General features: G+C 44.2%; 1 protein-coding gene across 1 annotated transcript; it reads right to left on the bottom strand.

Moving 5' to 3' along the window:
• Positions 1-33,274: 33,274 nt before the first annotated feature.
• On the bottom strand, positions 33,275-63,364 carry LOC137095292 (flavin reductase (NADPH)-like). The gene is made up of 5 exons (XM_067461753.1): positions 63,151-63,364; positions 50,214-50,375; positions 50,029-50,118; positions 37,937-38,068; positions 33,275-35,247 (listed from the first exon to the last, which is right to left on the bottom strand). Exons 1-5 carry the CDS (start codon positions 63,233-63,235, stop codon positions 35,084-35,086), a joined length of 633 nt encoding a protein of 210 aa, XP_067317854.1. The 5' UTR covers positions 63,236-63,364; the 3' UTR covers positions 33,275-35,083.
• Between the last annotated feature and the right edge of the window lie 392 nt (positions 63,365-63,756).

Here is a 63,756-nt window from a genome sequence, read left to right as displayed (position 1 = left end):
AGAAATAATTTATTTATAATGTTGTCAAAGGCGTTCATGGCTGTAATCACTTGGTTGCTGTGAGTTTTCCAAGCTGTATGGCCATGTTCCACAAGCATTCTCTCCTGATGTTTCGCCTGCATCTATGGCAGGCATTCTCAGAGGTTCTGAGGTCTGTTGGAAACTAGGCAAGTGAGATGTATAGATCTGTGGAGCCCCTGGTGGCGCAGTGGGTTAAACCCCTTTGCCAGCTGGACTGAAGACCGTCAGGATGCAGGTTCAAATCCGGGGAAAGCGCGGAGGAGCTCAGTTCCAGCTCCTCATGCGGGGATATGAGAGAAGCCTCCCACAAGGATGATAAAACATCAAAACATCTGGCTGTCCCCTGGGCAACGTCCTTGCAGACGGCCAATTCTTTCACACCAGAAGCGACTTGCAGTTTCTCAAGTCACTCCTGACACGACAAAAAAATAAATAAATCTGTGGAATAATGTCCAGGGTGGCAAAAAGAGCTCTTGTGTGTTTGATGGAAGTGTGAATGTTGCAATTGGCCACCTTAATTAATATTGAATGGGCTTGCAGCTTCAAAACCTGGCTGTTTCCTGCCCTGGGGGAATCCTTAATCCTTTGTTGGGAGGTGTTAGCTGTCCCTGATAGTTTCATGTCAGGAATTGGACCTCACAACTAGGAAAATTGGGTTTATATATCTGTGGAATGTGTTAGTATTTATATAAGGAAGCCTTTATTATATATCGTTATCATGTTTCCTCTCTTTTTGTATTGTACCAGGCTTATATAATTCTATATAACTAATCCATTTTTATGTAATCCATCTCAATCTTATTAGTTGATACTAACTTATCCTCAGAGGTAGTGAGGTTTGTTAGAAACTGGGCAAGTGGGGTTTATATATCTGTGGAATAATGTCCAGGGTGGGAGAAAGAACTCTTGTCTGCTTGAGGCAAGTGTGAATGTTACAATTGGCCTCCTTGATTAGCATTGAATGGCTTTGCAGCTCCAAAGTCTGGCTGATTGCTGCCTGGTGGAATCCTTTGTTTGGAGGTGTTAGCTGGCCCTGATTGTTTCTTGTTTGGAATTCCCCTGCTTGTTGAGTGTTGCTCTTTATTTACTGTCCTGATTTTAGAGGGTTTTTTTTTAAATGTTAGCCAGATTTTGTTTATTTTCATGGTTTCCTCCTTTCTGTTGAAATTGTCCACATTCTTGTGGATTTCAATGGCTGACAATTTATTACTCAACTATCGAAAGCCAATAGGTGACCTTGGGCAAATCACACTCTCTCAGCCTTGGAGGAAAGCCAGGGCAACTCTCTCCCAAACCCTAAATCTTGCCAAGAAGCCCAATGAGAGGGTTTCCATAAATTAGGAATTACTTGAAGGCACACAATAACAAGGGATGGAAGCTAGGATAGACATATAGTATTGTAATACTGGAAACAGTAGTAATCTATATAAATAAAAATGTAATGTTCATTTGTGGGATTAACATAACTCAAAAACCACTGGACAAATTGACACCAAATTTGGATACAGTACACCTTTCAGGCCAACGAGTGATCATCACTCATAAAACACTGAAAAACACAGCAGAAGAGACTTGAAAAGCCAAAAAATAAATAATACATTACAACGCATGCGCAAACCCACATATATACACAAACACACATGTATACACATATACACAAATATACACACACATATATGCATATATACACACACAAAACACATGTACACAGAATATACACAAACACACATATATACTCATATACACACACAAAACACATATGCTGGATATACACAAACACATATATACACAAATATATACATGCACATATACATATATATACACACACACAATATACATAGAATCATAGAGTTGGAAGAGACCTCGTGGGCCATCCAGTCCAACCCCCTGCCAAGAAGCAGGAATATTGCATTCAAAGCACCCCTGACAGATGGTCATCCAGCCTCTGTTTAAAAGCTTCCAAAGAAGGAGCCTCCACCACAATGTATTGTTGAAGGCTTTCATGGCCGGAATCACTGGGTTGTTGTAGGTTTTTTCGGGCTATATGACCATGGTCTAGAGGCATTCTCTCCTGACGTTTTGCCTGCATCTATGGCAAGCATCCTCCACCACACTCTGGGGCAGAGAGTTCCACTGCTGAACGGCTCTCACAGTCAGGAAGCCCTTCCTAATGTTCAGATGGAATCTCCTCATACACATATACACAGGAAGGAGAGGAAGGAGAAAAAGAGGGAAAGAAGGAGGAAAGGAGAGAAGGAAAGAAAGGTAGAGAAGGAAGGAGAGAAGGAAATTAGAAAAGTGAAATAAGGAAGGAATGACAGAGGGAAGGATGGAGCCAAAGAGCAAAGGAAGAGATGAAAGACACAGGTAGAAAAGGAAGAAAGAAGAAGGAAAAGAAAAAGAGGGAAAGAAGGAGAGAAAGAGAGAAAGGAGAGAAAGAGGGAGGGAAGATTGGCCACCGCAATGCGTGGAGGGTACAGCTAATAGTAATAATAATAACAATGGAATAAAACACTAGGAGACACCAAAATGTGGCTTGGAGGTTTGCATGCTGTTTGCAGAAGTTACTTTTACCAGCCTTAGAAAGTTTTATTTTGCATCCAGCTTTGTGGAGTGGAGTCCATCATATGTATCAAAAGCACTAGACTATAAACAGATATCAGAATTATGTGTAATTAAAAAGAAACTAACTGAGCAAGAGACTTTTACTTTCCCTTTAACATACCACTTTGCTTAACAAGATACAATCAGCATTAACTAAAAGTTACAAAGTATTTGGCTTCAGGTTCTCAACACAGGGGCAAACAAAACTGGGTCACACCCGGCACTGATTTAATCAATTGCAGGTGATAGCCAGAAGCCTTAAAGGGCCATTTCCCTTTGGGACCATTTATTTGGGGTTCTCGAAAATGAGGTATTAAATGGTCAAGCCATGTGGCTTATGCAGTGCCTGAGGGGCAGGGAGGCAAAGCATGGTTCCCCAGATGTTGCTTTTGAGGTGCAACTCCCATCAGCCAAGTCAAGATTGCTGGAAACTAGAGGATCAGAATATCTGGGGGGCTCTATTTCCTCCATCTCTATACTTAAAAGGAGTCCGGATTGTGGTTAAAACTCCTACTACAAACTCTCAAAGGGAATGTGTAGTTATCAGGAATATGCCAGCCAGGAGTGGGGCAAAACCCCCAAATTAAGCATCATCCGTGACCTTGGAAGAGGAGAAGGCAGCAAAGTAGGGTTCCCAGTCAAGGACTGACTAAAGCAGTGGTTCTCAATCTTCCTAATGCTGCAACCCCTTAATATAGTTACTCATTTTGTGGTGTTCCCCAACCAAAAAATTATTATCATTGCTACTTCATAACTGTAATTTTGCTACTGTTATGAATCATAATATAAATATCTGATATGCAGGATGTATTTTCATTCACTGAACCAAATTTGGCACCAACATCCAATATGCCCAGATTTGAATACTGATGGGGTGGGGGTGGGGGGTGATGATTTTGTCATTTGGGAGTTGTAGTTATTATTAAACTTTATTTGTACCCCGCTAGCATCTCCCAAAGGGATTCGATAGTTGCTGGGATTTGTAGTTCACCTAACAATCAAAGAGCATTCTGAACTCCACTAATGATGGAATTGAAACAAACTTGGTACACAGAACTCCGATGACCAACAGAAAATGCTGGAAGGGTTTGGTGGGCAATGACCTTGAGTTTTGGAGCTGTAGTTCACCTCCATCCAGAGAGAACTGTGGACTCAATGATGGATCTGGACCAAACTTGGCACAAATACTCAATATGCCCAAATGTGAATACTGGTGGAGTTTGGGGAAAATGTACCTTGACATGTGGGAGTTGTAGTTGCTGGGATGTATAGTTCACCTAACAATCAAAGAGCATTCTGAACTCCTCCAACTATGGAATTGAACCAAACTTGGCACACAGAACTCCCATGACCAAAAGAAAATGCTGGAAGGGTTCAGTGGGCATTGACCTTGAGTTTGGGAGTTGTAGTTCACCTCCATCCAGAGAGCTCTGTGGACTCAAACAATGATAGATCTGGACCAAACTTGGCACGAATACTCAATATGCCCAAATGTGAATACTAGTGGAGTTTGGGGAAAATAGACCTTGACATTTGGGAGTTGTAGTTGCTGGGATTTATAGTTCACCTTCAATCAAAGAGCATACTGAACCCTTCCAACGATAGATTTGGGCCAAACTTCCCACACAGAACCCCCATGACCAATAGAAAATACTGTGTTTTCTGATAGTCTTTGGCAACACCCCTGACATCCCCTTGCTACCCCCAGATTGAGAAACACTGGACCAAAATGAGTTGTAGGTAGCGGCATTAGCCTCAGACTCTATGGGAGAGAGAAGGATGGATGACTTAGCCCAAGGGGAAATCATGTAGTCAGCTTGAGGTTGGGTTTACTCCATTTCAGGCTTCATCTACACTGCCATACAACGCAGTTTCAGATAATGCAGATTAAATACATTGAACTAGATTGTATGAGTCTGTACTGCCACATAATCCAGTTCAATGAAGTTAGTGTGTAATTGCATCGCATGGCAACGTAGATCCAGCCTCAGATGTCCCACCAACCTACTAAACTATTTTACAAGTTCTTATTTCATTTTCACTATTTTATAACATAAATTAAAGAGGGAATGGGAGATAGAGAAAAATATGCTATATAGGTTTCAGAGTTCTGTTAGTAAATTAAACCTACACAGGAGTCTATTGGATGTGGAAGGGGAGGATATTGTTATACATATTCTCTAACATATAAAGACACACCGCATCTACACTATCTTCTATTCCAAGAAGAGATCTTGTGGGCCATCCAGTCCAACCCTATTCTGCCAAGAAGCAGGAAAATCACATTCAAAGCACTCCCGACAGATGGCCATCCAGCCTCTGTTTAAAGCCTCCATAGAAGGAGCCTCCACCACACTCCGGGGCAGAGAGTTCCACTGCTGAACAGCTCTCAAAGTTAGGAAATCCTTCCTCACATTCAGGTGGAATCTCCTTTCTTGTAGTTTGAATCCATTTTTCCGTGCCCTAGTCTCCAAGGCAGCAGAAAACAAGCTTGCTCCCCCCTCCCTATGACTTCCCCTCACATACTGATCCATGGCCCTCATCATGTCACCTCTCAGTCTTCTCTTCTTCAGGCTAAACATGCCCAGGTCTTTAAGCTGCTCCTCATAGGGCTTGTTCTCCAGACCCTTGATCATTTTAGTCGCTCTTCTCTGGACACATTCCAGCTTGTCAACAACTTCCTTAAATTGTTGTGCCCAGAATTGGACACAGTTTTCCAGGTGTGGTCTGACTAAGGCAGAATAGAGGGGTTGCATTACTTCCCTGGATCTAGGCACTAGATTTCTGCTGATGCCAGCCAAAATTCCATTGGCATTTTTAGCTGCTGCATGAGATATGTCTGATGAAAACAGGACCAGTCACCCTGGGGCTGTCAAGATATGTTGGACTGCAGTTCTCAGCATTCCTCACCCTAGGTTTGGCTGGCTAGTACAACTCCTGGGAACTATAGTACAACTCAAATTCAAACAATATATTTAGGAATTGTGTGGAAATAGTACTCCATAGTCCACTACCTTTGCCCTTCAGATTGTTAAGAACCATTGGGAAATACACCTTCATGAAGCTCTCTCCACCTCCACCTCTCTCCACCTGCTTGAGGCAAGTGTGAATGTTGCAATTGGCCACCTTGATTAGCATTGAATGGCCTTGCAGCTCCAAAACCTGACTGTTTCCTGTCTGGGGGAATCCTATGTTGGGAGGTGTTATCTGGTCCTGATTGCTTCTTGTCTGGAATACCTCTTCTTTTTGGGTGTTGCTCTTTATTTACTGTCCAGATTTTAGAGTGTTTAAATACTGGTAGCCAGATTTTGTTCATTTTCATCTGGCTACTAGTATTAAAAACTCTAAAATCAGGACAGTAAATAAAGAGCAACACTAAAAAAAAACCCAGGGGAATTCCTGACATGAATGAGTCAGGGCCAGCTACACCTCCCAACAAATGATTTCCCCCAAGCAGGAAGCAGCCAGGCTCTGAAGCTGCAAAGCCATTCAATATTAATCAAGGTGACCAATTGCAACATTCACACTTGCATCAAACACACAAGAGCTCTTTTTGCCACCCTGGACATTCCACAGATATATAAATCTCACCTAGTTTCCAACAGACCTCACAACCTCTGAAGATGCCTGCCATAGATGTGGGTGAAATGTCAGGAGAGAATGCTTCTTAATTTAAACAGACATGGGTTCTTTCTCCCACTCTGGACATTCCACAGGTTTATATACACTCTACTTGCTTTACTACCAACAGAATCGAGGATGCCAGACACAGATGCAGACAAAACGTCAGGAGAGAATGCTGCTGGAACATGGCTATACAGCCCTGAAAACTCTCAGCAGTCTCATTTGCATGCCACCTCTTTAGACCTTTTCCCCATTTGATTCATCAGCACCAGGTGTAATGCATGACTATTAAGGAACCAGGCACCTGAGCAACCTGACCACAGAAGTTTCCAGGTGTATCTCTGGCCACATAAAAGGTGCCTCCTTTCTTCCTTCTTTCCTTCCACTACTCCTCCTGCTTCAAGATGGTGAGTATATGCTCTGCTGAGCCTTTTCTGCTTGAATTTTTATGATAAGCAAACAAATGTTGTTATATTCTTAATATATATGTAACTAGTATATTTGGATTGCTACTCTCTTGCTTTACTGCACTGCAAGCAGAGAAGCCCAAGAGATGTGGTACTTTCCTTTATGCATTCTATTGATTGTTTGAAGGAGACTGCCTTTTGTTGAAGCAGTCTTCATCTATACTATCTAAAAAGTATGATTGACACCATGAGAATCTATTCCTTATTTTATTAATTTGGATTGCAGGCTCCCGTCTGAAAAAGTTTTCTCTGAGACCGTGTTGCTGCTGCTACTTTATCCAAACTCTGAAAAATTCCTCTATCCCTGCCTTAACAAGAAGCAATGAACCAACAGTGGCAACTACTCATCCCAATCTGCTTCTCAACATGGGAGAAGATCCATGGGGTTGTTTGGAGAACTACAATGGGCTTAGTAGAGACTTTTCAAATCCCTCATGCCTTTATGAACTAGATGTCAAAGTTGTGGCAGAATGAAAATCATGTGTATTTCACGTCCACACACACACCAATCCACACACTGTCTTGTTGGAGAAAAAAATATGCCATGCAGCTGACCAGTAAAGAATAAGGTGTTTACTCTTTGTTATACACAGCAATATATACAGTCATGTGAACAATTGCATTGACTCACACAATGTCCTTTCGAGAAAGATTCAAAATGGTCCTTAGGTGTCCATGTAAAGGATCTCCTTCCAGGAGCAGAAAATACAAAACTATCTTGGTAATCTTTTGCACAGAGAAGCTAAACATGTAACTTGCCAAAACTCCCAGGCTCAGCTAGCTTCTCAAGCATAGCCCAGCCAATTAGCTTTGTGCTTGCATTTTTTCAGTTAACACACTATCTGATTTTTACATGCTCCAACAGAAGTCTTCCTCTGGGAGAGCAATTGTTTTTCATGGACAATGCTGAATATTTAAATTGCCATTCCTATTGCAAACAGTGTTACTCAAGGCAACCCATAAAGACTACAGAATGCATGCACTGTTGATGAGGCTATACAATTATTGGGTTGCTTAAGAAACTGGACTTGCAAGGGACTCTAGCTGTAAAGTGTGTTCTACAAAGAAGAGATGCAGAGGTTGATGGAAGACGGCATGGAAGGAGTTGTTGGGCATGATCTCAAAGCTTGACTAGTTTCCAACAGACCTCACAACCACTGAGGATGCCTGCCATAGATGTGGGAGAAATGTCAGGAGAGGATGTTTGCAGAGCAGTTCATCCCAGGAGAAGGCATACCAGGCACCAGTCCCCTCCTTGAGATCTATAGCCTTGGCTTCAGAGATGGAAGTGAGGTCTTAAAGTGGAGCTACTCCCAGATGGGAGCCTGTGCCACAACACTGCTGTAGACCCTATCTAGCAAGAATCATGGAGTTGGAAGACACCTCATGGGCCATCCAGTCCAACCCCCTGCCAAGAAGCAGGAAAACTGCATTAGTGAGGGCATAGACCTGCAGTTTCTAGGCTACTTTTCCTTGGCTGGAGCTAGAGAACACTGATGTTGTGTTCCTGGAGACTTGTGCTTCCAAAAGACACAGCATTCGGAAGTACTGCCTGTTGGTCCAGTTCTCTATTCCCTTGACATGGGAATGTGATGAAGCTTTACTTGATGTCGTTGGAGACAAAGAGGATCCATTGTAGCAGGATTCCTGCACCATAACCCTCCTGCTCAAAGCACTTGAAGCCACCGGAGACTCTGGATTCCCTGGAGAAGGTGAAGAATGGAAAGCATGGAACAGAACATGACTTCTATGTACTCTAAATAAGTCCTTGGGCTGGATTTATGGTTGCATTGGATAGAAAGAAGGATTTTTAATGTAGGCATATAGGAACACCTACATACAAGACATTCCTTGAGTTTTGTGCTTTCTTTTCAGACTCTCTACTGTGCACATTGAAGTAATTTCTGGGACTCCATTCTTCCCCTCCCAACATCTCCACATTCTAGATATAGAACTGTGTTGTTGGAGCATACCCCAAGAGATAGGAAGAAACATCAAGATCTCCAGCACTCAAAGACATTGTACTCTGGTTCTCTTTTCCAACACGTGTTGGAAAAGAGCGTCCTCCAAAACTTGCTCTCAGCTGTTCGACTTAGGTAAATAGAGACGCCACATCAAAGCTGATCAGTTTGTCATTGGTGTTCAGCTTGAGGTTGCTGATTTTTTTTTTCTATGAAGTGGGTTAAGTACTTTTTAAAAAAATCTTTATTGTATTGTTAGCAACTATTTGTAATACATTTATCTTTACATTGCTTTAGTTTCAATTCATTTTTTCTTTCCACCCCTTAACCCTCCCCCCGTTGACAAGTTGGCCCTTCTTCATTTATTCGAGCCATTGTTGCCTTCTATCTAGTTTTCCCCCCCAATGATCGTCTTCTGGTTTAGCTTCTTGTATCCAATTTTTAAAGGGTGACCATATTTCTTTGATTTCCTTCTGCTTTTCAAACCATAGTTTTTCATTTCTTATAATGTCCATAATTTCCAATTGTACTTGTTCCCACACATATTCATACCATTTTCCCAGGGTCTCAGGGTCAATTTATTTTTTTCTTTCCACCCTCAGGCAATCACAGCATGTGCTGCTCTAAACATCATAACTAATTTTTGTTCATGCGCTTTTATTTTACTGTCCCCTATCCTCTTTGTTCCTCAGACTCCCTATTGGGGCTTCCTTTAAAAATGGCATCCATTTTTCCTCCATTTCTCCCATATTTTTAGGTTACGTTCTTGATGTAGTGCCTAGTGAGCCAATACGAGTTTGTAGCTGTGCAGCCAAAATTTTGCCAAATCGTATTTGAGGGATCCAATGGCACTCGCGATGGGTCTGAGTGGCGTGGAGTCCTTATGGATTTTTGGTGGGTGGGCTTCCGATTTGCAAAGTTGTTGGTGTATGTCAAAGTTGGTTGAAGAGTTCTTGATCAGAGTGTTAGTTTTCCTGATTATTTTGCCAGTTGGGTCTTGTTTTAGTTTTTTGTGTATTGTGGGATCCAAGAGTTGTTTGATCTTTTCTTTGTATTGTTCTGTTTCCATGATTACTGTGGCATTCCCCTTGTCTGCTGGGAGAATGATGATATCTGGATCTGAGTTGAGGTCTTTGATGGCCTGCCTTTCTTTCCTTGTTATGTTGTTGTAGGGAAGTTTTGCCTATCATGGGATCTTGATGCCTCTTGACCAAATAAATGGACAGTGAGTGAATGTTGAGGGGAACAGGTCAAATCCAATATTTTTGCTCCATGAACAGTGTTTATGAAATACTTTGCAGATAAAACTTATGAAGATTTGGGTCAGAAAATTTACTTGTGCTGATATTTAATTTACAGGAAATAGCCTCTCATATTTAGAACAATCATGTACATAATAGCTTTCATCTGTTGTCAGTAGTTTACAGAGCCATGTGGAATATGGCTCTGCATTTACTTGTGCTGATATTTTAATTTACTTACTATATTATATTAGGAGCGAACCAAGCAGTTGTTTTGTTTTTTTTTTAAACCCACAAACTTGGCATTCTATTAAATGTCCTTTGACCAGTAGCTGGCCACTTGGGAGTGCCTCTGATGTTGCTATAAGAAGGTCCTCCATTGTGCATGTGGCAGTGCTCAGGTTGTATTGTAATAGGTGGTCTGTGGTTTGCTCTTCTCCACACTCGCATGTTGTCAACTCCACTTTGTAGCCCCATTTCTTAAGGTTGGCTCTGCATCTCATGGTGCCAGAGCGCAGTCTGTTCAGTGCCTTTCAAGTCACCCAGTTTTCTGTGTCTCTCATTTGGTATCAGCCATTGATTGAGGTTCTGGGTTTGAGCCTGCCACTTTTGGACTCTTGCTTGCTGAGGTGTTCCAACGAGTGTCTCTATAGATCTTAGGATTGTGCTGATATGAGAAGGGGTGGGATATTGTTGTTCCAGTTCAGTTGGTTACTTTACAAACATATCCTGAATTACAACTGATGCTTGGCACCTTTTGCAGTTTGGTTGTTTAATTTTTTAGGGCAAATGTTTTGCGCAATTATGTTTTATTGTTCTAATAATGTATTCCTTAGTATTTGTATCTCTTATTTTAATCTGAACTCTTTTATTGTCATAAGTCTGTTAATGTTTATTTCTCATCTTTTGATGTTGTGTGATTTAATTATGGCATTGAATGTTTTATATATATGTAAATTACCCTGTCCCTTTGGGGAGAAAGGGCAGTCTAGAAATAATATTTATATTACTGTTATTATTGACACAAAAACACAATATGTCATAGCAAATGAGATCTATATGCTGGATTTCATATCACAAAATCACCATTCAAACATTTCCCAAGCATCTAGGACTGTGTGATGTATTTTCAAATGTGCACCGTTCCAAGTAAGGTGGCCTTTTGCAGTTGACAGATTGTGATTTTGTCAATGTTTGTTTCCAAATGCTGACTCAGATCTTTTGCATGGCACCCAGTGTGCCGATTACCAATGGAACCACCTGTATTGGTTTATGCCAGAGCTTTTGCATTACATTACTATTAATATAATGCAAATACTATATAAATATATACAATATAATATAATGCATTATGATTATTACTATTATTATTATTATTGCAAAGTGAGATCAGCTGAGCCCATAAATTAGCCAAATGCAGCATCAGAAAGTCAGTTTCTGGAACATATTTGGTGTTGAAGTGCAGCTCTGTGGATGCAATTAAATTGCCCAAGTTTTGATCAAGAAGGTCCATGTCTATGATTGAGAATGCATGCTCTTGGCACTAAGGATGCTGTCAAACTCTGTGATGTATCAATGTTGGCTGAAACAACATCTCAAGGCAGGCTGCAGAGATAGTTATTTTATTAATTTATTGCACTTATATACCACTTTTCTTGCCCCTGGGGGACTCAAAGCAGATCTTAACATAATTAATGGCAAAATTCAGTGCCTTATATGTATAAAACAACACATATCAAAACAGCAATGACAATATATTAAAACAATTAAAGTTATAAAACTATGTAACAGTCATACACAATACATAAAATATTTAGGCCTTGCATAAACCTGTGGATATCTTTAACTACTTCCATATTTCCATGTTTCTATCATTCACTGAATGTCTTTCTAAATAACCAGGTCTTAAGTTGCTTCCTGAAAGCTAGGAGGGAGTGGGCTGATTTGATCTTGAGGAGGGAGTTCTACAGCCAAGGGGCCACCACCGAGAAGGCCTGCTCCCTCATCCCTGCTAATTGCACCTGTGAATGTGGCAGGACTGAGAGCAGGCCCTCCCTAATAGATCTCAGTGTTGTAGCTGGCTCATAGGGGAAGATGTGTTTGGACAGGTAAGCTGGACTGGAACTGTTTAGGAATTTATGGACTAAAGCCAGCACTTGGTAGCAGCATGGTAGCCAGTGGAGTTGATGCAACATGGAAGTTGTACACTCCCTATATGCCGCTCTGATGAGCAACCTGGCTGCTGCCTGTTAGACCACTTGAAGCTTCCGAACAGTCTACAAGGCAACCCCATATAGAGTGTGTTGCAGTAGTCTATCCTAGACGTAATGAAAGCATGGACCCCTGTGGCAAAATCTGGCTTCTCAAGGTATGGGTGCAGCTGGCACACAAATTTTAATTGTGCAAATGCTCCCCTGGCTATCGCCAAAATCTGAGCAATGAGTCCAGGAGAAGTCCCAAGCTGCAAACCTGTGTTCTCAAAACTCCCAAATACAGGGTCAGAGTTTTTCTGTCCAGGAAAGGGCATCTTGATACTGGCCTCTGTTTCAAAGTTTGCAGCCAAGCTTTGTGAAGGTGCAGAGCTGGTTACATCCATATCCGAGTTTATAGGAGGATGCTTCAGGAGAATAGATCTCTGTAAATTATTGTGCAAAAGTGGCAATATGTCCTTCTCAGAAGCCTGGACACTCCGATGCTGTGTCAGTGCTGATGTTCTGCTTCCTCAAAGAGCAATCCATGATTTTCTTGGTCCCAACTGATTTCCTTGGAGGGGGACACTGGTTTGGAAACCAGTTCTTGATCTGCTTGATTCAGGAGTAGCTCCACTTTTTCCCTAATGTAGTGGTCTGCGTTATGGAGAAGAACACGCATGCGCAGGTCAGTTGAGTGCTTCTCATTGAAGACAAAGAGTTTCCAATGAGAGACATCCTTCAAGTAGGTGCAGCGCTTGTATTGCTGCACTGGGTTTTCTGCGCCATCGCTGTCCTGCTCACAGGTCTTGCGCTTCATGCCATGAGCTTCCATGGTTTCTCTAGAAAAGAATAGAAAAGACATCAGAATGGGTGAGCAACAGATACAAAATCTGTCGCACTTTATATGTTTATTATGTTGTACATGCTGTGTTATGTATATGTAAAAAATATTATTTTCAAACAATGAATATTTGCCTTTTATGTTTGGAATCTGCCCTGAGTATCTTAGGGATGATAGGGGGCAATATAAATAAATATTACTACTACTACTACTACTACTGATCTTAAAAACCTTGTTGGTTAGCCACCTCATGGCATTATTCTGTTTATTAATGCCTAGACCAGTAGTTCCCAACCTTCCTAATATCGCGACCCCTTAACACAGTTCCTCATGTTGTGGTGACCCCAACCATAAAATTACTTTTGTTGCTACTTCATAACTGCAATTTTGCTCCTGTTATGAATTGTAATGTAAACATCTGATATGCAGGATGTATTTTCATTCACTGGACCAAATTTGGCACAAATACGAGATACACACAAATGTGAATACTGGTGGGGTTGTGGCGGGGGGTTGATTTTTGTTATTTGGGAGTTGTAGTTACTGGGATTTATAGTTCACCTGCAACCAAAGAGCATTCTGAACTCCCCCAATGATGGAATTGAACCAAGCTTGGAACACAGAACTCCCACAACCAACAGAAAATACTGGAAGGCTTAGGTGGGCATTGAACTAGAGTTTTGGAGTTGTAGTTCACCCACATCCAGAGAGCATTGTGGACTCAAACAACGATAGATCTGGACCAAACTTGGCACGGATACACAATATGCCCAAATATGAACACTGGTGGAGTTTGGGGAAAATAGACCTTGACATTGGAGGTTGTAGTTGCTGGGATTTATAGTTCACCTACAATCAAAGAGCATTCCAAACTCCACCAATGATAGAATTGGGCTAAACTTGGCACACAGAGCTCCCATGAATAACAGAAAATACTGGAAAGCTTTGGTGGGCATTGAACTAGAGTTTTGGAGTTGTAGTTCACCCACCCACTGTGGACTCAAACAATGATAGATCTGGACCAAATTTGGCATGAATACTTAATATGCCCAAATGTGAACACTGGTGGAGTTTGGGGAAAATAAACCTTGACATTTGGAAGTTGTTGGGATTTATAGTTCACCTACAATCAAAGAGCATTCTGAAGTCCACCAACGATGGAACTCAACAAAACTTCCCACACAGAACCCCCATGACCAACAGTAAATATTGTGTTTTCTGATGGTCTCTGGCAACCCATCTGACACCCCCTTGCGACCCCTCAAGAGCCCTGACCCCTAGATTGAGAAATGCTGGCTTAATGGGTCCCACCAAAAGGGGCTCCCATAATAAATGACTTTTCTCCTGCTTTTCTTAATTAAAATTTTTTCAAATACATACTGAATGAAACCATTCAAAATAAGCATTTTCCATCTTGCTGTAACTTTTGTTTTGTTTTTGAAAAATAAAATGTTATTGGATGGTCAATGACACCATGTAACAAAATTTGAATAAAAATCTATTCCTGATTTGAAAGTATTATTGGTTTTGTGCCTGTCACAAACTACGTTGAATTGGGTGAGACTCTGAGGCCCCCTTCCACACAGCTGAATAAAATCCCACATTATCTGCTTTGATCTGGGATATATGGCAGTGCGGATGTATTTATATTATATATTATTATTATTTTCTTATATTGGGTATATGGGACCTTGGACTGAAACATTCAAGGCAGATATTGTGGTTTATTCTGGCTTTATATTCTGAGATAGTCATTGAAAAAACTATAGGAAAAAGTGCTGCAAGAAGTTATGTAAAAATAGAGTTTTTGCAGTTGAGTAAAGTTTTGCCATATTTTTGTGATAGAACCAATTGGGAAATGACATTTAGAGCCCAGGAACAAAAGTAGTGTTACATAGTGTTATTGTATAGTCGAAGGCTTTCATGGCTGGAATCGCTGGGTTGTTGTAGGTTTTTTGGGGCTATATGGCCATGTTCTAGAGGCATTCTCCTGACATTTTGCCTGCATTTATGGCAAGCACCCTCTGAGGATGCTTGCCATAGATGCAGGCAAAACGTCAGGAGAGAATGCCTCTAGAACATGGCCATATAGCCTGAAAAAAACCTACAACAACCCAACATAGTGTTATTGTTTATATTTTGAATTGCATGGACACATAATGAGGCAAACAAGATCTTTTCAGTGCTTAAGAGTTTCCATGCGTCTTAAACTCATCCTAGCTGCCCTCCAGATGCTTTGGATTGTAATTCCCATCATCCCCAGAAAGCATGGCCTTTTGTCAGGGAGGATAGAAGGAAGCTGAAATCCAAAACACTCACTTGAGACTAATTTGGAGGGCTGTCTTACAGCTCCATCAAAGATATATACATTTGCAGCATCACAGTTGTGGAAGACAAAGTCTCAAGTCTCTTTTTAAGTGGCCCTCCAGTTACTGGACTACAACTCCTTTATTCCTAATCAGTGGATTTCATAACCCGAGCTGATGGGAGTTGTGATACAGTAAGGACAGTAAGGTCTAGACCAGGCATGGGCAAACTTCTGCCCTCCCGGTGTTTTGGACTTCAACTCCCACAATTCCTAACAGCCTACCGGCTGTTAGGAATTGTGGGAGTTGTAGTCCAAAGCACTGGGAGGGCGGTAGTTTGCCCATGCCTGGTCTAGAAGTTTGGGAACCGAAGGAAAATTTTGGGGAGGAGGAGGAAAAGCAGCATATCAATGTAATCATAGAATCACAGAGTTGGAAGAGACCTCGTGGGCCATCCAGTCCAAGAAGCAGGAAAATTGCATTCAAAGCACCCCCGACAGATGGTCATCCAGCCTCTGTTTAAAAGCTTCCAAAGAAGGAGCCTCCAACACACTCCGGGGCAGAGTTCCACTGCTGAACGGCTGAAACCCAGAAACCTTCAGATCTGTGCTCAGGTTGGGCAGGTATAAAAAGGAGAAGCAAGGCTACTTACCAAATAAATCGAATTCAAAGTGGAAGTAAGAAGTTCGCCTGAAGTCTCGGTCTCCCTCTCTCTCTCTCCAAAGTTGTCTTCTAGGATGCAAACTGGAGCACCAGGAGCGCCTTCCAAAAGCAATCGGTGTGTGTACACAGCATGCGATGCTCTTGCAGTGAAAGGCTGGGATTCGGCTGCCGCTTTAAATCCGGGGAAGGGGCTCGAAGGCCTTGGCGGTCATTGGTGGGTTTCCAAAAGGCGCGCTCTGATTGGCTGCATCCTTACCTGGCCCAAAGTCAGGTAAAGGCGCAGCTGCCTCTTCGTCCGACCTTTAAGGAGCGCTACTGCCTTGAGCCGAAAAAGCGACTAAAAATATACTTTTTTTGTGTCAGGAGCGACTTGAGAAACTGCAAGTCGCTTCTGCTGTGAGAGAATCGACCGTCTGCAAGGATGTTGCTCAGGGGACGACTGGATGTTTTACCTTCCTTGTAGAAGCCCCCGGTGGTGCAATTAAACCCTTCTGCCGGCAGGACTGAAGACCGACAAGTCAGAGGTTCGATTCTGGAGAGAGCGTAGATGAGCTCCCTCTGTCAGCTCCAGCTCCCCATGTGGGGACTCGAGAGAAGCCTCCCACAGGATGGTAAAACATCTGGGAGTTCCCTGGGCAACATCCTTTCAGACGTCCAGTTCTCACCCCAGAAGCGACTTGGAGTTTCTCAAGTCGCTTCTGACACATACAGAAAAAAACCAACCTTATGGGAGACTTTTCTCATGTCGCCACATGGGAAGCTGGAGCTGACAGAGGGAGCTCATCTGCATTCTCCCCAGATTCGAACCTCCAACTTGGCGGTCTTCAGTCCTGCCTGGGTACTCAATAATAATAATTGTTGTTATTATCACTAGCCGTCCCCTGCCATGCATTGCTATGGCCCACCTTGGTGGATCACATGGGGGTTCTGTGTGGGAGGTTTGGCCCAGTTCTATCGTTGGTGGGGTTCAGAATGCTCTGTGATTGTAGGTGAACTATAAATCCCAGCAACTACAACTTCCAAATGTCAAGATTGTATTTCCCACAAACTCCACCAGTGTTCACATTTGGGCATATTGAATATTTGTGTAGAGTTTGGTCCAGATCCATCATTGTTTGAGTCCACGGTGATCTCTGGATATAGGTGAACTACAACTCCAAAACTAAAGGACACTGCCCACCAAACCCTTCCAGTATTTTCTGTTGGTCATGGGAGAACTGTGTGCCAAGTTTCGTTCAATTCCATTTTTTGGTGGGGTTCAGAATGTTCTTTGATTGTAGGTGAACTATGAATCCCAGCAACTACAACTCCCAAATGACAAAATCAATTTTTTTGAGTGAAGGACATACATTGGGTTGTTAGGTGTCTTGTGTCCAAATTTGGTGTCAATTCGTCCAGTGGTTTTTGAGTTCTGTTAATCCCACAAACGAACATTACATTTTTATTTATATAGATATTATATATTTATTATTATTATTGAGCACCCTGGCAGGGCTGAAGACCGACAGGTGGTGGGTTCAAATCCGGGGAGAGTATGGATGAGCTCCCTCTATCAGCTCCAGCTCCCCATGCGGGGACATGAGAGAAGCATCCGATAAGGATGGTAAAACAGCAAAACATCTATTAATTTATTATTATTATTGAGCACCCAGGCAGGACTGAAGACCAACAGGTCGCAGGTTCAAATTGGGGAAGAGCATGGATGAGCTCCCTCTGTCCGCTCCAGCTCCTCATGCAAGGACATGAGAGAAACCTCCCACAAGGATGGTAAAAAAATCAAAACATCCGGACAGCCCCTGGGCAACATCCTTGCAGACAACCAGTTCTCTCACACCAGAAGCGACTTGCAATTTCTCAAGTCGCTCCTGACACACACACACACACACACACACACACACACACAATCAATAACAACCTTGTGGGAGGCTCCTTTCATATTGCCACATGGGAGCTGACAGAGGGAGAATGTGTTGCCACCTATCCATAGTCCAATTGTGAGAGTTGAAGTTCAAAACACCTGGAGGGCCAAAGTTTGCCCATGCCTGGTCTAACTCAAGGGCAAACTTCTGCATAAACTCAGCATCCTTGCTTTCGTCTCCACCACAAAAAAAATCTGTAAGGCTTCACATTTTGGCCTCTTGCAAATAGGTTTCCAGAGGTGATAAAAAAAACCCTGGAGGAAACTGAAGAACACATCAATTTACATTTGATTGCGGTGGTATTGTTTTGTTATTTCAGCCTCCTGCAGCTGTCAGGTAACTCCACCCAGGTAAGTGCCTCGCTTTTCATATGTTAACTTGAGTCCATTCCCTGGTCTCTTTTGACCTTGGATTTATCTCCTGGGCTTTGCATAGATACCTAAGGCCAAATGTATCTTCATAGCACCAGACCCATCTGATTTTGGCAACTAATTTGGCTTAGCCCAACTTAGAATACATTTTGATGGATTTTAATTGTGAATTTATTTTTTAGTGCTGTTTGTGTTTAATTCTGTTTTAATGTTGGTATATTTGTATACTTCAAATTGTATACAAATGCTTTTTATGTTAAGCTGTTTCAGTCCCCCTTGGGCAAATAAAGCAGAGTATTATTATTATTATTACTAGCCATCCCCTGCCACGTGTTGCTGTGTGTGGCCCAGACTGTCTATGTATTTTGTGTGTGTGTGTATGTGTATGTATATATTTGTGTATATATGTGTGTTTGTGTATATATGTGGTTTTGTGCATGCATTTTTTTGTTTTTTGGCTTTCAAAGTCTCTTCTGCTGCGTTTTCAGTGTTTTATGAGTGATGGTCACTCGTTGGCCTGATAAGTGTCTTGTGTCCAAATTTGGTGTCAATTCGCCCAGTGGTTTTTGAGTTATGTTAATTCCACAAACAAACATTACATTTTTATTTATATAGATTAAGAGCATGGATGAGCTTCCTCTATCAGCTCCAGCTCCTCATGTAGGGACATGAGAGAAGCCTCCCACAAGGATGATAAAACATCAAAATATCTGGGCGTCTCCTTGGCAACGTCCTTGCAGACGGCCAATTCCCTCACACCAGAAGTGACTTGCAGTTTCTCAAGTCACTCCTGACAAGACATATATATATATATTATTGCAAAGGCTCTTCCATAAACCAGTAAAGGTGGTCCCAGTGGTGGCTGCCATCCCAAAAGATCTCAGCCAGCATTTGGAAACAATAAACATTGACAAAATCACGATCTGTCAACTGCAAAAGGCCACCTGACTTGGATCTGCGCGCATCATTCGAAAATATATCACACAGTCCTAGACTCTTGGGAAGTGTTCGACTTGTGATTTTGTGATACGAAATTCAGCATATATATCTCGTTTGGTGTGTTTTTGTGTAATAATAATAATAATAATAATAATAATAATAATAGAATCAAGGAACACGAAAGGCACTGCAGACCAACTCAACCAGAGAAATCAACCATAGCAGAGCACTCAATGAACCAACCTGAACCCTCAACTCACTACCTCTGAGGATGCTTGCCACAGATGCAGGCAAAACGTCAGGAGAGAATGCCTGTAGAACATGGCCATATAGCCCGAAAAACCTACAACAACCCAGTGATTCCAGCCTTGAAAGCCTTTGACAACACATCCCACAATATTTATTTGAGAATATAGAAATGCTGGAGCACTCTAACAATTACCATGTCAGACTACACAGAGAAGCCATTGAAATCCACAAGCATGTGGACAATTTCAACAGAAAGGGGGAAACCATGAAAATAAACAAATCTGGCTAACAGTATTAAAAAGAAACTCTAAAATCAGGACAGTAAATAAAGAGCAACACCCAGAAAACAGGGGAATTCCAGACAGGAAACAACCAGGGCCAGCTAATACCTCCCAACTACTGATTCCTCCAGGCAGGAATAAGCCAGGCCTTGAAGCTGCAAGGCTTTGCAATGCTAATCAACATTCACACTTGCCTCAAACAGGCAAGAGAGGTTTATATATCTGTGCAAGTTGGAAACTAGGCAAGTGAGGTTTATATATCAATGCAAGATGGCCAATTACAACATGCACACCAGCCTCAAACAGACAAGAGTGCTTTCTCCCACCTTGGACATTCTACATATATATTAATCTCTCTTGTCTAGTTTTCAATACTGTATATCTCACAACCTCTGAGAATGCCTGAGATGTGGGTGAAGTGTTAGGAGAGAATGCTTCTGGAACATGGCCATACAGCCCGGGAAACTCACAGCAACCCAATAATAATATTTGGAAAGAATAAACATCAACAAAATCACAATCTGTTAACTGCAAAAGGCCACCTTACTTGGATCTGCGCGCATCATTCGAAAATACATCACACAGTCCTAGACGCTTGGGAAGTGTTCGAATTGTGATTTTGTGATACGAAATCCAGCATATAGATCTCGTTTGCTGTGACATACTGTGCTTTTGTTTCAATAATAATCTTATATAAATAAAAATGTAATGTTCATTTGTGGGATTAACATAACTCAAAAACCACTGGACGAATTGACACCAAATTTGGACACAAGACACCTATCAGGCCGACGAGTGACCACCACTCATAAAAACACTGAAAAACATGGCAGAAGAGACGTAAAAAGCCAAAAAACAAAAATTACATTACAACACATGTGCAAAACCACATATCTACAAAAGCACACATATATACACAAATGCACAAACATATACACATTAACATACACATATATACAAACACAAAACACATATACACAGACTGGGCCACAGCAACGTGTGGCAGGGGACGGCTAATAATAATAATAATAATAATAATAATAATAATAATAATGATAATAATTGGATGGGAGAATGCCAATGGATACCAGATGCTGTAAGCAGTATTGCAGAAGATGAAACTGGTAGAACAAGCTGTGAATACTCTTGCCTAAGAAAATTTTATGAAATCAATGGGGTCACCACAGGTTGTCATACACATATACACACACCTTGCAATCCCAGTTAACAGAGACCATGGAGGATACTGGGAGCTGCAGTCTTAACCTTGGATCTCCCTTTGAACTTCAGAAACAGTACCTAGTATGGGGCATGGTGAGGGATTCTGCGTATTGACATCCAAAATCTATGGAGAACCATAGATTTATGGAGAACCATAGACAGATGATGCTTCTGTCCAGAGATGGCCCTAGGTAATTTTCAGCAGTAAGCAAACAGTATTTTGCCCCCCCCCCCCCCCCCAACCAACCAATCATTGATATATATTTTCTGTTCATCGTGGGAGTTCTGTGTGCCATATTTGGTTCAATTTCATCACTGGTGGAGTTCAGAATGCTCTTTGATTGTAGGTGAACTATACTTCCCAGTAATTAGAACTCGCATATGTCAAGGTCTATTTTCCCCCAAGAGCGCCCCTGGGCAAAATCAACTATACTGCAAATGCTTACTTTGCGTAATGTGTTGAGCTGCCCCTGCTTCTGTCTGGGACTTGTAGTCCAGGAAGAAAGGGAAACATACTAGTCCCAAGTCAGTCCCTAAATATGATATTTTTATTAGGGTCAATGGCCAGTACAGAATTCCACCTTACAACCATTCATTCACATCAGGACATTAAGTCCAGTTGTGTCTAACTCTGGGGGTTGGTGCTCATCCCCATTTCTAAACCGAAGAGCTAGTATTGTCCCTAGGCACCTCCAAGGTCATATGGCTGGCATGACTGCATGTTCGAACTGCTAAGTTAACAGAAGCTGGAGCTAACAGCGAGTGCTCACCCTGCTCCCAGGATTTGAACTGATGACCATTCGATCACCAAGTTCAGCAGCTCAGAGGTTTAACCACTGGGGGCTCCAATTTAGCTTATACAAGTGACCAAAGTGTGGCCCTCCAGATGTTGAGTTGGGACTACAATTTCCAGCAGCCCCAAGCCAGTGGTGAGCAACAGTCTACAAAAGCCCATTGCTTGTTTATAAAGCTATTGTCCTCCCAACCCTGCTATATGCCTGCGAGACAGTCTACAGACGTCACATGCAACTCTTGGAACGATTCAATCAGCGCTGTCTCCAAAAAAAATCCTGCAAATCTCTCGGGGGAAAACAAGCAGACAAATCTCAGTGTGCTGGAAGAAGCAAAGACCACCAGAACTGAAGTGATGGTTCTCCACCATAAACTCTGCTGGACTGGTCATGTTGTCCGGATGCCCAATTACCGTCGCCCAAAGCAGTTGCTCTATTCCAAACTCAAGAACAGAAAAGAGAATGTTGGTGGGAAAGAAAAGAGATTTAAAGATGGGCTCAAAGCCAACTTTAAAAACCCTGGCATAGACACCGAGAACTGGGAAACCCTGGCCCTCAAGCGCTCTAGCTGGAGGTCAGCTGTGACCAGTAGTGTTGTAGAATTTGAAGAGGCAAGAATGGAGAGCGAAAGAGAGAAACGTGCCAAGAGGAAGACACATCAAGCCAATCCCGACTGGGACCACCTTCCGTCTGGAAACCGATGCCCTCAGTGAGGGAGAACATGCAGGTCAAGAATAGGGCTCACAGTCACCTACTGACCCACCGCCAGGACACCAATGTTGGAGGACCATCATCCTCAGACAATGAGGGATCGCCTAAGTAAGTAAAGTACAAAAGCCCATGAATTGTTAAGCAGCATCAATGGCCTGCTGGGATGGAAACTAAAACATTTCAAGGCACTCAAGAGCTAATACAGGGATCCAGGATGATGTAGTTGTCTGAGCACTGTGGATGTAATTCTGAAGATCAGGGTTCTAAGCCATATAAGGCTACGTATAGGTTTCTCTCACACACAGCACCCCTCCTTTCCCAATTTGCTCCATTATCACCAGATGTAATGCATGGCAATCAAGGTGTCTTGGCACCTGAGTAAACTGGCCACAGAAACTTCTAGTTGTATCTGTGGCCATGTAAAAGATGCCTCCTCCTATACTCTTCCACTCTTCTTTTTCCTCCACGATGGTGAGTGCCTGCTCTGCTGAACTCTCACTTTCCTTTAGTAAAAATGTTTTCCTTTGGTTTAAGCAAAACAAAATATGTCAATATGTTTTCAATACATGTATTGATGTAGCTAGTCAAGTGGAATATTACCTGTTTGCTGAAGTAAGAGAACCCTAGAGCAGTGTTTCTCAACCTTCCTAATGCCACGACCCCTTAATACAGTTCCTCATGTTGTGGTGACCCCCAACCATAACATTATTTTTGTTTCTTCTTCACAACTGTAATTTTGCTTCTGTTATGAATTGTAGTGTAAATATCTGATATACAGGATATATTTTCATTTACTGGACCAAATTTGAATACTGGTGGGGTTGGGGGGGGGGGGGGGGAGAGATCTTGTCATTTGGGAGTTGTACTGGCTGGGATTTATAGTTCACCTACAATCAAAGAGCATTCTAACTCTGCCAACAATGGAATTGAACCAAGCTTGGCACACAGAACTCCCATCACCAAGAGAAAATCCTGGAAGGGTCTGGTGGGCATTGACCTTGAGTTTTGGAGTTGTAGTTCACCTACATCCAGAGAGTACTGTGGGCTCAAACAATGATGAATCTGGACCAAACTTGGCACGAATACTCAATATGCCCAGATGTGAACACTGGTGGAGTTTGGAGAAAATAGACCTTGACATTTTGGAGTTGTGGTTACTGGAATTTATAATTCACCTACAATCAACAAGCCTTCTGAACAATACCGATGATAGAATTGTGCCAAAATTCCCACACAGGACCCCCATGACCAACAGAAAATTCTGAAGGGTTTGGTGGGCATTGACCTTGCGTTTGGAGTTGTAGTTCACGTACATCCAGAGAGCACTGTAGACTCAAACAATGATAGTTCTGGACCAAACTTGACACTGATACTCAATATGCCCAAATGTGAACACTAGTGGAGTTTGGAGAAAATAGATCTTGACATTTGGGAGTTGTGGTTGCTGGAATTTATAGTTCACCTATAATCAAAGAGCATTCTGAACTCCACCAATGATGGAATTGAACCAAACTTGGCACACAGAACCCCCATGACCAACAGAAAATACTGATGGGTTTGGTGGCCATTGACCTTGAGTTTTGGAGTGGTAGTTCACCTACATCCAGAAAACACTGTGGACTCAAACAATGATGGATATTCAATATGCCCTAAATGTGTATACTGGTGGGGTCTGGAGAAAATACACCTTGACATTGAGTTGTCGTTGCTGTGATTTATAGTTCACCTACAATCAAAAGAGCATACTGAACCTCACCAATGATAGAATTGTGCCCAAATTCCCACACAGAAGAACCCCCATGACCAACAGAAAATACTGAAGGGTTTGGTGGAGATTGACCTTGAGTTTTGGAGTTGTAGTTCACCTACATCCAGAGAGCACTGTGGACTCAAACAAAGATGGGTATTCAGTATGTCCTAAATTTGAACACTGGTGGGGTCTGGGGAAAATAGACCTTGACATTGAGGAGTTGTAGTTGCTGGGGTTTATAGTTCACCTGCAATCAAAGAGTGCCTTGAACCCCACCAATAGAATAGGACCAAACTTCTCACACAGAATCTCCATGTCCAGAGTCCATGACCAACAGACAATACTGTGTTTTCTGATGGTCTTTGGTGACCTCTCTGACACCCCCTGATGACCCCTCTGACACCCTCTGGTGACCCCTCCAGGGTTTCCGACCCCCAGGTTGAGAAAGGCTGCTCTGAAGACTCAATGCTTTCCCCTTAAAATAGGGTTAACACTTTGGAAATGTGTTCCTAATCCTACAAATTTGGATTAGAGGTTCCAGTTTGAACCTCCAGTGTTTTCTCTGAAACCACTGTGTTGCTTCTAATCCATCCAGCCTGTGAACAGTCAACACTGAATATTTTAAGGAGTCCCTGAGAAATGAATGTTATGAGTTGGAAGTTGCCACTCCTGTTGCAAACTGTGACTCAAGGCAGGCCACGTGGATTGCTTGATTTTGCAGCCTGGAGCACTGCATTGTAGAAGATGCATTAAGAAACTGGCCAATCAAACACTTGCAAGAGACTCAAATATTATATTGCCAACTAAATGCAGAGATTAAACTTCTTTTAAGATACAAAGAGTTGTGTTGATGGAGCACACCTAAAAGACAGCTGGGAAGGAATACAGCACATGGATATTGGCAAAAAGTATCTTTATTGTCAAATCTTTATTAAAAACAGTTTGTAAAAAACCCAATCAGTGGAACAGGCATCAACAAACACCTACACATACATACACCAGCAGAGATATTGCACCAATCATCTTCATTACATGCTAATTAACAATCAGAGCAGGCCTTCGAGGGATTTGGGGACAGAGTGCAAATAATCATAGTGAATGGAAAACCGCTGAAGGTTTGACCCATCAAGAGCGACAGGAAAAAGTGCGGATGAGCTCCCTCTGTCAGCTCCAGCTCCCCATGCGGTGACATGAGAGAAGCCTTCCTCAAGGATGGTAAAATATCCGGGCGTTCCCTTGGTATCATCCTTGCAGATGGTCAATTCTCTCACACCAAAAGCGACTTGCAGCTTCTCAAGTCACTCCTGACACGAAAAGAAGAACTGCCAAGTGGACTCATTAACCTGACCAAAAAGGCTTAGTGCTCAGTATGGCTCTGCCTTCGTGGCCCAATCCAAGGAATACTTTGGCTGTTGGAAGAGCTGTATGACCTACAAGAGGCATTTGAATATTGCGCAGAAAAAGCCACAACTGGGGAATAAACCCAATAGCACGAGTGCTGGAATTTATTATTTATTTACTGCATTTATATGCCACTTTTCTCACCCCTGGGAAAAACTCAAAGTGGGAATGGACAAATTACATGTTGCTCCACCCATGAATTGACCAGGAGCCCTTTACCCCCTCTTTAACATATTGTGGAATATGTGGGCACAATCATTAGTAAGTAGCAACCCACAATATAATGTACGTAATACTATGTATAGAGTGCTTTAAGATGGGGCAGCCATAGATACCGGAGCCCTCGGTGGCGCAATGGGTTAAACCTTTGTGCTGGCAGGACTGAAGACTGACAGGAATCCTTTGGAATCCAGAGCAGCCAGTACCTGGGGATATTATATATTTATTAGTGATTTTATTTAGTTTATCTACCTTAAGGACGAGGGGGAATAATATTAATAAGTATTATTTATAGGTTATTTCTATTATTATTTCTATTATATCAATAATATTGATTATTTCTATTATTATTTATATTACATCAATATTGTTTATTATTAATTAATTATTAGTGATTTTATTTAGTTTATCTACCTTAGTTTCCCCTAGGATGAGGGGGAATAATATTAATAAGTATTATTTATTGGTTATTTATATTATTATTTATATTATATCAATAATTGTTATTTTATTGTTATTTATATTACATCAATACTATTGTTAATTAATTAATTAATTAATTATGGAGCAGCCAGGTAGGACTGAAGGCTGACAGGTCGGAGGTTCAAATCTGTGGAGAACACGGATGAGCTCCCTCTGTCAGCTCCAGCTCCCCATGTGGTGACATGAGAGAAGCCTCCCACAAGGATGGTAACACATCAAAACATCTGGGCATCCCCTGGGCAACATCCTTGCAGACTGCCAATTCTCTCACACCGGAAGCGACTTGCAGTTTCTCAATTCACTCCTGACACACACACACACACACACACACAAAGCCATAGATACCAAGGCAGTAGTAAAAGGTAGTGGAGCTTAAAGTGCAACACGTAAGGCTAAGTGATTTGGAACCCACCAAGAATGCTTGGGCTCTGTGCTTCAAGGATGAGGAATATATTGCACTCTGAGCAAAGAAGTCAATTTGATCCAAAGGGCTTGAATTGAGCTTATTCCGTATTGATGAGGAGCTCCACGAAGTGCTCAAGATCTGCTATGCCGCTCTCTTTCTGGTCAGAAAGGGGCTTGGCTCCAAGCTGAAGGTCTGCCTGTGCCTCTTCACCAGGCTGCCCTCCATTTGCCACTGAGGCCGGGATGCTCTCAAACTCTGACATCTCAATGTTACTGAAGAGATCATCCTGGTCTTGGAAGGAAGTGGTAGCCTGGATCTGAAAGTCTCCAAAGAAAGTGTCACAGTGCAATTCCTGCTGAGGTTCCCAGGTGCTGGTGGCCTCCTCCTCTTCCTCCAAGTTGGAAAGCAGAGCTTGAGGAGCATTGCTGGGAAGGTCTCCTGCATTTGGAGGCTTGGAGTTGGCCACAGTTAGTTCAGGTGCCATGCCACCATCTTGCAGGTGATGCTCTCCAACAGGAGAGAGCTGATCCATCCCATTTGGGTGTGTGGGCTGGTGAGCTGATTCTTCTTGGCCCCAGCTCGGGAACTGGGTGGTGATGCTGTTCTTCAGCTGGTAGTAGGTGTTTTTCAGGAGGACCTGGACCCGCATGTCCTCACAACGGCTCTTTTGCAAGTCTGACATCTTGGAGAGAGACAGCTTCATGTAGCGGACACGGCGCCGGATCACCCTCCTTGCCAAACTGCCGGTCTGATGAGAGGCCTTGCGCTTGCCACTCCGAGACATGCTTTCACTGGAAGGAGAGGAGAGAGAACACTGATAAGGATGGGTGGGAATGCAAAGGCCAGAGAATGTATACCAAACATGGGCAAATTGTGGTCCTCCAGGTGTTTTGGTCTTCAACTGGCAATCTAGACTCATTTAATCCAGTTCAAAGCAGAGAATGTGTTTTGATAATTAGAATTATATGGTAGAGTAGAAGGGGCCTGAGAAGGCTTTGTGTCCCCCCCCCCCCCCCACCATATGAGCAAAACTACAAACCAGGACACAGTCCCAAAGACTCAAATGGGGAGATTCTTGAAAGCCCTAAGGCAGTGTTTCTCAATCTGGGGGTCAGGATCCCTGGGAGGCTCGTGAGGAGGTGTCGGAGGCCAAAGACCATCAGAAAACACAGTCCTTTCTGTTGGTTGTGGGGGTTCTGTGTGGGAAGTTTGGCCTAATTCTATCATTGGTGGGGTTCAGAGTGCTCTTTGATTGTAGGTGAACTATACATCCCAGCAACTACCCAAACATCAAGGTCAGTTTTCCCCAAACTCTACCAGTATTCACATTTGGGCATATTGAGTATTTGTCCCAAGTTTGGTCCAGATCCTCCATTGTTTGAGTCCACAGTGCTCTCTAGATGTAGGTGAACTACAACTCCCATGATCAAGGTCAATGCCCACCTAACCCTTCCAGTATTTTCTGTTTGTCATGGGAGTTCTGTGTGCTAAATTTGGTTCAATTCTATCATTGGTGGAGTTCAGAATGTACTTTGATTATAAGTGAACTATAAAGTCCAGCAACTACAACTCCCAAATGACAAAATCAATCCCCCTCAACCCCACCAGTATTCAAATTTGGGTGAATCGGGTATTTGTACCAAATTTGGTCCAGTGAATGAAAATACATCCTGCATATCAGGTATTTACATTATGATTCATAAAGTAGCAAAATTAAAGTTATGAAGTAGCAACAAAAATAATGTTATGGTTGGGGGTCAACTCCACATGGAGAACTGTTTTAAGGGGTTGCGGCAATAGGAAGGTTGAGAAACACTGCCCTAAGGAGTGGTGGGTAATAAAATAAAAATCATAATAATTATTATAAATCCAGTCCAGTTTAGGCCAGAGTCCTGCTGCTTATAAACTGCTTGCAACCCCTCCATTGACCCTCTTCCTCTCCAAGACTCCAACCTTGCTTCCTCCCCAATCCTTCCAAATGTAAAGGAACCTAGACACGTCCTCTTCCACCTCTTGTCACATCAATATAGTAATAAAATTAAGATCCTGGCTTAAAAAGAGAAAAGATCCAAATGGAAGAAAAAAATCAGGGATGATGGGAGGTGGGATCCAAAGGGAAGGATAAATCAGGGATGATGGGAGGTGTGGTCCAAAGGGAAGGAAAAATCAGGAATGATGGGAGGTGTGATCCAAAGGAAAGAAAAATCAGGGATGATGGGAGGTGTGGTCCAAAGGGAAGGAAAAATCAGGGATGATGGGAGGTGTGGTCCAAAGGGAAGAGAAATCAGGGATGATGGGAGGTGTGATCCAAAGGGAGGAAAATTGGGGATGATGAGAGGTGTGATCCAAAGGAAGGGGAAATTAGGGATGGTGGGAGGTGTGATCCAAAGGGAGGAAAAATCAGGGATGATGGGAGGTGTGACCTAAAGGGAGGGAAAATTGGGGATGATGGGAGGTGTGATCCAAAGAAGAGAAACATTGAGGATGATGGCAGGTGTGACCTAAAGGGAGGGAAAATTGGGGATGATGGGAGGTGTGATCCACAGGGAAGAAACATTGAGGATGATGGCAGGTGTGACCTAAAGGGAGGGAAAAACGGGGGATGATGGGAGGTGTGATCCAAAGAGGAGAAACATCATGGATGATGGGAGGTGTGATCTAATGGGGAGAAACATGGATGATGGGAGGTGTGATCTGAAGGGAGGAAAAATCGGGGATGATGGGAGGTATGGTCCAAAAGGAGGAAAAATCGGGGATGATGGCAGATGTGACCCAAAGGGAGTGAAAAATCCGGGACGATGGGAGGTATGGTCCAAAAGGAGGAAAAATCGGGGGTGATGGCAGATGTGACCCAAAGGGAGGAAAAATCAGGCATGATGGAAGGTGTGATCCAAAGGGAAGATACATCAGGAATGCTGGGAGATGTGATCCAAGGGGAAGGAAATATATATTCGGAAGAACCCGGGTCAAGATGCCCCAGAATTAAAGCCCGAATGGACTCAGTTCTTCTACCACCTAGGGAGATATATATATATATATTGTTACCTTGGGTTTTGCAAGCTGAAAGAGAGGGATGGCGAAGAGATTCTTCTCCAGAGACTGGCTGTGCTGTCGAGGTTTCTGGCTCAGGATTGTTGTGGTCCAAAGCGGGAGAGAAGTTTCCGACTCCCTGGAAGGAAAAAGCGGGGTATAAAGTAAATTAAATCAAGCCCACCCGAATAATTCTCCTCTCTCCAACCCTGCTTCCTCCTTCCCAATCCTTCCAAATGTAAAGGAGGAATAATGCGACTTACCTTTTGGAAAGGTGGTGTGGGGTTTCCCGGTAATTTCCTCTAGCCAAGGATGCCTTCTCGGTTTGGGTCTCAGCCTGGGAAGTCCTGCTTTTATTCCCTGGGAAATGGGGAGGGGGCTTGGCGCCCATTGCTGGGCTTTCCGAAGGGCGCGCTCTGATTGGCCAGCTTCTTTTCAAGGTAAGTTCAGGTTGGGGAACCTCTAGGTCAGTGACTCTCAACTTTCCCAATGCTGCGACCCCTTAATACAGTTCCTCAACAGAAAATACTGGAAGGGTTTGGTGGGCACTGACCTAGAGTTTGGGAGTTGTAGTTCACCTATATCCGGAGAGCACTGTAGACTCAAACAGTGATATATCTGGACCAAACTCGACACGTATACTCAATATGCCCAGATGTGAACACTGGTGGAGTTTGGGGAAAATAGACCTTGACATTTGGGAATTGTAGTTGCTGGGATTTATAGTTCACCTACAGTCAAAAAGTGCCTTGAACTCCACCAACGACGGAGCTGATGCAAACTTGGAACACAGAACTCCAATGACCAACAGACAATACTGGGAGGGTTTGGTGGGGCATTGACCTTGAGTTTTGGAGTTGTAGTTCACCTACATCCAGAGAGCACTGTGGACTCAAACAGTGATGGATCTGGACCAAACTGTGCACGGATACTCAATTTGCCCAAATGTGAGTTTGGGGAAAATAGACCTTGACATTTGGGAGTTGTATTTGCTGGGATGTATAGTTCACCTACAATCAACGAGCATTCTGAACCACACTAATGATAGAATTGGGTCAAACTTCCCACACAGAACACTCCCATGTGCAACAGAAAATATTGTGTTTTCTGATGATCTTTGGCAACCCCTCTGACGCCCCCTTGCGACCCCTTCCCAGGGGTCCTGACTCCCAGGTTGAGAAATGCTGCTCTAGGACTCTCACCTTTCTGGATCTCTGCTCTTAGGTTGCATCTACACCAGGCATGGGCAAACTTGGACCCTCCAGGTGTTTTGGACTTCAACCCCCACAATTCCTAACAGCCAGTAGGCTGTTAGGAATTGTGGGAGTTAAAGTCCAAAACACCTAGAGGGCCCAAGTTTGCCCATGCCTGATCTACACTGTAAAATAAATACCAATTGGACATCCTTTCAACTGCTTTGATTCAATGCTATGAAATTCTGGGAGTTGCAGTTTGCTGAGGCCCCATCATTCTTTTTATAGAGAAGGTTATTATTATGATTATGATAAAGTGTATTATTATTATAATATTTATTTATACCCCATTTTATCTCTCCTGCAGGAGACTCAAAGCGGCTTAACATTAAAGCATTAGCACATAATTTAAAAGGCTTTTGGGAAACTGCAAATCCCAGCTTCTCAAAAGCAGTGAAAGGGGTGTCAAAACTGCTTTTATACTACAGTGTAGATGCACCTTAAGATAAGTAACATTTCCCCAGGATTGCTAGACAGAGCCTAAGGGCCCTTCCAGACAGTTCCTATATCTCAGGATCTCATCCCATGTTTTTTGTTTATCCCAGATTGTCTGGTAGTGTGGACTCATATAATCCAGTTTTAAAGCAGAGAACCTGGGATCAGATCCTGGGATATAAGGCAAGTCTGGAAGGGCCCCGAGAGACTGAGTGCATTTCATGCAGTTTGGCAGCCTTTTAATTGACAGGGATCAATGTTAGGGAATCATGGGAGCTGCAGTTTGGTGAGATCCCAGCAGAGAAGGCTACGGACTTAGTAAAGCTAGAACTTCCATTATAAAATTTGAACATTTCCCCCTGTTCTTGGTTTGAAAGTGTTATTTCCTGTTTATTTCTGTGGTACTTACTTTGCAAGTAGTTATTATCCCCCAGAAACTTTGTTATTGTGGATGAAATCACTGGGTTCCTGTGAGTTTTCCAGGCAATATGGCCATGTTCCAGAAATATTCGCTCCTGAAATTTCACCCACATCTATGGCAGGCATCCTCAGAGATTGAGGGGTCTGTTGGAAATTAGGCAAGGGAGGTTTATATATCTGTGGAATGTCCAGGGTGGGAGAAAGAACTCTTCTCTGTTTGAGGCATGTGTGAACGTTGCAACTGGCCACCTTGATTAGCATTGAATGGCCTTGCAGCTTCAAAGCCTGGCTGGTTGCTGCCTGGGGGGAATTCTTTGTTGGGAAGGGTTAGTTGCCCTGATTGATTCTTGTCTGGACTTCCCCTGCTTTCTGAGTGTTGCCCTTTATTTACTATCCTGATTTTAGAGCTTTTTAAAATACTGGTAAGCCAGATTTTGTTCATTTTCATGGTTTCCTCCTTTCTGTTGAAAATGTCCACATGCTTGTGGCTTCTCTGTGTAGTCGGACATGTAGTCACTTTTGTTTTTAGAGATACTGGAATGAGGGAAAAAAGTCCATCTAGTTCAGTGGTTCTCAACCTGTGGGTCCCCAGGTGTTTTGGCCTACAACTCCCAGAAATCCCAGCCAGTTTACCAGCTGTTAGGATTTCTGGGAGTTAAAGTCCAAAATATCTGGGGACCCACAGGTTGAGAACCACTGATCTAGTTGTTAGAGTGGTCCAAACAAGTTCCTGGACCACTTCAACAGCATCCACCCAAACATCCAATTCACCATGGAAAAAGAAAATGCCATTTCTAGATGTCCTACTCATCCGCAAACCGGATCAACATTTAGGTTCAGCAAAGAACAAGAGGGATGTCCTCACCTCTACCTTATAACACCTCCAACTAACACCTTCCAACAAAGGATTAGGCTTTAAAATATGTCCTTTAAGCTAACTATTACAGAAGTATTAGGATAGGGATTTGTGTTTATTGTATCTTTGTATACTTGTTTTTTGTCTATTACTGTTGATATGGTCAGAGGACTAATCAATAAACAAATCTATTGTTACCAATTAGCAATATCTGGGCTTTCTGTATAGTTTACAGAAAGCCCAGAATAATAGCGCTATGTTGCTTTCAAAGATAATGGGGGATTATGTTTTCATAATGGGGGGATTATGAATCCAATGAGCGGGGGTGAGCTCCTGCTGTTAGCTCCAGCTTCTGCCAACCCTGCAGTTCCAAAACATGCAAATGTGAGTAGATCAAGAGGTACAGCTCTGGTGGGGAGGTAATGGCACTCCATGCAGTCATGCTGGCCACATGACCTTGGAGGTGTCTATGGACAACGGCGACACTTTGGATTTGAAATGGAGATGAGCACCACCCCTCAGAGTTGGACATGACTAGACTTAATGTCAGGGGAAACCTTTACCTATGTTTTCTACCCAGTGAGATTTCAGTTGCAATATCAAACTCCGAAAAACGAAATAGGTCAAAATATACTTTTTTATTCAATCAGCGCCTGTTATCAGGATGTATACTTTCAAGTTACACAGACTTTCTCAGCAATGACGATGGAACAAGGTCTCTTGGCGGCAAAACAGAAAGAAAGGTAGCCAGTTAACATGAATGCAAACATATCTCGCCACTTTGCCCTGGTAGGTCACCTTTTAAAAGTGCATTTCTTATTCGCTTTCCAGCTAAGGAATGTCTCACAATGTTACCCTTTTGATTAGCAAGACTTGAGGTGCGTCTGCACTGTAGCGTTAGTGCAGTTTGACACCACTTTAACTTCCATGACCTCTTGGGAGTTACAGTTTGACATGGTCCTTGTTAGGGGATGCTAAAAACCCCAGGAATCCATAACACTGAACGATGGCTGTTAAAGTGACACCGAACTGCATTCTTTCTACAGTGTAGATGCACCCTTGGCCATTTTGCAGTTTGTCCTGCCATTTTAGGACTGCGTGAGTCTAAAACCTATACATTCATGTACGAAGAAGGGGGCTGGTGGTGTAGACAAGCAATACCTGGTTTGAGGAGTTGTGTTATCCGGGCTGTATGGCCACATTCCAGAAGCATTCTCTCCTGACGTTTCGCCTGCATCTATGGCAGGCATCCTCAGAGGTTGTGAGGTCTCACAACCTCTGAGTATGCTGCCATAGATGCAGGTAAAACGTCAGGAGAGAATGCTTCTGGATTATGGCCATACAGCCCGGAAAACTCACAGCAACCCAGTGATTCTGGCCATGAAAACCTTTGACGATACAATGTTTTGACTGTTTGAATGTTTTTATATTGTTTTTATTTAAATTGTATATTTATGCTTTTGGTTGTGGGCACCATGGTGTGCCAGTTGTTAGCCGCCCTGAGACCCTCTGTGGAGGTCGAGATAGGACGTGATACAAATGTACGAAATAATAATAATAATAATAATAATAATAATAATAATAATAATTTGTTTGTTGAAGGCTTTCATGGCCAAAATCACTGGGTTGCTATGAATTGTTTTGAGCTCTATGACCATGTTCCAGCAGCATTCTCTCCTGATGTTTTGCCTGCATCTGTGGCTGGCATCTTAAGAAAAAAATACCTCCCAAACAGAGAACACTTCCCAAACAAAGGATGCCTCCAGGCAACAAAGGCCAGGCTACCTCTATGCAGATCCCCTCACTAGTTGAGTTTGCAAAAATCATGGCTACTCAAATGCTAATTGAGGCTTGCTAAATGCAACCTTCACACCTGCTTGAACAGATAAGGATTCTTTCTCCCACCCTGGACATTCCACAGGTATATGCATCACTCCCAAAATAACCTCTGAGGATGCCAGCCACAGATGCAGGCAAAACAATAGGAGTGAATGTTGCTGGAACATGGCCATATAGACCGGAAAACGCACAGCAACCCAATGCTTTGTTTACCCAGACCTCAAACCCAGAACATATAACATATCTATTCCTTCCTTGACAGTAAGCTATAGCTCACAATCACCGCAGAAAGCACACGCAGGGCAGAAGTGTGACATACGCGGTTCTATTCCCCCTTCTACCCTGAATTCAGAAAGATGTTGGCATGCAATGGTGGCCACGCGATTTCCTGACACTTGTAGGGTACATCCCCCCTTCCAGGGTTCACACGGGAGAAAGGCACTCAAGAGCACAAAAGGCAGAGAGACGGCATCAAGGGAGGGGACAGCAAAGCAAGTGAGAGTTTCCCTTTGTCAACAAGAGCCGGGGGAGCCTTCCGCCTCCATCTTGGAAGAGGGCAGAAGGAGAAAAAGGGCCAGGGGAGGAGGCATCACTCCTTGGGGTAATGCCGGGAGAGGTAGACGTTCTTCCCATCGTACTCCGAAGTAGTGAGGCACTTGAGGAAGAAGTGCCCGAGGTCATGTTTGGAGATGACTCTGGATCCGCTCGAAGTGTCCACCGTCACCGTATAGTCCCCTGTGAGCGGCTGGTCACCTGGAAGGGCAGGAGAGCTCAGATTAGACGCTCAGGAGAGGCATTTAGTGACTCGATAACACAACTCTTTTGCTGGGTTTTTATGGGGCTTTCCTCGCCAATACCTCGCTCAATCACATCCTCTTGACCACATCCCTTTTAATATTTTTTATTTAAAAGCAAATGCAAAGGAGTCCCCAGTGGCTCAGTGGGTTAAAGTGCTGAGCTGCTGAACCTGTTGACCAAAAGATCACAGGTTCGAATCCAGGGAGCGGCATGAGCTCCTGCTGGAAGCCCCAGCAGGAGCATAGTACATTGTATTATTAGCATAGTACAATATTAGTATTATATATTATTATATTGTATGATACCACTATAGTGAAATATTATTAGTAATATTACATGCAATATATAACATGTACTATATAATATATAATCAGGACACAGGGACCCCTGGTGGCGCAACGGGTTAAACCGCTGAGCTGCTAAACTTGCTGACTGAAATGTTGGTGGTTTGAATCCAGAGAGTGAGGTGAGCTCCTGCTCTTAGGCCCAGCATCTGCTAACCTAGCAGTTCGAAAACATGCAAATGTGAGTATTCATTATTTATTTATTTATTTATGACATTTATATGCCGCCTTTCTCACCCCAAAGGGGACTCAGATAGATTATATATATATATATATATATATATATATATATATACACACACACACACACACCCATACATGCAACACATTATATCATTAGCATAGTACAACATTAGTACTATATATTACTATATTGTACTATATCATTATATTGTATATTACAAGTAATATTACATGTAATATAAAATATATAAATATATTATTATTAGTAGTATTATATTGTATTACATTACAATATTATAAATATTATATGTATATACAATACATTACCCACGCGTTCACTTCAGTCATCTGGAGAGGCCCTGCTCGTGATCCCGCCTGCGTCACAGGCACGTTTGGTGGGGACATGGGACAGGGCCTTTTCTGTGGTGGCCCCCCGACTCTGGAACACCCTCCCCAAAGATCTTAGACAGGCCCCTACACTGGCAGTCTTCAGAAAGAACTTGAAGACCTGGCTGTTCCGATGTGCCTTCCCAGAATAGGAAATCTCCAATACCAAGTCTCAGAAGCACTTTATTAAAACTAAGATTGCTGGACACTGCACACTGCACTTGCCCTATAATCCTACACATGTCACATCAGCACTTTTAATCCTGTACCCATTACTCTGGCCCGGCCCAGTTTTATTGTGTCTTAGTGTATTGTTTATTGCTTGTTGTTTATATTGCTTTAATTGTTTTTAATTTGCCTTAGGTTATGTATTGTTGTATTGTGTGTTGAGGCCTTGGCCTTTGTAAGCCGCATCGAGTCCTTCAGGAGATGCTAGCGGGGTACAAATAAATTTTAATAATAATAATAATAATTACATTATTTGATTCTAACTATATACTAAGTATAGTTTTGGAAAATAGCAGAGGCAGGGAGACTTGGTTGCCTAAATCTCCTTGGAATCCTAATATTATTTTCAAAGAGTGAATTTAGCTCAGAGACATCTAAACTGAATCTATTCCCATCCCCTAAGTCAAAACCCCAAATAACACAGGGAGTTTCAAGATCAGAAATTCCCTTTTTGGAAGCTATGCAGATACAGGCTTTTTCTTTTGACAAATATAGAAAATATGGGTGTTTATCTTTGCAGGAGAAATGGAACCAAAAGTAGATCAGTAGATCAATAGGTACTCTGAGGGTTGGTGATCATCTCCATTTCTAAGCCGAAGAGCCGACATGGTCCGTAGACACCTCCAAGGTCATGTGGCTGGGATGACAGCGTTGAGTGCCCTTGTCTTCCCGCAGAAGCGATACTTATTGATCTACTCACATTTGCATGTTTTTGAACTGCTAGGTTGGCAGACGCTGGGGCTAGCAGTGGGAGCTCACCCTGCTCCCTGGATTTGAACCGCCGACCTTTCGGTCAGCAAGTTCAGCAGCTCAGCGCTTTAACCTGCTGTGCCACTGGGGGCTCCAAAGGATAGGAATATGTACTCCTTTTATGCTTCTCTCCACCAAAATCAGAGTATCTATACCAGTGGTTCTCAACCTGTGGATCCCCAGGTGCTTTGGCATACAATTCCCAGAAATCACACCCAGTTTACCTGCTATTAGGATTTCTGGGAGTTGAAGACTAAAACATCTGGGGACCCACAGGTTGAAAACCACTGACCTATACCTTTATGGTTCGAAAAGCCAACAATCTCATGGCTTGAAAGCCACCAAGGCAGGAGAAGGACACAAAAGGGTTACGCACCACCTAAATCACGCATAATCCTTTTTACTAGCTTGGAAATGTTTCTTCCCTGCCATTTTAATGAAGAAAGAACAACGCACATTTTGCAGAGCTTCACTGTGATCAGAATCCGGTCTTAATTTAGCTCCGAACCGCGTGGGTGGGTGGCTTGCATTGCTCAAATACCACGTGAAGCCCTGTGCCAAACATGAATGGGAATGCAGGCCAAAACATGCAGCAACAGGAATCTATTTGCATAGAGGCTTCCCTTCCACAAATATATAGAGTCAAAATAAACAGAGCTACCATCAACCCTGCCACAAGTCATTGCTCGCATTGGCAGCCCAGTTGTGGCAAATCCCCAATGCCAGGATGGGCACTGGTTGTGAATTCGTACCTGCGATGTGGGGCGGCATGACATAGACGCAGTCCAGCCCCGACTCTTTCAGGATCTGCTGCATCCGGATGTGGTCTTCCGTCACCGGCCGCAGCTTGGCGGGGACCTTGTCCAAATCCCACATGAGGAAGGCTACATGGGGGCAAAGACAGACACGGAATGGGACATGCATCCAGTTTACAAGCATTGCTGACATTGAGAAGTAAAGGCTGAGAGGGATATGATAGCCATGTTTGACTATTTGAAAGCATGTCACATTGAGAAGGGGACAAACTTGGTTTCTATTGCTCTACAGACCAGGACATGGAGCAATGGCTTCAAATTGCAGGAAAAATAGATTCACATACACATTAGGAAGAACTTCTGATGGTAAGAGCTGTTTGGCATTGGAATATGCTGCCTTGGGGCCTAGTGGAGTCTCCAGAGTCCTTCTCTGGAGGCTGGGTGGGCATCTGTTGGGATGGCTTTGATTGCATCGATCCATGGTTTAGTCTAACTAGCCCTTGGATTTGTTGTGGTTTATGGAGTAGAAAAACTACTTCCAAAGTAAGTACGGCACACTGAAACAGAAAATAACCCTTTCAAGCATCCCTGTCAGGAGCAACTCGAGAAACTGCAGGTTGCTTCTGGTGTGAGAGAATTGGCTGTCTGCAAGGACTTTGCCCTTGGAGTCTCTTCTAACTCTATGAAAACTAGGTACATGGCCTACAGAAATTATACGGCACACACCATGAGATGTTGCAAGATGCTGAGTTCACACTAAATTGCCTTGTCCAGGGTCAAACCCTTTGGACTATCTAGTAAACAAGACTTGGAGAAGGAAGGCTTTTCATAGGTTCAGACAGACATCTTTCTGGCCAAGGTTTTACAGTATTTACACAAAGTAATCTCCTAGGATTAGAATGCAAAGTATCCTACTTTTGAAATAAAATAACAGCTCAAGATAGAGATGGAAGGAAAAATTGGTATGCTGAAAAATATTAAATAATAATAATAATAATAATAAATTATAGTATCATATTTCTTGATTCTAAGGCACACAAATGTCTGTACCACCAACAGAATATCTATCTTTCTGTCTCACTATCTTTGCCTCCTGATTTTCTGGGAGGGAAAGTCTGTTGGCATCACTACGTGGGTGTAATCAGTATAATAATAATAATAATAATAATAATAATAATGACACGATATGATGATTTAAAGATCAAACTGCAAAGAGACTGGCACAAACCAGTAAAGGTTGTCCCAGTGGTGATCGGCACACTGGGTGCAGTGCCTAAAGACCTTGGCCTGCATTTAAACACAATCGGCGCTGACAGGATTACCATCTGCCAGTTTCAAAAGGCCGCCCTACTGGGATCTGCATGCATTATTCGCCAATATATCACACAGTCCTAGACACTTGGGAAGTGTCCGATGTGTAATCCAATACAACAGCCAGCAGAGTGATCTTCTTTGCTGTGGACTCATCTTGTGTTTCAAATAATAATAACAATAACAATATAAAATTATATTATTATTAGGAGCCCCCAGTGACACAATGGGTTAAAGCCCTGTGCTGGCAGGACTGAAGACCAACAGATTAGAGGTTTGAATCCGAGGAGAGCGTGGATGAGCTCCCTCTGTCAGTTCCAGCTCCCCATGCAGGGACATGAGAGAAGCCTCCCACAAGGATGGTAAAACATCAAAACATCCAGGCATTCCCTGGGCAACGTCCTTGCAGACGGCCAATTCTCTCACACCAGAAGCAACTTGCAGTTTCTCAATCTCTCCTGAAATGACAAAAAAATCTCACTCCTGGGTTGCTGTGAGTTCTCTAGGCTGTATGGCCATGTTCCAGAAGCATTCTCTCCTAACGTTTCACCCACACTTATGGCAGGCATCCTCAGAGCTTGTGAGGTCTGTTGGAAATTGGGAGGGATAGCCAATACTCCAGAGGACAGGAGCAGGATTCAAAACGATCTTGACAGATTAGAGAGATGGGCCAAAACTAACAAAATGAAGTTTAACAGTGACAAATGCAAGATACTCCATTTTGGCAGGAAAAACGAAATGTAAAGATACAGAATGGGGGATGCCTGGCTTGAGAGCAGTATGTGGGGAAAAGATCTTGGAGTCCTCGTGGACAACAAGTTAAACATGAGCCAACAATGTGATGTGGCGGCAAAAAAAGCCAATGGGATTTTGGCCTGCATCAATAGGCGCATAGTGTCTAGATCTAGGGAAGTCATGCTACCCCTCTATTCTGCTCTGGTTAGACCACACCTGGAATATTGTGTCCAATTCTGGGCACCACAATTCAAGAGAGATATTGACAAGCTGGAATGTGTCCAGAGGAGGGCGACTAAAATGATCAAGGGTCTGGAGAACAACCCCTATGAGGAGCGGCTTAAGGAGCTGGGCATTTTTAGCCTGAAGAAGAGAAGGCTGAGAGGAGATATGATAGCCATGTATAAATATGTGAGAGGAAGCCACAAGGAGGAGGGAGCAAGCTTGTTTTCTGCTTCCTTGGAGACTAGGACGCGGAACAATGGCTTCAAACTACAAGAGAGGAGATTCCATCTGAACATGAGGAAGAACTTCCTGACTGTGAGAGCCGTTCAGCAGTGGAACTCTCTGCCCCAGAGTGTGGTGGAGGCTCCTTCTTTGGAAGCTTTTAAACAGGGGCTGGATGGCCATCTGTCAGGGGTGATTTGAATGCAATATTCCTGCTTCTTGGCAGAATGGGGTTGGACTGGATGGCCCATGATGTCTCTTCCAACTCTTTGATTCTATGATTCTATAAAACTAAGCAAGTGAGGTTTATGTATCTGTGGAATAATCTCCAGGGTGGGAGAAAGAACTCTTGCCTGAGTATTGTCGAAGGCTTTCATGGCTGGAATCACTAGGTTCTTGTGGGTTTTTTCGGGCTATAGAGCCATGTTCTAGAGGCATTTCTCCTGACGTTTCGCCTGCATCTATGGCAAGCATCCTCAGAGGTTGAGAACGTCTGCTTCTCAAACTCTTCTCAAACTCTTGCCTGCTTGAGACAGGTGTGAATGTTGCAACTGACCATTGAATAGCCTTACAGCTTCAAAGCCTGACTGGTTGCTGTCTGGGGTGTCCTTTGTTAAGAGGTGTTAGCTGGCCCTAATTGCTTCTTGTCTGGAATTCCCGTTTTTGAGTGTTACTGACCTGATTTTAGAGGGTTTTTAAAATACTGGTCATCAGATTGTGTTCATTTTCAAGGTTTCCTCCTTTCTGTTTAAATTGTCCACACACTTGTGGATTTCAATGGTTTCTCTGTGTAGTCCGACATGTAGCCACTTTTGTTTTTAGAGATATTGGAATGAGGGGAAAGTGCATCTTAGACTCAAGGAAATGCAATACTAAAGTACTATTCAGATTCTGTCCCTAACAAAGAGCTGATTCAATCAAGGAAACCACACTGGACTTTGCAAGACCTGAGCTGCGCAGATTGATTGATGAACTCTTGAAAGGCTTTTGTTAAAAGGTGCATGTATTGAAGTGCAGCTTTTTTCAAGATGAAGCAGAGAGTGTTTGAGGACCAGGACATCTGTAGGGATACCAAGATGCTTATTTATAAAGCTATTGTCCTCCCAACCCTGCTATACGCCTGTGAGAAGTGACATGCGTCACATGCAACTCCTGGAACGATTCCATCAGTGCTGCCTCTGAAAAATACTCCAAATCTCTTGGGAAGACAAGTGGACAAACATCAGCGTGCTGGAAGAAGCAAAGACCACCAGCATTAAAGCGATTATCCTCCGCCATCAACTCCTCTCGGAGCCCCCGGTGGCGCAGTGGTAAACCCCTGTGCTGGCAGGACTGAAGACCGACAGGTTGCAGGTTCGAATCTGGGGAGAGGCGGATGAGCTCCCTCTATCAGCTCCAGCTCCTCATGCGGGGACATGAGAGAAGCCTCCCACAAGGATGATAAAAACATCAAATCATCTGGGCGTCCCCTGTGCAACGTCCTTGCAGATGGCCAATTCTCTCACACCAGAAGTGACTTGCAGTTTCTCAGGTCGCTCCTGACACGACCAAAAAAATCATCATCAACTCCACTGGACCGGCCAAGTTGTCCGGATGCCCGACCACCATCTCCCAAAGCAGTTGCTCTATTCCGAACTCAAGAACGGAAAACGGAATATTGGTGGGCAGGAAAAGAGATTGAAAGATGGGCTCAAAGCCAACCTTACAAACTCTGGCACAGACACTGAGAACTGGGAAGCCCTGGCCCTTTAGCGCTGCAGCTGGAGGTCAACTGTGACCAACAGTGCTGTAGAATTTGAAGAGGCACGAATGGAGGGCGAAAGAGAGAAACGTGCCAAGAGGAAGATAGTTAAGCCAACCCCGACCGGGACCGCCTTCCACTTGGAAACCAATGCCCTCACTGCGGGAGAAGATGCAGATCAAGAATAGGGCTCCACAGTCACATACGGACCCATCGACAGAACACCGACCTTGGAGGACCATCATCCTCAGATTACAAGGGATTGTCTAAGTAAGGCTCCAAGTGAACCTTAAAAACTCTGGCATAGACACTGCGAACTGGGAAGCCCTGGGCCTTGAGCGCTCCAGCTGGAGGTCAGCTGTGACCAGCAGTGCTGTAGAATTTGAAGAGGCACAAATGGAGGGTGAAAGAGAGAAACATGCCAAGAGGAAGGCATGTCAAGCCAACCCTGATCGGGACCGCCTTCCATCTGGAAACCGATGCCCTCACTGCAGGAGAAGATGCAGATCAAGAATAGGGCTCCACAGTCACATACAGACCTATCAACAGAACACCGACCTTGGAGGACCATCATCCTCAGACTACAAGGGATCGCCTAAGTAAGTAAGTAAGGCTCAAAGTGAACCTTAAAAACTCTGGCATAGACACTGAGATCTAGAAAGTCATGGCCCTTGAGCGCTCCAGCTGGAGGTCAGCTGTGACCAGCAGTGCTGTAGAATTTGAAGAGGCACGAATGGAGGGTGAAAGAGAGAAATGTGCCAAGAGGAAGGCGCGTCACGCCAACCCTGACCGGGACCGCCTTCCACCTGGAAACCAATGCCCTCACTGCAGGAGAAGATGCAGATCAAGAATAGGGCTCCACAGTCACCTACGGACCCACCGCCAGTACCCTGATCTTTGAAGACTATGCTACTCAGACAATGAGGGATCGCCAAAGTGTATATCAAAGCGGACTTCATGGCAAATAGCATCAACAGCCTGAGAATGTAGCAAGACTTTTCTTGAACTGCAGTAATTAAATTTTTCCCTATTTTTTTAAAAAAAACCCATACACAAAAAGCTACACATCTTAGTTTTCCATGAGCAGGGATGTGTATTAATATAGAAGCATTCAAGTGGGCAAGCTTGCGCTGTTACATAATGTGCCATAAGCTGGCGGATGTACTCAGGCAATCAAACCAAAGACTTTGAAATGCGATGAGACACATTCATGGGGTGATGATATCAACAACTCCCAGCTAAATGAAACCTCCATGTCCAGAGGCAATCTATCTCTCAATAGCAGTTGCTAAGGATCAAGCAAAGGGGAGCTGAATGATCTCAGTAACTCCCAGCTGTGGCGGCTGAATGAAGCCTCCATGTCCAGAGGCAATCTACCTCTCAATGGAAGTTGCAAAGGAATGCACAATGGAAACCCATTAAGTGACCTTGGGCAAGGCTTCACGCTTTTTCAGGCTAAAAAGGAAAGACAAAGGCCCAAATTGGACACAAAACCCTGAATGAGTCATGGAAAGAAAACCCCATGATAGCATTGCAACAAGGTACAATGATACAAGAAGAGTGAGGAACCAAAGAGGTTTGACTTAGGAACCAATAGTTTTATGTATTGTCGAAGGCTTTCATGGCCGGAATCACTGGGTTGTTGTAGGTTTTTTCGGGCTTTATGGCATGTTCTAGAGGCATTTTTTCCTGACATTTCGCCTGCATCTATGGCAAGCATCCTCAGAGGTAGTAAGGTCTGTTGGAACTAGGAAAAGGGGTTTATATATCTGTGGAATGACCAGGGTGGGACAAAGGACTCTTGTCTGTTGGAACTAGGTGTGAATGTTTCAACTGACCACCTTGATTAGCATTTGATTGCCTGGCAGTGCCTGGAGCAATCTTTTGTTGAGAGGTGATTAGATGTCCTTGTTTGTTTCTTCTCTGTTGTTGTGCTGTTCTAATTTTAGAGTTTTTTAATACTGGTAGCCAAAATGCAGGCGAAACATCAGGAGAAAATGCCTCTAGAACATGGCCATATAGCCCAAAAATTTTTACAACAACCCAATACAGTTTTAATTGAATCATAGCCTGCACAGAATCATACTCTGCACCGTAAAGAGTTTTTTAAAAAGTGGTAAAGAAGAAAGATAAAAGCACACACAAACACTAGACATGCTCTTTGTTTAATCTCTAATATGTGCATTCCCCCTCGATGGACTGTCACCTTGTCGTGGTGAGGGGGCTTGCGTGTTCCGATGAACCTGTGGGCACAACAACTGGAGTCGTGCACTCCCAGGAGTGGCCGCGGGGGAGGTCCCAGACCAAGCACAGTCCGAAGACCCAAAGACCTCAACGGTGGAGCAGGCGGAGGATAACATGGCACATGTTACAACGGCTGCGAAGGCGGAAGAAGGCTGCAACAGACTGAGAAGCCACGGTCATTGTGTTAAACTACATCACCAGTGGAACCTCACTCTGTGAAGTCTGTGTGTTGATCATTTGTGCACTGACCTCCACACATTAAAAAAACCCACGCACAGGCGTCTTCCAAAGAAAATAAAAACCAACTAACCAAAGTCCCATGGCGATCAGCGAGTGGCGACGGGGGCAGGACTGTGAAATCTGGAAGCCCCTAGTCACAGACTGGCACATGGGCGGTGGGTACGGACTCAGTCGTTCTACCTCAAGGTCCGAGGCAGTTGAGTAGTTCGGCAGCTGTATCCGCGACTGAGCAGCCCTTTTTAGGACCCACTCTGCTCACCCCACACGGGGAGGGGGCTAGAAAAGGTGCCCTAAACATAGCCTGCCTCACTTATCCCTGACTGGACTGCCGCGTCCAGTGGGGTCACCATCCTGCGGCCAAAAAAGAAAAATGAACTTCGGTACGTGGAACGTACGGACACTGATGGACAACAGTGACAGTGAACGCCCCGAACGCAGAACTGCCATCATCGCAAGGGAGCTGGGACGCTTCAACATTGACATAGCAGCCCTTCAGGAGACCAGGAGAGCAGGAGAGGGACAGCTGAAGGAAGACAAAGGAGGCTACACCTTCTTCTGGAAGGGACTGCCCGAAGAAGACAAAAGAATGCACGGAGTTGGCTTCGCCATCAGAAATGATCTGATGAAACATCTGTCCGAAGCACCCACTGGCATCAACGAACAACTCTCAACCCTCCGAATCGATCTTGCCAAAAACCAACGGGCAACCATCATAAGTGCCTATGCACCAACACTAGATGCTGACGAAGACATCAAGGAGAAATTCTACTGTCAGCTGGACACCGTCCTATCGGGGATACCTAAGGAGGACAAAATCATTCTCCTGGGGGACTTCAATGCAAGAGTCGGGCGAGACTTCGACCTGTGGCCAGGGACCATCGGAAAAGACGGGGTTGGAAACAGCAACTCGAATGGCATCCTGCTTCTCACCAAATGTGCGGAGCACAACCTTGTCATCACCAACACGCTCTTCCGCCAGAAAAACAAGTTCAAGACATCATGGAAGCACCCCCGGTCAAAGCATTGGCACCTCTTAGACTATGTAATCACACGTGCCAGAGACCGCCGTGACGTACTCCTCACAAGAGCCATGACAGGTGCTGACGACTGCTGGACCGACCACAGGCTAATCCGATCCACGATGGCTATCAAGATCGCCCCCAAGCGCAGACTCCAAGGAAGAAAGACAAGGCGCAAAATGAACACCCAAGCCCTTCAGGAGCCCTCCAGGCGAGCCCATCTCCAAACAGCACTCAAGGACCATCTCCCCACAGAGCACCCCGAAAATGTTGAGGAACATTGGAACAAACTGAAGACCTCCATCATCCAAGCCTGCGAAGAAACTATTGGATACCAAGCCAAGAAACATCAAGACTGGTTTGACGAAAATGACATCGAGATCCAACAGCTAATCGACAAGAAAAGGAAAGCCTTCCAAACATGGCAGAGAGACATCAACTGTGCTGCTAAGAAAAAGATCTACGCCAGTGCAAAAGCTGAGGTCCAAAGAAGGACAAGAGAACTCAAGAACATCTGGTGGACAAAGAAGGCTGAAGAAATCCAACACCTGGCAGATACCCATAATGCTCAAGGATTTTTCAAAGCCACAAAGGTCATCTATGGGCCAAGAAACCATGGCATACAGCCTCTACGCTCATCAGACGGAACCAAACTCCTGAAGGACCAAAAGTCAATTGCACTACGTTGGAAAGAACACTACCAAAGCCTCCTAAACCGCAGCTCCAGTGTGGCCGAAGAGGTCCTCTCACAAATCCCGCAACAACAAACCAGGGATGAGCTTGCAGCACTGCCTAGTTTGGAAGAAGTCAGCAATGCCATCAGCCAACAAAAGAACAACAAAGCCAGCGGACCGGACGGGATCCCTGCTGAAATCTTTAAAGAGGGAGGACCTGCGCTGACACACCAACTCCACCAGCTCATAGAAAAAGTGTGGGTGACCGAGAAAATCCCAGCAGACTTCAGGGATGCCACCATCATCACCCTCTTCAAAAAAGGGGAAAGAACAGACTGCGGAAACTATCGAGGTATCTCCCTTCTAACCTCAGCTGGAAAAATCCTCGCAAGAATCCTTGCAAACCGCCTTCTGCCCCTCTCAGAAGACACCCTCCCAGAATCCCAGAACGGCTTCCGCCCCTCCAGAGGAACTGTGGACATGATCTTCACTGCACGACAGCTCCAAGAAAAATGCAGGGAACAAAACCAACCTCTGTACATGGCATTCATTGACCTTGCAAAGGCATTCGACACAGTGAATCGCAGTGCTCTCTGGACCATCCTCCAAAAAATCGGGTGCCCAAGCAAATTTGTGAACATCCTGCGGCTCCTCCACGATGACATGATGGCAACAGTCTTGGACAGCAATGGCTCCCAAAGTGACCCATTTAAGGTGGAATCGGGTGTCAAACAGGGATGTGTTATTGCCCCAACTTTATTCTCCATCTTCATCGCCATGATACTTCACCTTGTTGATGGGAAGCTTCCCACCGGAGTGGAAATCATCTATCGGACAGACGGCAAGCTATTTAACCTCAGCAGACTGAAGGCCAAAACCAAGGTCACAACAACATCCGTTGTAGAACTCCAGTATGCTGATGACAATGTCGTCTGTGCGCATACAGAAGAAGATCTACAAGCCACTCTCAACACCTTTGCAGAAGCATACACAAAGCTTGGCCTGTCACTGAACATCGAGAAGACCAAAGTGCTGTTCCAGCAGTCACCAGCTGTCCCCTCTCCAATGCCAGAGATACAGCTTAATGGTGTAACATTAGAAAATGTTGACCATTTCCGCTACCTTGGCAGCCACCTCTCCACCAAAGTCAACATCGACGCCGAAATACAACACCGCCTGAGCTCTGCAAGTGCAGCATTTTCCCGAATGAAGCGGAGAGTGTTTGAGGACCGGGACATCCGTAGGGATACTAAGGTGCTTGTCTATAAAGCCATTGTCCTCCCAACCCTGCTATATGCCTGTGAGACGTGGACTGTCTACAGACGTCACATGCAGCTCCTGGAACAATTCCATCAGCGCTGCCTCCGGAAAATCCTGCAAATCTCCTGGGAAGACAAGCGGACAAACGTCAGCGTGCTGGAGGAAGCAAAGACCACCAGCATTGAAGCGATAGTCCTCCAACATCAACTCCGCTGGACAGGCCACGTTGTCCGGATGCCTGACCACCGTCTCCCAAAGCAGTTGCTCTACTCCGAACTCAAGAACGGAAAACGGAATGTTGGTGGACAGGAAAAGAGATTTAAAGATGGGCTCAAAGCCAACCTTAAAAACTCTGGCATAGACACTGAGAACTGGGAGGCCCTGGCCCTTGAGCGCTCCAGCTGGAGGTCAGCTGTGACCAGCAGTGCTGCAGAATTCGAGGAGGCACGAGTGGAGGGTGAAAGAGAGAAACGTGCCAGGAGGAAGGCGCGTCAAGCCAACCCCGACCGGGACCGCCTTCCACCTGGAAACCAATGCCCTCACTGCGGAAGAAGATGCAGAGCAAGAATAGGGCTCCACAGCCACATGCGGACCCACAAGGAAACCCATGATGGAAGACCATCTTACTCGTCCAACGAGGGATCGCCTAAGTAAGTAAGTATGTGCATTTCAATATGTATTTCACAGGAATATATTTTAATAGGTCTCTTTTATAGAAATACATTTTTAATATATGTATTTGTGGTATTTATTACAATGTTTATGTATTTTAATTATTCTATAACCTGTCTGAAGCAGGTAAGAAATTATTATTATTATTATTATTATTATTATTATTATTATTATTATGAGTCCACAGCAGACACTCTGCTGGCTGTTGAATTGGATCACATTGCTGACACTGGGTGCAGTGCCTAAAGACCTTGGCCTGCACTTAAATACAATCGGCGCTGACAACATTACCATCTGCCAGCTGCAGAAGGCCACCTTACTGGGATCTGCACGCATTATTCGCTGATACATCACATAGTCCTAGACACTTCCCAAAAGTGGGACCACCTTTACTGGTTTGTGCCAGAGTCTTTGCAGCTCGATTTTTAAATCCTCATATTGATTTATTAATATTATTATTATTATTATTATTATTATTATTATTATTGGTTTCTAACTCATAATTTTAAATACTGTTTATATTTAATCATGTATTAATGTTTGTATATTTGTATATTTTTGCTAATGCTTTTATTTTGAGCCACTAAGTCTACTTCGAGAGAGATAAAGCATATATGTGTGTGTGTGTGTGTGTGTGTCAGCAGCGACTTGAGAAACTGCAAGCCACTTCTAGTGTGGGAGAATTGGTTGTCTGCAAGGATATTGCCTAGGGGACACCCAGATGTTTTACTATCCTGTGAGAGGCTTCTCTCATGTCCCCTCATGGAAAGCTGGAGCTGACAGGTGGGAGCTCATCCTGCTCCCTGGATTTGAACTGCTGACCTGTTGGTCAGCAGACGTTACCCAGGGAATGCCCGGATGTGTTATCATCCTGTGGGAGGCTTCTCTTATGTCCCCGCATGGGAAGCTGGAGCTGACGGACAGGAGCTCCCCCTGCTCCCCAAATTCGAACCGCCGACCTTTCGGTCAGCAGTCCTGCCAGCCACCAGGTGTATTTCTTCAATGTATTGTCGAAGGCTTTCATGGCCGGAATCACTGGGTTGTTGTAGGTTTTTTCGGGCTATATGGCCATGGTCTAGAGGCATTCTCTCCTGACGTTTCGCCTGCCTCTATGGCAAGCATCCTCAGAGGTAGTGAGGTCTGTTGGAACTAGGAAAAAGGGTTTATATATCTGTGGAAAGACCAGGGTGGGACAAAGGTCTCTTGTCTGCTGGAGCTAGGTGTGACTGTTTCAACTGTATTTTTTTCAGCTTGACATCCCCAGTGGAGAAAAAAATATGGCAGAAGGATGGATTTGAGCTACTTGCTCATAGTAGGATGCTACTTTGTGTGATTGAAACCCATGGTTTTTATTATGGCTTATTATAAAAATCCTAGGATTTGTGGTTTGGTGAGGCCTTAGCATTTTTTGGCATTGTCGAACGACAACACCCACAGTTCCATAACATGAATCCATGGCAAGAGGTATCAAATTGCATTCATTCTACTGTGTACATCAGGCCTGGGCAAACATGGGCCCTCCAGGTGTTTTGGACTTCAACTCCCACCATTCCTAACAGCCTATCGGCTGTTAGGAATGGTGGGAGTTGAAGTCCAAAACACCTGGAGGACCAAAGTTTTCCCAGGCCTGGTGTAGATGCACCCCAGGGCATATGTCGTCATGGCTAGGTTTGACATGCCAACAGAATGACACAGCTGATGCCCAAACCACGATACCTATCAATCCCTTTACATGCTTATCCCTACCTGAGAGACACACCACCACTTTGCGGATGCCATTGGATTTCATGGCGGTCACGATGTTCCGGGTTCCTTCAGACATCATCGTGGTGGGACCTGTCAGGGGGGAGATGGAAGAAGCAAAGTCAGGAGAACACTTGGTCGGGATGGAGAGCTGGTGAGCAAAGAGGAATGGGTGCAACATCTCATACTGAGGTCATTCCGGGTGCCGAGGATCACAATCACACCGTCCTGGCCCTTCACGGTTCGGTTGACATCCGACAGGTTCAGCACATCGCCGACCACCACTTGCGCCGGCTGGAGCTCTGGGGGAAGTCGAATGGGGTCCCGCACCAGCACTGTCACCTGGTAACCTGAAACGAAAGAGAAGAGTATGCTAATGCTTTTATGTTAAGCTGATTTGACAGAGATAAAGAGAGGTAATAATAATAATAATAATAATAATAATAATAATAATAATAATAAATTAATTAATAATAAACAGAGCTGTGAGGTGGGTTGCGTCCAAGAGGCAGGTTATTTATTCTTGTGTGTTTTCAAGCCATTTCTGAGAAGGATAAGCCATAACAGAACAGCAATGATGAAACGAGTAAGCAAATTCTTAGGCTCTGTGATGCTAAAAACTACAGACCTGCAGTCTATTTATTGCTACACAATTATAACTACCTGTTTCCTCGATTCTAAGACATGCTTTCCTCCCATATAAACATTTCTGTGTATTAGAATCAAGGTTAAAACAGAATTAAAACAGAATTAACTGTCTGACTCTGGGGGGTGCTGCTTATCTCCATTTCTAAGCCGAAGAGCCAGTGTTGTCCGTAGACACCTCCAAGGTCATGTGGCCGGCATGATACATGGAGTGCCGTTACTTTCCCGCCGGAGCAGTACCCGTTGATCTACTCACATCTGCATGTTTTTGAACTGCCAGGTTGGCTGAAGCTGGGGCTAGCAGTGGGATCTCACTCTGCTCCCCGGATTTGAACCACCAACCTTTCAGTCAGCAAGTTCAGCAACTCAGCAGTTTAACCAACTGCTCCACCGGGGGCTCCAAAGCCCATAATGACCTGCCTACTAGTGTTGAGAGCCATAACTACATGGAGCGCCGTTACCTTCCCGCCGGAGCAGTACCCATTGATCTACTCATATTTGCATGTTTTTGAACTGCTAGGTTGGCTGAAGCTGGGGCTAGCAGCAGGAGCTCACCCTGCTCCCCAGATTCGAACCGCCTCAGTCAGCAAGTTCAGCAGCTCATCAGTTTAACCCACTGCGCCACTGGGGGCTCCAAAACCCATAATGACTTGCCTACTAGTGTTGAGACCCATGACTACATGGAGTGCCGTTACCTTCCTGCCGGAGCAGTACCCACTGATCTACTCACATCTGCATGTTTTTGAACTGCTAGGTTGGCTGAAGCTGGGGCTAGCAGTGGGAGCTCACTTTGCTCCCCGGATTTGAACCGCCAACCTTTCAGTCAGCAAGTTCAGCAACTCAGCAGTTTAACCCACTGTGCCACCGGGGGCTCCAAAACCCATAATAACCTGCCAACTAGGGTTGAGACCCACCACCTTACACATTATTATTGGATGCTTCCCAGAAGACCTGCCTTGCATTCAAATTCTGGGAACTGTAGGATGGAAAATAGCTACACTTTGGGCAGGAGGGACATAAAAACCAAATAATGGAAGGGACATTGTCCAGGGAGTCCCTTTGACCAAGAGAAATGCTGGAGCTCAGCCAAGTCCGAAGGTCGGACTGGGTGGAGAAAGCCTTTCATTTGTTCTCCAGTGGGAGTTTAAATCTCAGGTTTAAGATTAACCCAAAAGTGAAAGAGATCATTTCCCCGCCAGCCCAAGGTTCCTAATTTTATTCTCACTATCACTTCCTCATCCATTGTTCCCCGAATTTTAAAAATAAATGCTTAGAAGGGAATGAGTTGCAGAACTCTCATCCAATCATTTTGTAGCAGTTTTGTTTAGCAGGAACCCTGGTGAAAATGAAGATATTGTGAATATCTCAAAACTTAGTCTTTAATATCCTATTTACCAAACACACAAAAGTACAATATATACATTTTATGCATTCATGACTTGCTAAACCAGGCATTTAAACGATAACATGATCACTGTACTGTCAAAGGCCTTCATGGCTGAAATCACTGGGTTGCTGTGAGTTGTTTGGGCTGTATGGCCATATCCCAGCAGCATTCTCTCCTGACGTTTTGCCTGCATTTTCTGCTGCCCTGGAGACTAGGACGCGGAACAATGGCTTCAAACTACAAGAAAGGAGATTCCATCTGAACATTAGGAAGAACTTCCCAACTGAGAGAGCTGTTCAGCAGTGGAACTCTCTGCTATGGAGTGTGGTGGAGGCTACTTCTTTGGCAGCTTTTAAACAGAGGTTGGATGGCCATCTGTTGGGAGTGTTTTGAATGTGATTTTCCTACTTCTTGGCAGAATGGCGTTGGACTGGATGGCCCACATAGTCTCTTCCAATTCTATGATTCTTGGTAAATTGTTTGGATATTTTAACTCGTTATTTAGCTGTATTAGGTGGTATCTAGGGCCCTTCCACACAGCCCTCTATCCCAGAATAACAGGGAAAAAAATCCTACAAAATCTGCTTTGAACTGGTTTATCTGAGTCCACACTGCCATATATCCCAGTTCAAAGCAGATATTGTGGGATTTTTTGCCCTGTTATTCTGGGATATAGAGCTGTGTGGAAGTGCCCGTAGTGTTATAGTTTTGGAAGATTTAAATTTCTAAAATGCTTGTGTGTTTTGTTTTTTCTCTTCCTTGAATTAAAGTTATTATTTATATTGTTAATGGCAAACTCATAAATAGACAAATCCCTGACAATTAAGCTCACGAAAGTGGAAGTTCGACTATCCTTTTGGCAGCAGTGGCACAACCCATTTTGAACAAACCCTTTCCCCTTCTCTTTTGTTTCTTATAGGGTTCCTCCCTTAATCTTTCGACCTCCGGTTGCCCTGCAGACTTCCTAGTGCAGCTGCAGAGACTGTGGGGCTACTGCAGGGCAAAAGAATTAGGCAAGGAACATTAAGAAATTAGGCACTCCTTGGGCTGATTCAATGCTTCTCCAATGCCAGAAATACAGCTTAATGTGTAACATTAGAAAATGTTGACCATTTCCGCTACCTTGGCAGCCCACCCCTCCACAAAAGTCAACATTGACACTGAAATAGAGCACCGCCTGAGCTCTGCAAGTGCCGCATTTTTCCAAATGAAGCAGAGAGTGTTTGAGAACTGGGACATCCGTAGGGATAACAAGGTGCTTGTTTATAAAATGATTGTCCTCCCAACCCTGCTATACAACTGTGAGATGTGGACTATCTACAGACGTCACACTCAATTCCTAGAACAACTCCATCAGCTTTGCCTCTGAAAAATCCTACCAATCTCTTGGGAAGAGAAGTGGGCAAATGTCTGCGTGCTGGAAGAAGCAAAGACCACCAGCACTGAAGCGATGGTTCTCCACCATCAACTCCGCTGGACCGGCCATGTTGCCCAGATGCCTGACCACCGTCTCCCAAAGCAGTTGCTCTACTCCGAACTCAAGAACGGGAAACGTAATGTTGGTGGACAGGAAAAGAGATTTAAAGATGGGCTCAAAGCCAACCTTAAAAACCGTGGCATAGACACTGAGAACTGGGAAGCCCTGGCCCTTGAGTGCTCCAGATGGAGGTCAGCTGTGACCAGCAATGCTGTAGAATTTGAAGAGGCACAAATGGAAGGCAAAAGAGAGAAATGTGCCAAGAGGAAGGTGCTCAAACCAACCCCGACCAGGACCACCTCCCACCTGGAAACCAGTGCTCTCATTGTGGAAGAACATGCAGGTCAAGAATAGGGCTCCACAGTCACCAACAAAAAATACTGTAGGTTCTTGTGGGTTTTTTCGGGCTATAGGGCCATGTTCTAGAGGCATTTCTCCTGACGTTTCGCCTGCATCTATGGCAAGCATCCTCAGAGGTAGTGAGGTCTGTTGGAATTAGGACAATGGGTTTATATATCTGTGGAATGGCTGGGGTGGTGCAAAGAGCTCTTCTCTGCTGGAGCTAGGTGTGAATGTTTCAACTGACCACCTTCATTAGCATTTGAAGGCCTGGCTGAGCCTGGGAAAAACTTTTGTTGAGAGGTGTTAAGATGTGCCTGGTTGTTTCCTCTCTGCTGTTTTGCTGTTGTAATTTTAGAGTTTTTTTTATACTGGTAGCCAGATTTTGTTCATTTTCATGGTCTCTTCCTTTCTGTTGAAATTGTCCACATGCTTGCCATAGATGCAGGCGAAACGTCAGTAGAAATGCCTCTAGAACATGGCCCTATAGCCCGAAAAAACCCACAAGAACCTAGTGATTCCAGCCATGAAAGCCTTCGACAATACAAAAAATACTGTGTTTTCTGGTGACCCCTCTGACACCCCCCTCAGCGGGCCCGACGCCCAGGTTGAGAAACATAGGATTAATGTCTATGTTCCTGTTTCATGCTTATGGATTTTACGCATTATACTCTTGACTTCATGGATTTCATGTGCCTTGCATTCAAGGATTACTTGTACTTTGCTACCTTGGACTATTGATCCTTGTATTTTGGACTACTGCTATTTCCTAGCAGCTTTTCTACTGATTTTTTTGGAGAGGGGAGATTGAGGGTTTGTAAATAAACTATAGTTAGTTACTTCTGGACTTTGTGTGGTGGTGGGTGAAAAGGTGTTCCACAGCTAGACTGCAACACATTTCAACATCTGTGTCCTGCTTTTCTTCTTCACCATAAACTCCAGAAAACATCTCTTTTGGCAATCAGATAGATCTGTGCCAGTCTTCCCTGGCATTTCCCCTGGCATTGTGAGCTGAAATTTTGCAGCACCACAGCCAATGTCTCCAAGCAGCCCCTTTCAATGCTGTGTGGGATCCCTGGTTGGTTAGCCTGAAATCAGGCTTAAACCTCCTCTCCTTGGGCAGCTTCCATGACTAATTGTTCCAAAGGACAAATCTGAATTGTCTTTCATAAGTTTGGAAAGAAGCCCAGACCCAAGTCCTATGATCTGCTGCTGCTGCTACCAGAAAAGGCGTTTAAATAAAGGCGCCAGGCCTTGTTCTCCCAAAAGATTGGCCGTAGAATAGGGCAAATGTCGTTCAATCGTAGCAAAGGAAGAGAAGGGCTGGAGAGTAGGTGGGAGAGCAAGAAGGAGTATTTTCTCGGACCGAAGACACAGCTCACCAAACGTTGGTGCCCCAAGGAGACAAGTTGGCATTTACTGGCTGCCATGGATGCAAACAATGGCACAACCGCAGCAAAAAACATGCCACACCCGGGAGGCTCTTGCTGAATAATGTTGTTGTGCCAAAGGTTTTCCCTTAAGAAAGGAACCTTGGCTTTTAGTTGGACGGAGAGCCAAATGTGGCCATGAATTGCATGCATCTGGGATTGTTTTTAGTGCCGCTTCATGACTATAGAGCAGGCATGGGCAAACTGGAGACAAGGCTGGGTCTAGTCTGCTATATAATGTAGTTTGAACAGCATTATATAGTCTGTGTAGACCAGGCATGGGCAAACTTGGGCCCACCGGATGTTTTAGACTCCAATTCCCACCATTCCTAACAGCCTCAGGTCCTTTCCTGAGGAAGGGTCCTAAGGCTGTTAGGAATGGTGGGAGTTAGAGTCCAAAACACCTGGAGCGCCCAAGTTTGCCCATAACTGATGTATACAAATTTGGACTTAAGCTGTTGTTATTGCTATTACTACTTTCTTTACTTAGGCGAATCCTCATTGTCCATGTAGGATTGTTTTCCAAGATCGGTGTACTGGCGGTGGAGCCCTGTTCTTGACCCGCATGTTCTCCTGCAGTGAGGGCATTGGTTTCCAGGTGGAAGACAGTCCTGGTCAGGGTTGGCTTGACATGCCTTCCTCTTGGCACGTTTCTCTCTTTCTCCCTCCAGTCATGCCTCTTCAAATTCTACAGCACTGCTGGTCACAGCTGACCTCCAGATAGAGTGCTGAAGGACCATGGCTTCCCAGTTCTCTGTGTCTATGCCAGAGTTTTAAAGGTTGGCTTTGACCACCTCTTTCAATTTCTTTTCCTGCCCACCAACATTCCGTTTTCCGTTCTTGAGTTTGGAGTAGAGCAACTGCTTTGGGAGACGGTGGTCGGGCATCCGGACAACATGGCCGGTCCAGTGGAGTTGATGATGGAGGACCATCACTTCAATGCTGGTGGTCTTTGCTTCTTCCAGAACGCTGACATTTGTCCACTTGTCTTCCCAAGAGATTTGCAGGATTTTTCGGAGGCAACTCTGATAGAATCATTCTAGGGATTGCATGTGACATTTGTAGATCGTCCATGTCTCGCAGACGTATAGCAGGGTTGGGAGGACAATAGCATTATAAACAAGCACCTTGGTATCCCTACGGATGTCCCAGTCCTCAAACACTCCGTGCTTCATTTGGAACAATGCTGCACTCGCAGAGCTCAGGCGGTGTTGTATTTCAGTGTCAATGTTGACTTTTGTGGAGACGTGGTTGCCAAGGTAGCGGAAATGGTCAACATTTTCTAATGCTACACCATTAAGCTGTATTTCTGGCATTGGAGAGGGGTTGGCCGGTGACTGCTGGAAGAGCACTTTGGTTTTCTTGATGTTTAATGATAGGCCGAGCTTCTCGTATGCTTCTGCGAAGGTGTTTAGAGTGGCTTCTTCTGAATGCGCACAGATGGCATTGTCATCAGCATATTGGAGTTCTATAACAGATGTTGTAACCTTGGTTTTGGCTTTCAGTCTGCTGAGGTTAAATAGCTTGCCATATGTCCGATCTGTTATTGTGATTATTATTGTTGTTGTTGTTATTGTTATTATTGTTATTATCTATATCCCACTCAAAAGAGACTCAAAGATTTTCCAATTGTCAGTTACTTAATCAATCTATTGCATAGAAAGAAAGGATGCAATAATCCATAATTTCCCCCTTTCCCATCGCTACACAAAGAGGCAGAGGCAGAGAGAGCGAAGATGGCTTGCTAGAAGAATCCCTCCTAGGAAGAGCAAAACTATCTCAGGGGAAGACAGTCATGGAGAGAGCATTCCTAGGTTCTCCAAGAAGGAAGTTTCCAAACCTAGAAGCAGTCACTGAGGCCCCTTCTATACTGCCATATAAAATCCAGATTTTCAGCTTTGAACTGGATTATATGGCAGGGCCTGAGGCTGTTAGGAATGGTGGGAGTTGGAGTCCAAAACACCTGGAGGGCCCAAGTTAGCCCATGCCTGGTATTTGTTGTTGTTGTTCATTCGTTCAGTCATTTCCAACTCTTTGTGATCTCATGGATCAGCCCACACCAGAGCTCCCTGTCAGCCGTCACCACCCCCAGCTCCTTCAAGGTCATTCCACCTTGCCTGGTATAGATGCATCCTATGACTCTGTAGTCCAGGGTTTCCTACTCAGCTATGGAAACTCACTGGGGCCCCTTCTACACTGCCATATAATCAAGATTATCAAAGCAGATAATGCACATTATCTGATTTGAACTGGATTATTTGAGTCTACATTATTATTATTATTATTATTATTATTATTATTATTATTATATCTCTTCCAGCAGGAGACCCATGAAAAGATTCTTTGAACAGATTTATGCTACAATTGGGATTCTAGGAGATGTCGTCCAAAAAAAAGAGGAGACATAACAGGGTTTGGAACCGGAGGGTCCAAGTGGGCACATGACTGCTCTCGAGCCTCCAGACTAACCTTTCCTGTCCCCCCAAAAGTCAAGAATTGCTACTCACAGAAGCCTCAGAAATAATACCCAACCGACATCATTCTCACTGTCTTGATTTTTAAGCCTGTTTCTGGGGTTTCTTTGGAACGCCGATTCAGAAAATTGCATTGGACCGACTGCATCAAACTCTATTTTCTTCGATATGGTTACCATGGTTTCTTATGGGCGAGCAGATGGCAACTGGTAAATGGCATGTGTTCCGTATCTCCAAAACGAGAGCTGATAGGGGGAAAGTGGCACCATTTTTGGAATAAGAAGTCCAAATATTCCCAGATACAAAGCACCTGATGATACAGCTGCAGAACTTGCTGACCGAAAGGTCGGCGGTTCAAATCCGGGGAGTGGGGTGAGTTCCTGCTGTTAGCCCCAGCTTCTGGCAACCTAGCAGTTTGAAACATGCAAATGTGAGTAGATCAATAAGTACCGCTTCTGTGGGAAGGTAACGGAGCTCCATGCAGTCATGCTGACCACAGAACTTGGAGGTGTCTACGGACAACGCCGGCTCTTCAGCTTAGAAATGGAGATGATCACCGTCCCCTAGAATTGGACATGACTAGATTTAATGTCAGGGGAGAGTGGTCCCTGGCCAAAAAAGGTTGGGAACCACTGCATTAAAACCACTGAGCTGCTAAACTTGCTGACTGAAAGGTTGGTGGTTCGAGTCTGGGGAGTGAGGTGAGCTCCCACTGTTAGCCCCAGCTTCTGCCAACTTAGAATCATAGAAGTAGAAGAGACTTCATGGGCCATCCAGTCCAAACCCCTGCCAAGAAGCAGGAAAATTGCATTCCAAGCACCCCCGACAGATGGCCATCCAGCCTCTGTTTCAAAGCTTCCAAAGAAGGAGCCTCTACCACACTCCCAGGCAGAGAGTTCCATTGCTGAACAGCTCTCACAGTCAGGAAGTTCTTCCTAAACATTACTAGGTAATGACCTCACTACCTCTGAGGATGCTTGCCATAGATGCAGGCGAAACGTCAGGAGATAATGCCTCTAGACCATGGCCATATAGCCCGAAAAAGCCTACAACAACCCATTACTATGCAATGTTTTCAAATTACCTAGTAGTTAAAAAACATGCAAATGTGAGTAGATCAATAGGTACCACTTCTGCGGGAAGGTAATGGCACTCCATACAGTCATGCCGGCCACGTGACCTAGGAGATGTCTACGGACAACGCCGGCTCTTCGGCTTAGAAATGGAGATGAGCACCAGCCTCCAGATTCAGACATGACTAGACTTAATGTCAGAGGAAACCTTTACCTTTTAAAGACTTAAAGTGGACTTTTTTGGGTTTTTTTATTTCTGCGTAGTCCACATACCATGCCAAGGTCTTGGGAGAAAGGAGGGAAACTCTCTTAGACCTAGTTGCTGTTTTAGACAGATCTAATCAAGCTATGGCGTCCAGAAGGCGTTCAGCTCCCTGAGTGTGCTCTTGGTATTGATCTGCCTGGGATTGTCATTGCCTACACAGTCACTTTGGGGCTTGGCTTGCCAGTTCCCTATCACCCAAACCCATCTGTTGTCTGAAACTCCTGATAGAAGCTCCCTACGCTTCCTTATCTCTGTCGCTCAACCAACCAGCCGGTTCCTGCCTTCTCAGAGGAGGCGGGTTTGGCGAATGTCCCCACCAAAGGCTGCTGAAGCATGTGTGCGTTTGTGGCCGCACTGCAGATTCATGGCAGTTTGGCACCAATGAAATCTATAGAATCCCGAGCCAGTCCGTTGTGGCACCAGCATTCCCCTACAGAAAAAAATATATTACACAAACTACAGTCTGGCCATGTTTACAGTAGCTTACTGTCATTGGTTGATGAACGCTGGTTTTGAGTCTTAAATTGTTGTTTTTATGCCTACTTGTTTTATTCAATGGCATTTTATATTGTGTTTTATTTTATTCAAGCATTTAGGTAGTAAGCAATACTTCAGGGAGATGGAGGCTGGATACAATAATAAAGTTGTTGTTATTATTATTTGAAACACAAGATGAGTCCACAGCAGACACTCTGCTGGCTGTTGTATTGGATCACACGTCGGACACTTCCCAAGTATCTAGGACTGTGTGATGTATCGGCGAATAATGTGTGCAGATCCCAGTAAGGTGGCCTTTTGCAGCTGGCAGATGGCATTTTTGTCAGTGCCGATTGTGTTTAAGTGCAGGCCAAAGTCTTTAGGCACTGCACCTAGTGTGCCGATCACCACTGGGACCACATTATTATTATTATTATTATTATTATTATTATTATTATTATTATAAAGTTGCTTTCGTGTTACTTTTTTTAGTTTTTCCTTTATTTTTTGTTAATTATATGACACGATCTCATATATAATCAGAAAATATACATTCAGAAATAATGAAACATGTCTAGATCTGTATGCAGATGGCAACTCGAGTTTAAGACATTTTCAAAGGAAAATCCATGTAAACTATTACTAATTGGAACTGTTTCCATCTAGATAACAGCAATAGTGTCATCAGCTACCCCCCCCCCCCCCGGCCATATCAAGTGCAAATAAAATAAAATAAAATAAAAATCACAATGTATCTTTTTTTTGGGAAATTCCTTACAAGGCAAGAAATATTATTATTATTATTATTATTATTATTATTATTATTATTGCAAGTCCTAGATCAGCCTTTTTCGAACTGGGGGTTGACCAAGGGGTGTCGGAGGGGTCACCAAAGATCATTAGAAAACACAGTATTTTCTCTTTGTCATGGGGGTTCTGTGTGGGAAGTCTGGCCCAATTCTATTATTGGTGAATGCTCTTTGATTGTAGATGAACTATAAATCCCAGCAACTACAACTCCCAAATGCCACCTATTTTCCCCAAACTCCACCAGTGTTCACACTTGGGCATATTAAGTATTCATGCCAAATTTGATCCAGCTCTATCATTGTTTGAGTCCACAGTGCTCACTGGATGTAGGTGAACTACAACTCCAAAACTCAAGGTCAAGCCTACCAAACTCTTTCAGTATTTTCTGTTGGTAATGGGAGTTTTGTGTGCCAAGATTAGTTCAATTCCATCGATGGAGTTCAGAATGCTCTTTAATTCTAGGTGAACTATAAATCCCAGCAACTACATTTCCCAAATGACAAAATCAACCCCCACCACCCAATCCCACCAGTATTCAAATTTAGGTGTATCGGATATTTGTGCCGAATTTGGTCCAGTGAATGAAAATACCATCCTGCATTCAAATATTTAGATGTTACAATTCATAACAGGAGCAAAATTACAGTTATGAAGTAGCAACAAAAATAATTTTATGGTTGGGTGTCACCACAAAATGAGGAACTGCATTAAGGGGTTGTGGCATTAGGAAGGTTGAGAAACACTGTCCTAGATGTCTGTAGCCTTGAGCCGGCTAAAGTAAGGCCAAAGTGTGACAATTTGGCAGTGTGGGTCAGTCCTTGACAGTCCCCCAGCTTCATTTCTTCCAATGACGCAGTGCTTGGACTTACCTTGCAGGGCTGTAAGGAGGAGGGAAACTGTACAGTGAAAGGACAGGATAATACCCTTTCTACACTGGCATATAATGCTTATAATGGACAGCATTATAAATTCAGTGTAGACTAAGGCCCCTTCTACACTGCCCTATAAAATCCAGATTATCTGCTTTGAACGGGATTATGTGGAAGTCTAGACTCACATAATCCAGTTCAAAGCACAAAACCTGGACTATCTGGTTTGATAATCTGGATGATATGGCCGTGTAGACTCATATGATCCAGTTCAAAGCACATAATCTGGATTATCTGGTTTGATAATCTGGATTATATGGCAGTGTAGACTCATATAATCCAGTTCAAAGCACACAATCTGGATTATCTGGTTTGATAGTCTGGTTTATATGACAGTGTAGACTCGTGTAATCCAGTTCAAAGCACATAACCTGAATTATCTGGTTTGAAAATTGGATCATATAGCCATGTAGACTCATATAATCCAGTTCAAAGCACATAATATAGATTATCTGGTTTGATAATCTGGATTATATGGCAGTGTAGACTCATATAATCCAGTTCAAAGCACATAATCTGGGTTATCTGGTTTGACAATCTGGATTATATATAGCAATGAGGAAAGGGCCTATGAGTGTCGGACTCATTTTCAAAGGGCCACAGCCACTTTTGGGTTGCCTTCAAATGGCCGTTGAATCCGTGGATGGAGAATCCATGGAAACAAGGTCTGATTATCATTTTTTTAACATATCGGTAGGTGCTCCTTGTGTCCTCAAATGTTACTGAACAACAACACCCATCCCTTTTGGTGATCGGCCATGTGGAACTGGGGATAATGGGAACTGCAACCCAACAGCACATGTGGCTCTGAGGTTGAGGAATGGTTAGATGTTAGACTTCCTATCCAAGTTGGGCCCTCCAGGTGTTTTGGATTTCAACTCCCACCATTCCTAACAGCCTCATGCCCTTTCCTTTCTCCCTTAGCTGCTTAAGGAAGGAAGGGGCCTGATGCTGTTAGGAATGGTGGGAGTTGGAGTCCAGGGAGCCCGAGGGTGTTAGGAATGGTGGGAGTTGGAGTCCAAGGGACCCGAGGCTGTTAGGAATGGTGGGAGATGTTGTCCAAGGGGCCTGAGGCATTTAGGAATGGTGGGAGTTGGAGTACATGGGCCTGAGGCTGTTAGGAATGGTGGGGGTTGGAATCCAAGGGCCTGAGGCTGTTAGGAATGGTGGGATTTGGAGTCCAAGGAGCCCGAGGCTGTTAGGAATGGTGGGAGTTGGAGTCCAAGGAGCCCGAGGGTGTTAGGAATGGAGGGAGTTGGAGTCTAAGGGGCCTGAGGCTGTTAGGAATGGTGGGAGTTGGAGTCCAAGGACCTGAGGCTGTTAAGAATGGTGGGAGTTGAAGTCCAAGGAGCCAGAGGCTGTTAGGAATGGTGGGAGTTGCAGTCTAAGGGGTCTGAGGCTGTTAATAATAGAGGAAGCTGGAGTCCAAGGGGCCTGAAGCTGTTAGGAATGGTGGGAGTTGGAGTCCAAGGGGCCTGAAACTGTTAGGAATGGAGGGAGTTGGAGTCCAAGGAGCCCGAGGGTGTTAGGAATGGAGGGAGTTGTAGTCCAAGGAGCCCGAGGGTGTTAGGAATGGTGGGAGTTGGAGTCCAAGGGCCTGAGGTTGTTAGGAATGGTGGGAGTTGGAGTCCATGGGCCTGAGGCTGTCAGGAATGGGCGACCCTTTGCTGTAGCCCAAAATAACCAGGCAAGTGGCCAGTGGGCGACCAGGTTTAGGCAGAGCGAAGGGAGGAAGGGTTCCCCGTGGCTGTTGCCCGTCTCCCCCGCCCCGGGTCCGCTGCCAGCCCCTCTCCCACCCGGGGAAGCCTTGCCTGCTTACCGGCCTCGATGGCTTGCGCCAGGGTAGCCAAGCCGGTCATGCCGGTGGCGCCGAAGATGGCGATCTTCTTGCAGGCTGCAGCCATGTCCACTCCAGGCGGTGGCTGCTCGGCTCCTTCCCAGCCCCGGAGCCAAGCCTTCCGGGAGGCAGCCAGGCAGGCAGGCAGGCAGGGCGGGCGGGGATCGGGGGCGGCGCTCGCCTTTCCCAGGAGGAGGAGCAGCAACAGCAAGAAGGGGCTTGGCTTGGCTTCCCCGCCCCGATCGGGTTCCACGGAGGCGGCCACACTCGAGCGCCCCCCGCCCTCGACGGCTCTTCTTCCTCGGAGGCTCCCAAACCGAAGAAACGTCAGCAAGTGGTCGCATAAAGCCAACCGGACAGCGCCCTCTTGTGCTCAAAGCGGGAATGGCAGCTTCAGTCAATCTGGGAATTGTGGATTCAAGGGACGCTACAGATTCCTGCCCAAAGTGACTTCTTTGGAAAGCCTCAGCTAGTTACTTTGCTGGACAGTTCCCAACCCTGTTATGTCTCTTTTTTTTTGGACGACATCTCCTAGAATCCCAATTGTAGCATAAATCTGTTCACAGAACCTTTTAATGGGTCTCCAGC

This window comes from Anolis sagrei, chromosome Y, assembly GCF_037176765.1.
Source record: "Anolis sagrei isolate rAnoSag1 chromosome Y, rAnoSag1.mat, whole genome shotgun sequence".
In the NCBI taxonomy this organism is placed as follows: Eukaryota; Metazoa; Chordata; class Lepidosauria; order Squamata; family Dactyloidae; genus Anolis; species Anolis sagrei.
This window is presented reverse-complemented; position numbering and strand designations above follow the sequence as displayed.

Excerpts from the sequence above, each read along its gene's own strand:
- LOC137095292 (XM_067461753.1), bottom strand. The coding sequence starts at position 63,235 with ATGGCTGCAGCCTGCAAGAAGATCGCCATCTTCGGCGCCACCGGCATG. Across the intron at positions 50,376-63,150 it reads GGCGCAAGCCATCGAGGCCG|GTTACCAGGTGACAGTGCTG; the intron begins GTAAGCAGGCAA and ends CTTTCGTTTCAG. Across the intron at positions 38,069-50,028 it reads AGTGGTGGTGTGTCTCTCAG|CCTTCCTCATGTGGGATTTG; the intron begins GTAGGGATAAGC and ends GCCCCCATGTAG.